Source organism: Eucalyptus grandis, chromosome 8 (genome assembly GCF_016545825.1).
Source record: "Eucalyptus grandis isolate ANBG69807.140 chromosome 8, ASM1654582v1, whole genome shotgun sequence".
NCBI classification, from domain to species: Eukaryota; Viridiplantae; Streptophyta; class Magnoliopsida; order Myrtales; family Myrtaceae; genus Eucalyptus; species Eucalyptus grandis.
This window is the reverse complement of record NC_052619.1, coordinates 27,261,717-27,333,805: the sequence shown is the minus strand read 5'-3', so window position 1 is coordinate 27,333,805 and position 72,089 is coordinate 27,261,717. Positions and strand designations below refer to the sequence as shown.

Here is a 72,089-nt window from a genome sequence, read left to right as displayed (position 1 = left end):
TTGAGAATAGTGGTCGATCGATAGATGGAGTTGATCCACTTTGGTACAGTACGAATAGATCTTGTTTTGAGTGTGTAACATCCAGATTTCGAGCTCTGATTTCGATTAGATAAATTGGGCATTTCATCGACGCGATTACAGTGTTTTTCTCTGAGTTGGCCACTCACGAGATAACTAGACTAGCTGGGTAGGCTATTAAGAACTTTAAGGCAGATAGACTGAGAATTCGACCATGAATCGACTTCTTGACCGTGCTCATCTTTAGAGGTCATTACGGCACAGTTAAAAATCGAATTAAGATCGGAGATAGGTTGGCTCGACTGAGATAAGTGACCAATCGTGGGTGACCCCACTAAATTGGAAAACTCTCGTCGGCACGGCACTAATTTGACTTTACTGTCGGTTTGGTACCCTGTGTCCGTATTTGAATTTGAGATTTTCACGACAATCAAGAGTCGCCAATGTGTCGAGTGGGTTTATTGTGGCTCGAAGAAAATCGACCACGGGTCATTTGTCCTAAAAAGCTCTGAACACTACCCAGTAGCCTAGGTTACAGTAAAAGCGTGTCGGAGTGAAATTAACCGCCAATCTAAGTTCGATTTTAGAAATTAAAGATTCTATCTTATCAGAGTGAGTATACCGAAGTGTGTGTGCATCAGATAATTCGCAGGCATGGAGTGCCAGGGATGAATTATATTTTGAATCTAGATCAGAGATTATAAGTTTGGCAGAGTTTTCAGAGGGTTCTTTCTTAAGCAGTGTTATAGAAGAGGGTACAGAATTTCAGTGGTGAAAAGAAAGTGAAGAAGATTTCAAGCCAAAGTCAGTACAGTAGTCAGTGATTGCAGTTGCCAAGATCAGTGCCAGAGTTATATTAGATCTTGACCAGAGGTTCCCAGTTTCAGCGGGTCAGTCAGATAGTTTCCTTTTAATCAGTGCAGAGCAAAGTGTACAGGATTTCAGTCGGTTGGGATGAGATCAGAAATCAGAAAATCGCAAGTCCAAAGTCAGCTCAGAAATCGGTGTTTACAGTTGTCAGATCAATGTCAGAGTAAAGACTACTCAGAACTGTCAGAAAGCTTGAATCGTTGAGGTTCGAAGGTTCATTAGGGAGTCGAGAAGAAGAGATCAGATGTGAATGATGGAGTGTCATATATGAGAAGCACAGTTCAGTTGTTGGTTCAGAAAGAGCAGAGTTTGTGTACCAAGATGATCTACTTAGTCAAAGTGGTCAGACAACACCACAAGACCGAAGGATTAGCGTGGAAAAAGAGAGACTCGATGAGACGACAATAATCTCACCTTTCGTTTAAGGATTGATAAAGGTTTAAATTTCGAGGACGAAATTTTTATAAGAGGGGAAGAGTTGTGACATCCAGAATTTCAGGTCCTAATTTCGACTTGGATAATAGGGCCGCTTTTGTTCGGTTGAAACCAAGGATTGTGAATCGGGATACAAGTGGGCTATACTGATAAGAAAAAGTACCAATTTGATCGATGAAATATTGAATGAAATTATAGGGGTCAAATTGATTTGATTCAAGTGGGATTAAGGTTCAATTTGGAAAGAAACCCTAGCAAAATTCGTATGCCCATAAACCCAACTCTTTAGCCTACCTAAATGCTTCTAGAAGGGGCATGTTTGTCAAAAATTGAAGAGTGGGAGACAGAGGGTGGTGGCCATGTGTGGCTGACCTAAGAGAGAGAGAGAGTGAGAGAAAAGAAAGGGAAATTGAGTTTTTCTTCCTCCCCTCTCTCCTCCTTCGTCGACCGAACTCCTCCCCCATCTTCTTCTTTTTCTTCAAAACTCCATGGGAACCGAAGACCAGCGAAGACTGAGCTGCAGTCGCTGCCTTCCGCACCCGAGCTCGTCGTTGCACGCCCGCAAGCACCGGAGCTGCTCGCGCACCCGAGCTCGCCGCCGTGCTTTGCCGTTCGCGCATCTCCGCCCCCTCTCCCTCCTCTGGTTCGAACGAAGCAGAAACAGAGATAGCAGCTTGCCGTCGTTACTCCACACCGCCTCACGCCGCAAGCTGTCCTCGCCGGCGCATCACCCGCTCCGCCGCTCCGTCGTTCATCTCCGCCTCTCCCTCACCCATTCCAGCCGCCGTCGGCACCTCTGTCTTCCCCTCCGTTCGCTGCTCGGGGTTCCAAATCTGGGAGGACACCGGAGTTGGGGTAGTAGCTGACGTTGTTGGACCGGAGCTGCCGCACCGCCGCCCGCGCGACGCCATGTGCTCCGCCGCTGCTCCGCTCAGCTCGATCTCCCTCTCGCCCAGCTCGCTGTTCCAGAGCTGCTGTCCAACCCCTATTCCGCCTCTGTTCAGCTCCATTTTGGCTAGTACAAGCCACAATTCAGCCACCTCCGGCCACCGTGCGCCGCCACTTCGACCCGTCGGAGTCCCCTCGCCCTCCACCGGCCTTGTCTAGCTCAAATCAGCCCCGGATCCACCCCTTCCAGCAGCGATCAGTGAGTGCAGAAAATGGGTATCGTAGAGGGTTTTGGCCCGTTTTGGCTGCCTTCCCGAGCCCGGATGCTCGGCCCGCTTTGAGGAAAGTCGATCCTCGCGTCGAGCCCGTCGTTTTGAGTGAGTTTTACTCACTAAAGCCTTCTTAGTGCGCTAATTATACTTAAAGGTTGATTAGTGTTAATTAAGTGTAATTAGGTTGTTAGATTAGAATTGATTAGTGATTATTAGTTAATTGCTTTGCATATTAGTTGTATGATTAGTGTAATTAGATAGAGAATTGCCTGTAGTATTTATTGGATGCTTCTTGGGATTTTTCCGTCCCTTATCGAGTGTTAATTAAGCAATTCGGGCCTAGGTAGTATTTTTAGGAATTAAATATTAATTTTCGAAATTAATTATTTAATTATTTATTTCCCGGAAATTCAACTGGGATGGCCAGTGACCGGGATTTTATGCTAATGATCATGGCGCAGTCCGTTTATTTAATTGAGCTTTATATTGTGCTAAATTAAATTAAATGTATTTATTTATTTAACTTTCAAAATTAATTATTTAATTATTTATTTTCCGGAAATTCAACCGGGATGGCCAGTGACCGGAATTTCGTGCTGATTGTCGTGGAGCAGTTCGTTTATTTATTTGAGCTTTAATTCGTGTCGAATTAATTTAATGGTGCATTTTTACGTATGTTATTAAATAATGCAATTTTGGCATTGTGATTGAGAATTGGTCGGATATTGGTTGTTAGTATCGAAAGTGAGTTGGTAAATCACCTTGAGGATGCACGTGGCCCATGAATTGGAAAGTTACTCGGGAAAGACACGTGGCTCGGTGATTAGATATGTCATCTTGGCGAAAAGGTAGCCTTAGAGAATGCACGTGGCTCGGAGACTCGGTATGTCTTCCTGGAGAATGCACGTGGCTCGGAGACTCGGTATGTCTTCCTGGAGAATGCACGTGGCTCGGTGACATAGTATGACATCTTGAGAGGGTCGGGTGGGACCGTAAAGCCAGTAGTTCTTGAGAGGGTCGTGTGGGACCGTAAAGCCACTAGTTCTCGAGAGGGTCGGGTGGGACCGTAAAGCCACTAGTTCTCAAGAGGGTCGGGTGGGACCATAAAGCCACTAAATCCAAGGAATTGCTTGATGTGGGATGAATGACCTAGAAATGATTCGACTGGCTTGTAATCGACTAGGTCTATTGATCGATGATTCGATCTGAGAGTGTCTTGATGTGATTCATTGCCTTGGTTTGATGTGTTGAATTGAATGATTGAAGGGAGATGATCGTGAGTGGTCTTCCTGATGTGAAATCGACTAAGTCGATTAGATCGATGCTTCGATCTGTGATGTGATTGCTTTTGTGCCTATTTAATCGGTACTAATATGCAGGTGGAATCTGAGGCTAAGGTAAGTCCTCTGACTCATGTTGTGCATAGGCAACCCTAAGGTGTATTAGTTTACTAATCGGGTCTTAGGAAGTAGAACTTGCTGAGACGTGGTCTCATTGGTTATTGAATAACCATTTCAGGACCTGGATGAGGAGCCTAAGGAGCATGAATCTGATGAGGAGATCCATGTTGATGAACCCAAAGAGGAGTACGTGGAGGAGGACCCCGAGTATGACATCGAGTACGACCCGGATGAGGACCGAAATCCTATCCTGTCTTGTCAGACCTTGTTTGCATGTAAAAAGATGTAGTTGTGAATTTTCAGAAAGAAAAATGTATGGCCTGCTTTTCTATCCCATTGCTTTATTGTCTGGGGAATTATAACTGCTTCCGCATGTGCATATATAAATGAAATGGTCGGCGATACATAGTCCTGGGATATCGCATTTTTAAATCGACCAAAAGTAAGGGATGTGTGCGTGCCTGAGGGTCGGGGCGTGACAATTGGCAAGGCCAATCTTGAACTAGGCAAAGGTCAATCCTAAGCTAAACGGTGAATGGTCAGGGTCACACGCATCTTTTCTTGAACGTGGTGCTAGGTCCTCGTTGAAGGGTCCACCCCCACCACCGCCACCTCCACCCAATAAATTATGTAGGATCGCGTTGCCATGGTGGTGGCCTACGTGTGGAGGGAGGACAAGTTGATGTCTTAACAGAGGTCATCCATGGATCTCAAGGAAGATGACGGAGGATCGATGGAAGTTGGAGATGATGGCGAGAGCAATAGTGAAGAAGAAGAAGAAGAAGATGAGTGTGTGGAGGAGGAGCTTGATTTGAGTGAGGATGAGGAGGGTGATCTCTTGTTCTTGTTGATGTAATCTTTGGAAAACCATTGGAATTTGCCCCAGTGGCCCCTCTTCCAACATGGAAGGGGGAGGTGAGAGGTTCGAATCCCCACATTCTTAGGGGGGTTGGGGTGGTGACAATTTAGTTTCAGGTGTGGGTTTCAACTCCCACGCCCTGCAAGGAAGCAATGCAAAAATTTGAGAGTGAGAGTTAGAGTAGGAATAAAGTAGGAAAAAAAAAATCTTCGTCCGGAAGACCATGAGTCGACCCCATTTTTGGCAACGTTTTAGACTTTCCCGAGAGAGAGAGAGAGATTTGTCAAGAAGTCTACGAGTGGCCCACATCCGGGCAAGGCCTAGGGGCCACTAGCGAGGGCTTCACGATCTCGCCTAGTGGCAAGCAACCCTTGCTAGAGTCTCATTGGCCACTGTGGGAAAAGAAGCCAAGGAGGAAGAAAAGAAAAAAAGAAAGGAAAAAAAAAAAAAAAAAAAATTTAATAAAAATTTTTAAAATATAAAATATTATTAAAAAATTGCCACGTCAATATTAAGTAGACAACGGCTACAGCCCAACATCTACGTCAACACTGGCCAGCTAGCCAAAACTAAATGGATTGACTAAATTAGTATAATTGTAAAAGATTTAGGATTGAATTAGCATGATTACAATAAATTTAAGATTTTTTTGGTAATTCTCTCAATTTTAATCTCAGAGTATTATTAGTATTTTGAGGATCACAACACAACTTTATTTTTGATAAAAAAAAATTATAGATCAATGCATTTACCTGATGAACAATCATTTCACGTGGTAATTTGTTTATTTCACTATTTTTAACTAGACATAGGAGCAATGATTAAGGGAAAGGAATCTCTTGAAGGTGGAGATAGAGATTCTTAAATTTTGTTCATGATCAACAATTGTATTTTGGTACATACATTCAAGCATTTACAATTCATGTAATGGTATCTTCTAGACTATTTTCTAGGGAAGCTTTTTGTATGTATATGTTTCTTAATGTTATCCTGATGCATATGACCACTATCCAAGCAATTATAGCAGGCAAGAATATTTCCATCTATGCACCAATAACGGGTGCTTTATAAACTTGGGGCCAGCTAGCATTCAGTTGAGGCCATCCAACTCAAACTTAGTTTCTCATTTCTAATTTCTAATTTCTAATTTATAAGATAACAAAGTCATCTCGACCAAAACGAGAAGGGACAAGCACTAGCTGTAGGAGATAATATGGCTTACGCAGATGTTGGAAGAAGATAATGTTGTTGACGCAGATGTCAATGGCTTTAGAAGCTCTAAACTCTTATTCTATGCCCAACCCATCATTCAAATTCATGGATGATTTTGTTCATCCTTGTCCCAAGGAATTTTGGACCGAACAAAGCAGTCCAAAATGGACTCCATCACCCTTGCTCTCTGCCTCATCAATCACCACTTCCGCCGTGGCAATTCATTATTCTCTTGTAGTTGTGCCATGGCCTTCGCTCAAGCACAAGTGAGACTCACGACATGTAAGAAAATGCTTTGAAGAAGACAAGGCCGCAAAGGGAGTCGTGACTCAAGAGAGATCAATCGAGCTTCTTTAAAGTCGTCGGAAAAAAAAAAAAAGATAAAGGGAAATCCGGACGATGAAGACTTTTTTCTTTTTTCTTTTGATCTGGTCCTATCTTAGCTACGCGCAGGTTGCAAAGCCCTGCTTCTTCATTCATGCGTGCTCACCCCAGCCCCGAGGAGGTGAGGAATCGAATTCCTCATCTCCTCCTTTCCAAGTGGGGAAGGGTGGCCGGGGCAACCTTAGTAGTTCAAAGAATGAAGACTTGAATCAGATAGAAGTTTGATACAAAACCCTCATAGCAGTCCTTTGAGTTCTTGATTTGGGTTTTTCCTATTTATTAACTGACTTTGTGTTTACTAAGTGATACATCAAATGCACTTATAACCCGCCACGTCAACCGTCGCCTCATTTTTTATCCCACAAGGTAGTACATTTTTAATAACACTAATATCATTAAAATATTAGGTTGTATCAGAGATCAAATGGCTAAAAAAAATTCAAGAACTAGTACTCCATGATCAAAATTCACTTCACTCACAAAAATCACTACCGAACCGGTTTTCCAAGAATACAGCATCATCAGTCGTGGAAGGTATCAATCAAATGCACCCCGTGACATGAAGCAAGCTTGCTCTCTCATATTTTCGTGTTGATCAGGCCAGATAAATATTTATTTTCATAGTGAGAATTTTCAGATTTATTAACTGAGCAATAGAAGTCTTTGCACTGAAATCTCGCAAAGGAAATTCTAAGAGCTATCATCAAATTTAGGTTTAGCACGTTGCTCTTCATAATATCAAAAAAAAAAAAAAAAGTTGGAAACTATATATCATGCTTTTTGATTGAAATTTTTTAGCCATGATTTTCTGAAATGGTCGCATAGAGCAATTCTCTTGGCACGTCAGTAGGCTAATGGCAAACCTTGTATCAATACGGAATTTCGAATTGGAATTGAGGGAGCAGATATGTAACCAGTTCTTCTACGGACAAAAATGCAAAAGGATAAAGGATAAACCGATTTTAAAACTTGTTCAATTAGTTCAGATAAAAAGTACCGTAATTCTGTCAAATTTAAATTACGGGATATGCTGATATCTTATTTTTTAATATGTTTTGAGTGCACAGTGGTGTTGATGTAGTGCGAAATGGATGCCGCATCAGAAAATAGGTTAAAAAATTGGACATCAAAGGTAACAAAAATCCAGAAATGAATAAAAAAAACAAAAAAGGCCAAAATTACTTTAAGAAAATGGAACCAGAGGGAGGGATGGTCGGGTTTCACCAGGCGGTGCTACTATCGGACTTCGCCGTTAATTTTCAAAGGAGGCAAATTTTATTGTTCGCTTCTTTTGGATCTAACGTGACAGAATAATAAAATTTTGTTATACAAAGGCGAAGGAGCAAATGTGACGAATGGTTCGCGGAAAAATAGATGTCACCTTAACCTAACCTTTTAGTGGCACTAACCATGTTAAAACTCTATGCTTGTGCTCATTCATTTGTTTGCCACTTTGCAGCGAAATGATGATTTGACTACTCTTAAATTAATAGTACATTAGTTTGACTCGAATCCCTTGCTTTGTTGGTAACTTGCTAAAACAGCAGGTCTGTGTTTGGTAAGTTCTAATTTCATCATGAAAATTATCAAAAAAAGTCATAAACATATTACACTTGTGTCAATTATTTTCTAAATTATTTAATTTGATCAATTTGATAATTAACTTTTTGACGAATTGTCAATTCAATCCTAAATATTTAGTTGTGTCGATTTAATCCTAAATCTCTTGACAGTTTGGCTGCGTTTGGATTCGACTTTTCCAAGTGACTTTAGGCTTCCAAAGCCCTTTGGGCTAAAAATGGGTGTTTGGCAAAAAAATTTGCAAGTATCTTTAGCTCAAAACTTGCCTTTTGAAGGCTGAAAGCCCAAGGCGAGTACCCCTGCCTTGGGCATTTCAGCTTTCTCGATAGCTGAGATCACTTTGTGCATATTTTTTTTTTCCAAAATTATCCTTACGAACTTTTTGTTTTTCCATTTTTTGCCCTTGTGAGGAGCACTGTTCATCTTCTCCGTCGAGGGTGGCTCCGGCGGCAGCTGCTTGGGTCGCGCGACCACCGGCGGTCACGCGACATCCGGCGAGGTCGCACGACCCGAGCGCGGCCCTCGCCGAGGTCGCGTGACCTCGGGCGAGGGTTGCGTAGCCTCGGCGACAGCCGATCGGGGTCGCGCGACCCGGGCGCGACCGTCGCCGAGGTCCCCTGACCTCGGCGCGGCCCTCGCCGAGGTCCCCCGACCTCGGGCGAGGGTTGCGTAGCCTCCCGACGACCAATCGGGGTTCTCGGAGGTCGAGGCGGCGTCGCGTGACGCGCGCGACCTCCCCGGCCCAGATCCGGGGTCGCTGGAGGTCGCGACGGCGTCGCCGACCCAGATCTGGGGTCGCCGGAGGTCGCGACGGTGTCGCGCGACCTCGCCGGCCCAGATCCGAGGTCGCGACGGCGTCGTGCGACCTCGCCGGCCCCAGATCCGGGGTCGCCGGAGGTCGCGACAGCGTCGCGCGACCTTGCCGGTCCAGATCATGGGTCGCCGAAGGTCGCCGAGGTCGCCGCCGGCCGCCGGATGCCGCCTGCCCTTGCTGGTTTTCATTTTTTTATTTTTTTTATTTTTCTTTTGATATTTTTTTTTTCACAAAAGTCCTTTGTCCCCCAAACACCATTTTGCTCAAAGATACTTCACAAAGAGCTTTTAAATTACAATTTACCAAACACAATTTGCGTTTTGGAAAACACATTCAACTCAAAGGCCTTTGCATTTTCCCAAAGACTTTCCCCAAAAGTCTTTCCAAACACACCCTTTGTCAATTTAGTAATAAACCTTCCATTTATGCCAATTTCATTAAGGTTTCAGATTAAATTGGCAATTCATAAAAAAAGTTTAGGATTAAATTATCACAATCGAAAGGTTTACGATTGAATTGGCAAATTTTCAAAAGATTTATGACTAAATTGTCTAAACTCAAAAACTTAGAATTGAATTAGCATAAATACAATAAATTAAGTACTTTTTTGGTAATCTTCCCGATTTCATCGGGAAGATGTATTTGCAATGGCAAACAAATAAATAAGTTGATAACTTATTTTTGGTACATGGATAATTTACATACTTGGTCTTTAACTTACTTCCTCAAAGAAGTTACAACTCATTGGTAAATTACTAATTTCACCAGTAAGTTATCAACTTCAATTGCAAGATTTTAGTGGCAAATTTGATAACTTACTATTGAATGGTAAGTTCTTTACATGGCCAGTAGCTTACCATTTACATGGCCAGTAGCTTACCACCTTAAAAGTGGGCTTGCATTGGTAATTTAAGTTATTTCTTTCTCTGTTTCGATACTAACTTGAAATGGGAAAAGTACATAAAAAAAAAGAAGAAGAAGAAGTCATAAACCTATTGTGTTAGTACCAATTTAGTCTTCAAGTTTTTAATTGAACCAATTTAGTCATATACTTTTTCATATTGATACTAATTCAATCCATCCAACCAATTTCCAAAATTGCTAATGTGGGTGTTAGCCGTCCTATGTGGCACAACCGATACTAAGATGGACAATTTTCTAATTTTTAAAATATTTTTATGATTTTTATGATTTTTATGATTTTTCTTTTCTTTCCTTTCTTTGTTCCCCCAATCGTGGGCCGACGAGGTTGCTAGCCAACCCTCCCAGGCCTCCTCCATGCCCTTGTTGGGCACAAGCGAGGGTTCAGCGGCAATTGCTTGTGGTAGCCAAGGGCCACAACGCCCTTGCCTGTGGCCGGTGATGGTCAGCCGAAGACCTCGTCGACCCCAAAGTTTAAAAAAAGGGAAAAAAGAAAAGAATAAATGAAACATTTAAAAATTTTAGAAAATTGTCCACGTGGGCGATTGGCGTTCGCATCAGTAGTTTCTGATTTAAATTGGCCCAATGGACTGAATTGGTACTAATGTAAAATATTTAGGACTAAATTGATCCAATGCAATAGATTTGAGACTTTTTTTTGTACTTTTCCCAACTTGAATTATAAGATTTTATAAGAAATAGCAAAAAAAATTTAGCAACTTGATAACTTACTACCAAATTGGCTTTCATAAATTCCTCAAATTATTGGTAACATACTTCAGTAAAATTATGCCCACGTTGTAAGTTACTTAATTCAATAATAATTGACTAATTGCGTTTTTTTATTAATAGCAAATTCCTCCTTGTATTGGTAATTAACTAGTATGTAGGCAGACCTATGTAGATAAATTGCTAATCTCACCGGTAAGTTTAATCTTAAGTGGTAAACTTCTACATAACAAGTAGATAATTTACAATCCAATTGAAATTGGAAAATTCCCTTTGGTGATCACTTGCTACCTTGAAAAATGCAACAATGTCAATAAGTTATTAATGCCATTGGAAAATTACTATGTTCCCCATTCAGTTTTTGTTTTGAGCGGTAAATCTATTAAAAAGTTGGTAGCTTATTGTTGCATTTCACGTTCCTAAGTTGCTAACTTGTTGGTAAATTACTTTGAGCTAACATGACCAATAATTGGGTACTTAATCCCCGTATGAACTTTCTCTTATACTATGTTTAGATTTTCCTATAAGCTGTAATCCACCATCTTAGTATTAATCAAAGAAGCATTTTCGACCAAAAAAAAAAATGACCAATAAGTTGCCAGCTATATAATTTTACCAATGGGATTTAAAATTGACTAGCCATATGAGAAAAATTACCATGCTTGGAACATTGATCCTTTTTTGGCAAACAGAAAATTGGACTCGTCCTTCTCCCACTCCAGGGGCCAAAAGTAAAGAGAAGCTCGTGTGCTTCACGAACTTTTCATAAGATTCTATTATCATTTGCGAGGGTACTTTATATAGTTTGACTGTTGAGGATTTGATTTTATAATCTAGATAACCCGACAAACGGTAGCCAGCAGGTGCGATGATGATAACATGATCTCCGCACTTCAGTTAAAAGGGGTCACTTCTCAGGACTATTATTACAAGAATACGCTAATGCCACTGAGATCAGTAAATGAGATGCTGCTAAGCATGTTGTGCAGAATATGACATTTATCAATGAGATCATGATTCAATTGACAAGGAAATATGAAAAACAAACACACTTGCTATGAATGTTGCGTGCCAAGTCACCATCTATTCAGTTTCATATATTTGAATATGAGACGAGAGACTGAACCGAACGCCATCTATTACTCCAACCACTGTCCCGGGGTATAAGGAAACACATGCCACCCCGAATTTGTTTCACTGCCTTACTGATCGTTCTCTAAAGAGCTGCAAGCCAACATACACTACACTCACCTCTTCCCATTTAATTTGTTTCACTGTCACTGCTTCCGGTTCCTTGCAAAATGGGAAACATGTTTAAGTATCCTATTGAGGTGTCTTCCTCTGAATCAGAGTCCTCATAGAATGAAGCTGGGTCCACTAATTGATTCTCTTCCAGCGCAACCTTTAAATCATCCTCTAATCGCCGGCATCTTAGCATATATCCCAACTTTTTCATGGTTCCACCCAATAGTGTAACTGTAAGACTAAATCTTAAATAATTATCCTCAAATTGACTAAAATCAACTGCTCCTTGCAACAATCCCCACAACATATTTGGTTTGAGACATTGAATCCACATATGATCTGAATCATATGAATTGAGAGTTCCTTCTAGCACATTCCGCCTTTGGCCATTAACATGTGGCACGATTTTGAAAGATATTTCCTTGTTTCCATCTTCCACACCGAAAACAACACAGAGAACCAATTCAAGGAACTTGTCAAAAAAGTCCTGTGAAGCCATGAAAGATATAGTACCATCTTCAACAAGGACAAACCCTTTTGGCATCTCTCGTCCAGGCAGAACATTTCGGCAAAGAGGATGAATTCGGGAATAGCGAAGCTTCTGTAATATGAATAAAGTGTTAGAAGTACCCAAATTTGTAATTAGTTCAAGAAGAAGAGTTTGATTTTGAGCATATTCATAAGGGAGAAATACCAAAAAGTTATAAACTTATTGCAATTGTGATATTTAGTCCTAATTTTTTTTAGCCATTTGAGTCCTAAACTTTTACAATTATATCAGTTCATTTGATTAGTTTTGGCCGGCTGGCGCTATATGGATGTCAACTATCCTACGTGGCATAATCATTGTTGATATGGACAATTTTTAATAATATTTTAATAATTTTTAGAATTATTGTTTTATTTTTCTCTTCTTTTTTTCTTTCTATTCCCTTTTTTCCCCTTCCCTCCATCTTCATCCTCTAGCTAGTTGTCAGAACTCAGCAATTGGCCAAAGTTGAGGGCCAATGAGTCGGCCTTGCAGGCTATAAACAATGGTGAGCCTCGCCCGCCCCTAATGAGATTGGCCAAAATTAGCCAAATGGATTGAATTTGCACAAATGTAAAATGTTTAGGACTCAATTAGAAAAAAAAAAAAAAGGTTTATGATTGAATTATCACAATTGCAATATGTTTAAAACTATTTTTTTTTTTTTTTTTGTAATTTTCCCTATTCCCGGTAACGCAACCAAAGCTAGACTTCAATAAAATTAGACACATTGATCCTTGCTTACGTTGGAAATCATTCCCTTGCAAACATTAGCCATCCCTAATATTAGATTGAACCACTCTAAAAGTAGCTCATGCAATACGAGTGTACTATAGACGAAGTGAAAAATTGATGGAAAAGAGAACAACATATATGAGAAATCAATTGTCCTAATCGGACCCCACTGTCTAATGTTCATTTTTATGTGTTCACTTTAGACATTGCTGATTCTTCAATAAAAACTGTCCTAATTAAACTCCAACTTACTTGCAACAAACTTAACATTATTAACATATAAAAAAAAAGAAAAAAAACTTGTACTTGCCCTTAAATTAATGGAAAATTGAAAAGGAAAGTCCATTGCATGTCCTCTCCACAGGTTAGCCTCATCCAAACCTCCTGCACCTTTTATGTCCGCTCAAACTTTCTTTTAAAGGAGAATCTCAAATCTGATAGTCTCTATAGTTAACTTAAATCAAACTGTCCCAAGTAATATGTATATGGCAGTTGACACGTGTCACAAAGCAAGGCAGGTAGCACGACGGTCCTCTATCAAAATAGCAACTCTTGTACGTCTTCTCCCTCAAGGTTAGTAGATTATATTATGTGGTGATGTTCAAATCGATTAGGGTCAGCAATTATTCTATATCAAAGTTCATGAAAATCCAACAGGATCTGATTTTCAAAAGAGAGGCTCTTGGGCTTTTCATGCCATTTTGTTTTGTTTCTTGCTACCTTTTTTCACCTTTTTTATTATTATTATTGTTTGATAACTTTGATTTGATCGATTGATGCTGCTTGTCTTCTTTTATATCAAAGTAAGATTTTGGCTCCAGGGATGAATTAATTCCTTAGAACTTTTATCCGTTATACTACAAAATGATGTTAGACTTTTTAAAATTAACTCACAAAATCTTTATATCAAGTAATCTAAATATTTTTATATAACTATTTAATATAATCAATTTATTTAATTGTCTACTCATAATCTCTCGCTTTTTTTTTTTTTTTTACAGCTGTTGTTTGAATTTGCAGCATCATGGCTATAATCACGAGACTTTGGCCACAACAATGATTAGAGATATTCTCACCTATGGATATAGACAAATAGAATTGGTTCATATTATACCGCACTTGCAAAAGACTTACTTAATCTAACTCTACAATAACAAATGCCTAAGAGTGAGAACGACCTTATGTTGAATTATTGAATTATTGTCATTCTCTAGATTTATCCTGATCCGTATAGATGATCTAGTATTATAAGGGTGTCGGTTGTTATGATGAACCGCACCATCAAGAACTACGTGTCCTCTTCAAGCTTTCATCTCGTTGCTCCATTCTGGTTTTTTTCCATCTCGTCTTCCACTTTGGCTTCACCCATGGACCGGCTCAATTCCCTTTACCCACCTTCGTTACTTCCTAGAACAAAGGGTTTCCTGTCTTCATGCCCATTTTACTGATCATCCTCGCAGGCCGATTATGGATCTCATCTGACTGTTCTCTTCATCTTTCTGTCAAATTTCTCTTCCCATCGTCAAGTTCACACTCAATTGTACTCTTCCCATTTCGTTAACTCTTCTGCATGTCGCTTATCTTCTGTTATTTCACAGTCTACGGCTTCCGTGATTACTTACCTCGTGTGACTGTCACTATGCTCTTTATCCCCAATCTCGGTTTCCCTTCTTTTCGTTGAATGACCTGCACTGGTGGAAATATGGACCCTTCAGCTGAGGGTTCTTCAGGGACAGCCAGTCCTGACCACGGTACTGATGTTCGCCTTGCTGCACTATGTAACAGAATGGGACGACTCTGGTCAGAGCAAACAATTGAAATTTGTGAGGTTGCTGCACCACAGGACAAAGTAGAGGAATGCAAATTGACTCTGGTGGGTAAGATTCTCACTACCCAGACTATTAATTTCCAAGCATTTCAGAATACTATGAAATTAGCTTGGCGTACAGATCACGTAGCTATACATCAGAGTGAAGAAGGTATGTACGTGATCAAATTTAAGTCGGAAGCAGATAAGCAACGGATATTGGATGGTGGTCCTTGGCGATTTACCAATCATTTAGTTATTTTAAAGCCTTGGATTCCTAATACTCCTTTGCATTGCTATAATTTTTCTATGTGCGAGTTCTGGATGCATGTTATTGGACTACCTCTAGAATGGTGTACAGACAGTATGTTACGCAAAGCAGTGCATCGTGTTGGTCGGGTGCTGGCAGTGAAGGTTGAAAAGAATGATGGTTTACCCCTAAAAGCTGGAAGAGTCAGAGTAGAATTAAATTTACAGCAACCTCTCATCCCAGGTCAGCTCATTCAATTGGACGGAAAGACAATATGGTTAGATTTTCGCTACGAGCGACTGTCTCACTACTGTTACCCTTGTGGGGTTATCAGTCATTATGCTACACACTGTACGACTTATCCCTTTGACATTGAAAAAGCTGACAACAAGGACAATCTTTATTATGGAAATTGGCTACGTGCAAAGGTTTGTCAGCACAGTCCATTTTGGAATACCTTTTATGAAACCAAGCTGTCCACTAAGGAGGTTGAGGAAGTCATCCCTGAAACTCCACACTCGCCAACCGATCTCATCCCTGCAAATCAATCAACTATCAATAATCCAAAGGAGGTTTTGCACATACCTGCTGAAGGTCAAATTATAACTGCGGCCGCTTCGCTCCAATGGAAGCCTCTTGGGCAAGCTACCGAGATCCCTATTACAGAAAAATCCCCCACCAAATTAAAACAAGCCGAAACAGGTCCATCAAAATCGAAGAAGCTGAAGCACTCTCACCTACATCCTAAAGCTGGACCCATGAAGAAAGCGAAGCGGTTTGGAAATTCAGATAGGTCTCTCCATATACCTGAGGGTCTCGATGACAACCAACTGCAGGAGACTCCAATCTTTGTTGCTGGCGAATCTAATTGCTAGGCATTGGTGGCTGGCCCTAAACAGCCACCAAGACACAAATGAAGCTTATTAGTTGGAACTGTTAGGGGTTGGGCAATCCCCTGACAGTTCGTGCCTTGAGGGCAATGGTGGCCCAGGAGAAACCAGATGCTTTTTTTTTTTTTATGGAAACTAAAAATCAGGAAATGTTTCTTTAACGGATCCAGAAAAGGTTGCGGTTTTCAATGAGTATGATAGTTAATCCCATCGGTTTTGCTGGCGGTTTAGCCATTTTTTGGAACGACGGGGTTGCTTTAACAGTAGAATGGCATAATTCATCTTTACTGCATATGATGTGTATGGATAATTCGAATGGAGCTATTATGCACCTTACCTGTTTATATGCACCAGCTGTTTTCCATCTCAGACAACACTTATGGGAAGACTTGCGACAACTCAGTAGGTCTAATATGCTACCTTGGGTGTGTATTGGTGATTTTAATGACATCCTCTACCCATGGGAGAAAACAAGCAAGAGACCAGCTGATAAACACCGTATGCAAACCTTTTGTCAGATGGTTAATGACTGTTCTTTGATGGAGGTACCTAGCAAAGGTTGCTGTGGCATCCCAAAATTCAATGACAAGCCATAAGGTGTGTTAAAGTCTCTAATTAGGTGATAAAAATTTCCATGGCTTATGCTTTAGCCATTAGTCTTTTAATTAGATGATTTGTGCATATGATTGTGAAAATTTAAATTTGATAGATTAATAATCTATGCTTGGCCATGTACTTTATAAATTAAATTTCAATAAACAAGATGCCCCCAAGACTTTGGCCAAGATGAAAATTGAAATTTAATAATATTTATAAAAGGATTTCAAAAAAAAAAAAGAAGAGGGTAAAATTTGATTGGGCCTTAAGCCCAAAAGTGGATCTTTAATGGGCCAAGTTGGCTGGCCCATTGAAGCCTACAAGTGGGCTGCCATCGACCAAGAGGGAGGCCCAAGAGTGGCCGGCCCAAAAGCCCAAAGGCCCAAGCCCAAATTCAAAAGCCCATAAGACAAGTGGCACAAAGAAGGGCATGCATTGGCTAGTTAGGAGGCAAGGCAATCATTACAAATGATGAGCTCTAGGGGGATAAAAGGGAAAAGAGAGAGAGGAGTGGCCAGTTACTCCATTCGCCCAAGAGAGTGAGAGAGAGAGGGAGAGTGATCGTGCGAGAGAAAGGGGGAGCGGCCGAGAGGCGAGAGGAGGAGGAATCGCCGTCTGTCCGCCATGTGCCGCCGTGTTCGCCGCCTTACGCCGTCGACTGACCACTCTAGAGGCAAGTGGGAGTCCTCTAGCTTCTCTTGCATGCTTGAATGTTGTTTGCATGTTAAAATTTTTGGTGTTTAAGTGAGAAAAACCGAGGTGTGGTTGGCTTATTTTTGAATCGCGTGACTGTTCTTGCTCGTACCCTGTGAGTCAGAATGTTGTTTGAGCTTTCATGTGTGTTTGGAGTCCGATTTTGGCTTTCATTTCTTCCTGAAAGTTGTAGCTAACATCTTGAAATACAACATACTAAAATTACGTGGAAAATAATGAAGATTTGAGGGGTTAAAGTTTCATCCTACGGAGACCCCAGATCTGGAAAGATTTCACTGACCTTTGGTTGGATTTGTGGTTTCATGTTGGTTTTTGTTGAGAATCTCACTTCGATTTCTTCATGAAAGTTGTAGGGGACATCTTAAAATATAACATACTCAAATTTTAAGTGAAATGGACAAGAATAGTCTAGTAAATCAACTAGATCTTGAAGACGGTGATTCTGGTGATGTATTCCGAGACACCCGAGACTTCATGGACATAGATGATGACTATACTCTGGTTATTTGACTTAGATATCTTCATGAAACTTGTAGATGACATCTTGATGTATAACATATCCAAATTTCAGAGAAAACAAAATAGAACAGGTAGGTTAAAACTCAATATTTCGGAGAAGTATACACTGGACGATGCGGTAATGGATCCAGAAGCTTCGTGACACTGTATAAAATAATCTAAAAAGAATCTGGCTTGGAGTTCTCATGAAAGTTGTACGAAAATTTCTTGGCTATAACTCAGTAAAATTTCATAATTTTTGGAGGCCATATGGATATTTTAATTGAATTTCTTCAAAAACCGTGCGTTCTGGTTTCATCCGAGAATCATAGGATGTTTTGTGAAAATGGTGAGATTGTGTAAAATTCAATTTGGCCATGAATTTTGCATGAAATTGTCATCCTATTGGTTTGTTTGATGATTGCTTGAATTTTTATAATTTTTGGGAATTTATAGATATTAAATTTAATATTTTTGAAAATGACAAAAGCTGAAATTTAAATAGATGAAAAAGGGCATGAAAAATGGATTATTTTATTGGCCATAAATTCCATTAAATTTATTAATAAATAATTATACATTGTTGCATGTATGATAAGGTCTTGGTGTGTGCATGACATTGAATTGTGATGCATGTGTGAATCCTATGCCAAGTATGACTTGTTTGATGTCACGCCATATGCCATGTTAAATTGAGATCAAAATAATGGTAAATGTGGATAATGATAAGTGAGGAGGTGGTTGTGGTGGAGGATAATGCCCGGAATGTATAGAGATGCATTGCCGGATGGCCCTGGGAGATTCAGGATGCCTGGAATGTGGGGGTGCCGGAAGCCTTGTCGGAGATTTCTGCCCGAAGGGAATGCCTCGCGATGCTAGGATTTGGGGTGCAGGATGCCCGGCCAGGGAGTGTAAATGCCGGAAGCCCTGTCGGAGGTTTCTGCCTGAAGGGAATGCCTCGTGATGCCAGTTGGGATGCGAGATGCCCGGAATGTGGGGGGCCGGATGCCCGGTGGCCTGGGATGGCTGAATGCCGGAAGCCTCGGAGGTCTTTGCCTGAGGGGATGATGAAATTGATGATTTGAGGAATGGGTGATGTGGTGATCAAATTGAAAGCTAAAAGTGGAAATTAAACCATGGCATGATATGCATGATGATATGCATGATGATGATGATGATGATGATGATGATATGTGATGAGAAATAATGATGATCACCCATGGCATGACATGCATGATATGCATGATGATGATGATAATGATGATGATATATGATATGCATGATATGCATGATGATGATGATAATGATGATGATATATGATATGCATGATGATGATGATGATATGTGATGAGAAATGATGATGATCACCCATGGCATGACATGCATGATATGCATGATGATGATGATGATGATATGGCATGATGACATGTGTAATGTGATGATGTCATGATGATGATGACATGTATGATGTGATGATGCCATGATGATGATGACATGTATGATGTGATGATAGTATGCGCATGGCTTCAAGGTAAGTAACGCTTGCAATGCACGTATAATTTGCCTGATGCATTGAGTTGTTATTGGATTCATTATCTGCTAAGTGGTTGTACTTACCCCTTTTGGGGACCAACATTTCAGATTAGTAGTATGCCGCTTCCTACCGTCACGCGAGGTGCATTTTATGGGTTACCGTCCGACGTCGAGGTAGAGTGTGAGGAGTTCAGCTGTCCTTCTGTACCTGGACTCACATACATACGTGTGCGCTGTTTTGTTTCGTACGGCATAGGCCTGGCTGGGGGCCCGATTGTCCAGGAGTTTGTCTCCGTCCACGTTCGCCGCGATGGGGTGATGAAAGGGATGTTGCCACCGCCGCCGCCTGACACACCGGACTGGGTGTGAGGCCTGTGCGTGACGAGTAGGGGCTGTTTCTTTTTGGATAGTTAGCCGACACTTATGATGGAGGTTGTGCACAAGTGATGTAGAGGGTCGAGGGTTCTTTTTGAGGTTTTAGGTTGGACATGGCTGAGTCCTAGCTTTTCCTTTTGATGTACCGACCCAAAAGTAGTCCCATCTAGAAAATATATGTAAATAAAGTGTCGTGGCTTATCTATAAAATCATGATAATTAGTGGTGTGTATTTGTATCATGGTTGGTAGGGGGAGAGATGGTGATGTTTTAATTTGCTTCCGCTAGTGAGTCGCGCTGAGACCGTTTTGTTTTTTTTTTTTAAAATGTGTCTATGAATTACAACGCTTCTTCAAAGGAGAAAGGTAATAAGGTGTAACATTGGCGCTGGTGGTGACCTACGAAGGGTTCGGGGTGCCACAGTTGCTCTTTCACATGGACTAACAATCAGAATGGAGATGAATGTGTAAAAGAAAAATTGGACAGGGTATTTTGTACAATGGATTGGCGTCTTACCTTTCCTGCTGCTGAAGCTTTTGCTTTGCCTCCGCTTGGCTCAGATCACTGCCCTCTTCTTCTAACAACTGCAGCTGAACCTGTCAAACGCAGGAAGACCTTTTATTTTGAATCGTTTTGGTTGCAAGATCCAGGGTGTCGTATTATTGTTGCTGCTTCATGGCGGGAATCCCAGATCAAAGGTAAGGACTTACCTCAGAAATTAAAGGCTGTTTCAATGGCTCTCTCTAGCTGGAGTCGCTCCAAATTTTCCCATGGTCATCAACACATCACTTTTCTTAAGGACCAGCTCCAATACCTGCTCAACTAGCCGCATGATCAGTCAAATCAAGATGAGGTTTCTCAGATAAAAGAGCAAATACAGAGATTATGGCAACAGGAGGAACAATATTGGGCCATGCGTTCTAGGCTAAATTGGCTAAGATGGGGAGATAAGAATACTAAATACTTCCATGCAACGACTGTGAATCGACGATAGAAAAATCGAATTAGCATGTTGCAAAATGAGCATCATCAGTGGGTTCGTGATTCTAGCATATTGAAGGACATCACAACTAGTTTTTTCTAGCGGTTGTATCGGTCTGTGGGAAGTAGTGACTATTGGCCTGTTCTTGCGCAATGTCCACCTATGGTCATGGAGGAGATGAATGACGACTTAATAAAGAAAATCACTCCAGAGGAAGTACAACTCGCTGCCTTTCAAATGGGAGCATCAAAGGCTCCAGGACCTGATGGTTTAAACGGTCAGTTTTATCATTCCCATTGGGAGATCTTAAAGGATGATATCTTCCTTTCTGTCAAAGAATTTTTTCGCACTAGAGTTTTGAGGCCTGAATACAACAGAACACTTCTATCTTTGATTCCCAAAACTCCTAATCCAGAAAGGTTAGATCAGTATAGACCTATTAGCCTTTGTAATTTCATATATAAAATCATCTCAAAGGTTTTAGCCAACAGATTAAAGCCTTGTCTACCAAATTTGATTGCACAAGAACAATGTGCTTTTATTAGTGGACGTTAAATCCAGGATAATGTACTTATTGTTCAGGAAATTCTACATCAACTTAAGATTCGAATGAGGAAGAAAAGGTTTCAGGCTATCCTCAAATTGGACATGCTCAAGGCATATGATAGGGTTGAATGAGACTTCCTACAAGACTACCTCACTCACCTTGGCTTTCATGCAAAGTGGGTACGCTGGGTAATGCAGTGTGTTACTACAGTTTCTCTTAGCGTGAAGTTCAATGGCGAACCTCTTCCCTATTTCTACCCAACTAGAGGCTTGAGACAAGGCGATCCCCTCTCGCCATACCTCTTTATCCTGGTTGCAAACGTCTTATCAACTCTTATATTAAATGCAGTAGACATGGGCTCTCTTCGAGGCATAACTCTAAATAGGTGGTGTCCTAATCTATCCCATCCCTTCTTTGCTGATGATGCTATCTTTTTCCTCAATGGTAAATTAATGGAATGTCAGAATTTAGCCAATATTATTCACCAATATTGTCGAGCGACAAGTCAGGAAGTTAATCGAATTTAGCCAATATTATCAACTCTTATATTAAATGCAGTAGACATGGGCTCTCTTCGAGGCATAACTCTAAATAGGTGGTGTCCTAATCTATCCCATCCCTTCTTTGCTAATGATGCTATCTTTTTCCTCGATGGTAAATTAATGGAATGTCAGAATTTAGCCAATATTATTCACCAATATTGTCGAGCGACAAGTCAGGAAGTTAATCGAAATAAATTGGGGATTTTCTTTAACAAAGATTGTCCACACAATCTCCAGGTAAATCTGGCCAGCGAACTACGTGTCCCAATATTGGCCAAAACTGGCAAATATCTTGGTCTTCCATCCGACTGGGGCAAGTCTAACAGGGAGATTTTTTCATGGATCCTGGAAAAAGTTCAATCTAAGCTGCAGAGTTGGAAAGAAAAGCTACTCTCAAAGGGAGGTAAGGAAATCCTGCTTAAATCGGTCGTCCAAGCAATACCACAATACGCCATGTCCATATTTAAGATTCCGCTATCTCTTTGTAAGTCTATTGAACAACAAGTTGCAAGGTTCTGGTGGCACCAAAGTGGTCGCAAATCTGGGGTCCACTGGAAGAACTGGGATATTCTTAAAACTAGAAAGGACCATGGTGGAATGGGTTTCCGAGACCTTGTTGCGTTTAATAAAGCTCTCCTAGGAAAACAGGCTTGGCGTTTAATTCACGAACCTCTTACCTTATGGGGCAGACTTTTTAAAGGATTATATTTCCATTCTTCGGATTTCTTGAGGGCTGAAAAAGGATTAAGACCGTCATGGGGGTGGAATAGTCTTTTAATTGGGCGAGATTCTATTTCAAATAATGTCCAATGGTCGGTCGGCAATGGTCAGAAGATTAACATTAGAGAGGACAAGTGGATCTCGAGTGGTGTTATAGGAGGTCCAGCTCCTAGAGGAGAAGCAACGAAGGTAGCATATTTTATTCTACTAGCTCAGGATGCATGGAACGAACCCCTCCTTCGACAAAGCTTTGATCCCCAGATTGTAAGTGAAATTCTGTCTTTACCAATTCGACCTTCCTATATTTCTGATTTGCTTATCTGGAAGGGTCAGCTAAATGGTAAATATACGGTTAAGAGTGCCTATAATTACATCAAAGATCATACTTCCAGTGATAACTCTAAGATGCCCTCTTCATCCTACCAACCTCCTAAGAAGTTATGGTCATCTATTTGGCATTTACAAAGCCCCCCGAAGGTCCGCATTTTCATGTGGTCTCTCTGTCAAAATGCCCTGCCTACAAAAGACAACCTTTTCCACCGGCATATCATCCCCGACCCCATTTGTCCTATGTGTACAAATCAACTTCCCGAAACAGCAGAACATATCTTCCTTTTCTGCCCTAGAACAAAGTCTATCTGGTCGCATCCGCAGATAAATCTAGCAACCATAATGTCTACAGCTACTCGAATAGATAAATGCATTGCAGACTTCCTAGAGAACAGTAATGACTTACGTGGGCTGGAGATGGTGGCTTCTATTCTCTGTCATCTATGGAAGAGCAGGAATGATTTTGTTTTCCGTCAACAAAGCCTAACAGTTGAACAGGTGGTGCAATTGGCTCTTGCGGATGTTAGATCATCTTCTCTCTGCCATCAAACGTTCGCGACTCGAAGGAGGACACAATCCGATTCTAACCAGCAGTGGCATCCACCAGATCTGGGTGTTCTTAAAATAAATATTGATGGAGCGTACCCGACCTCCCCACAGTAAGGAGCGATCGCCTGTGTGTGTCGCAACTCTGCGGGTCGCCTCATCACTAGATTTACAGAAACCATCAATGCCTCTTCTGCCCTACAATCAGAGATTCAAGCGCTGGTTCATACCTTAAATTTTCTGCTGCAGAAAGGACTGGATAAAGATCATTTGTTGCTGGAGTCCGATTGCTCAGTGATGGTGGATGCTGTGCACAACCCTCTTTCGTTTCCATGGCAACAGCGCTCTCTGTTTGTAGAAGCTAGGGCACTTTTGCCCTCTTTTCCTTCTCTTCGCATTTGATACCGTAGACGGGCCGCGAATTTCATAGCTGATTGGCTTGCTAAGTCCCATGGGCTTTCTATGCTTCCCCAGAATTGGCCCGTTTCTCCCCCTTCCCATCTTTTAGATCTTTTGTACTCCGAAGCTTTGTCTAGCCGTTGTAATTCTGGCACTTAATCTATAATATCGCTGTTTTAGACCCAAAAAAAAAACTCACTTTATATTAACTTTGTTTGTTTGTTTGTCAAGAATTTTCATCTTTTGCATTAGGCAAACACAGTGCGCCCAACATGCATTCTATATCAACACGCACACACAGATATGCACAGAGAGAGAGAGAGAGAGAGAGAGAGAGAGAGAGAGAGAGAGAGAAACCTCAATTGAGAAGTCAGCCATGTTCAATCATTCTATCTCTGTCCATGTATCATTATCTTGTAAATCGTCTATTTCACCCTGAACTTTTTTCCTTTGTGTTCGTCAGACTATCTTCATGCGAAACCTCGTAGAGTAAAGCTGGATTCAATAGCTGATCATTTTGAAGCCAAACCTCCAAATCGTTATCTAGTGGCTTGCATATTAGACGGAATCCACACTTTTTCACCATCACTCTTCGATGTTGAAGTTCACGATCTCTAGATACACTAATGCTAAGGTGGAAATGGCTCAAGTCAGTTGGACCAAAATTGTCTACTGCCCACACCTCTTTTGATTCCATATACTCAAGCCACACATGATCCAAATCAAATAACCTGACAATCCTGATACTTTCCCTGCCTTTGCAATTAATGGATGCTATAAGCTCAAATGGGAAAAACGACATTTCTCCTTGAAATACAACACAAAAAACTACTCCTAAGATCTTCTTATACAAGTCCTTTGAAGCCATGAAAGATATATAACCCTCTTTATTGGGGAGCAACCACTTTGGCATCTCTCCTCTAGGTACAAAAACTTTGCATTTTGTTTGGCGATGAAATTTCTGTCATAGGTGTAGACTGTGAGATAGTTTTTTCAAAATTGACACCCAAAAAGAGGAGTTTCAACGAGTTAAGTAGGTAATCCTATAATTTAGCTATAATTAGCAATTGCACTACAAAGACTTTTGTACTTAATTGGTGGAGACATGACATGTATTTTTCAAGATTTTGTAATTGGATGAACAAGTTTTATTGAAAATTTTCATTGGGTGATCCTCATAATTCTACAGTGAACTAGAGTTCTATAAGTAGAGAGAATATCCTTTATCTTGCCTTATAGTCACCTCGCCTTTTGCGATATACAAACATTTGGTGCAGCCAACACATAAAAGACTCTGTATGAGAGAGAGAGAGAGAGAGAGAGAGAGAGAGAGAGAGAGAGAGAGAGAGAGAGAGAGAGTCTAACCTCAAGGTTGAACCAATCATCCACAAAGAACCCATTGCGGGCCAGTTGTTGACATGAATATAACTCAAGATTCTCAACGTCATACATGTTGGAGGGAAGTTTACTTAGAGATTCACAATCAGTTGCCCTTAAAATTCTCAATCTCCCTAGAATTTTGGGGATCTCTTGTAGTTGTTGGCAATTCAAAACCCACAATTTCTCCAAATTATATAGTTGTTCAAATGTAGGAAGGTTAGTAAAATTATTTTCCGATAGACTCAAATTTTGTAGGAAGGGCAAACAGGAATTATCCTCTAGGAACTCCACTCCTGATAGATTGCATCCATTAAGGTTTAATGACTGTAAACTAGGAAACCCCATCTTATGGGGATCCCTCGAATCCTCCTCCTTCTTTGGAAACTTGATTAGTTTTGAGCAGCCATCAAGAGCCAAGTTTTCAAGATTTTGCAACCAATAAATGCTAGATGGAAGGATTACTAGTTTCTTGCAATCATATAAAGACAAATACTTCAAAGAGACAAGATTTTCTATGGATGTAGGAAGTTCCTTAATTGAAGTCTCTCCTAACCAAACCTCTTGTAAGCTTTCGTTTTTATTTGGAATATCAGGGAACCTTTGTAAATTAGAGCACCCAATTAAATTTAACCGCCATAACTTGCCGTGATATGCAACTGATTCATGGTCACGTTCTAAGTTTTTGCACCCGAAGAGATTCAATTCCTCGAGATTCGGAGTACAATTGAGATCTGGTATATTAACCAGCCATTGGCATTCACTGAAGTTAATAAACTTCAATTTTTTGAAGTCCTACAAGAACAATGGATCCAATTTAGATAGACATTTCAGGGGAAAAAACAGTGAGATTAAGATTCAATTCAAAATCGGGCTCTGTTTTCATAAAAATCACTTGATCATAATTCAAGCCACATGTGATCAAAATTCCTTGGTCTTATGGTGTATATAGAGCTCTCTCTCTCTCTCTCCCTTTTTTAAATATGAGTTTTAGTAAGTAATCCTTGTAAATTTTCCAAAAGAGAAATAATAATAAAAAATGATACTCATTATTTCACCACATAGTAGAGTGGTGTGGCCACTTCCACTGTCTATACGTGCAAAAAAAATTCTCGTAATTCAGAGAGAGAGAAGAGAGAGCAACCAGCACGTGAGCCACGGTCAATCCTTTGCCAACTAATTTATCACGTCAATTTAAGCTCAGATAGGTGGCACTTGATTGATTTGGAATCTTATGTAGAGATACGCAACCACCTGCCTATAGATCCTGCAGAAGCAGCAGAAGATCGGGAATCTCTTCTAGTCATAAATTATTAAGAAGTGATGGTTGATTGATCGTTTTATTAGAAAAAAAAATGGCATATTTTGTATGCCTAGATGATCATAAATATAACAAAAAAAATGAAAAATAATAGAGTCCAAGCCATCTTACTTCATTTTTTTAGCTACATATCCGTTGGTGTATTGTAAGATCTCAGTATATCATCATCAATACAACAACAATAATTATTAATTAGACCTTGTGTGCATGCCCTTATAATGGAGTGAATCTCATGTGCGATTTATTAAACCCCTGCGGTGCACATCTATTGAATATATGATGAGTCTTTTTCGCGCCTATTTCATTAATGTTTTAACAACTTTATTCTGAAGATGCCCTTTTAAATGGGTTGTCATTCCATAGTGATTTGGATAATCTCAAGGAACTCTCTAAAATTATCGCTTTTAAAGACGAAAATAATATTAATGGAATAAGATTTGAAAAGTTATATCTGAAATTGTATTTGAACGTGTAATTCTCAAAAGATAAAGGTGGTGAGTGTTTTCCTAGGACAAGTAAAGAATGTCAATTAAACTTTTTATAAATTGAGACAAACCTAATCAACACTTGTGCACGTGCATTATGAATTGAAATGTTACTATTAATAGGAAGGGGATCACGGAAAGGTTGTTACGTGGTAACAAATTTGAAAATGATTGCCTTGGAGCCTTGATGGTTTACATGTTACTTAGTTTTATATTAGTGAATTGGGCGCCTTGATGGTTTTCCAAAAATATCCCCCTGTCAAGTTTATGAGTTACTTTTGGCATTCATTATGGTGAAAAATGGGGACTCAACCTTAGTTTAGTTCTGCTAGCCATCCTCAAATTGATGGACAAGCTGAGGCTTTTTAACTGAATTTTAGGCATTTTATTAATGAGTTTCCCAGGAAAACATGTTAAACAATGCGATTTGTTATTGGTTTAAGCTAAGTTAGCATATAATAATTCGGTGAGTGACACTACTGAAAAATGCACAAAGTTGTTAACAGAAAGCATCTTTTTATGTCCTTTGGCTCTTACACCATTACCCACAAAAAAGGGAAAAAACTGCAAGGTTCAATTGAAAGCATTTAGCGCATACTCACTTCAATGATCAAGCAAATAAGTAAGAAAATCTTTTCATTTCTATGCGCAATTTTGAAAAGAGTCTTGTTAGATTGTTTCTGCTGTATAGAATAAAATCTTAAATAACACTTTAAGAATCTATCATTTCAAAAACATAAAAATTAGATCCTCATTTCACGTATTTTAAAAATTCAAGCAGACTCATTGTTCAGTCTCCAAATTATATCACCAATAAGCTTTTGTCCAATTTTCGGTGCTCAATAGTTACCCATGCTTTAACTTCAGCGTTCTTATGATGTCCAGTACTTGCAATATTTTGAAAATGAGGTTGGAATTATTTTCTTGTATATTTTTGTTCGAAGGAACATCAATATTCACCTAGGAAAATGTTTAATACTCCCCTAAACGGGAATGTTCCACTTGTGTCGGTTCAATTAATTGAACGACATCCGGTATTCAATGCTTTAATCTATTATAAACAATTTGGTAGACGGAGATATTTCTTAAGCACATTAACGAGCATCATCAGGGTTACTAATTGTTGCATTCGAAATTTTCAACGATCAATATATATTCATATTCATATGCATATAAAAGTGGATATATAAAAGACAAGAAACTAAATACTATTCATTTAAATGCGCACCTTAAATTGTTCCCTCACTACTTGGATGTTGCTTCTTGGCAAATCAAGTCCAACTAACTTCTTTTGACCAGAGGAAAATTGTGGACTCCAAGGACATTCGGGCCATTCAAACCATCTTAGTTCATTAGGAAGACAGATGGGACCTTGGAGAGAGATATGCACATTAATCATGATGAGCACCCTCAACCTTCTCATGTTTGTGAAAGCATCAGGATCTATGTCTATCTCTTCTGGCTCAGGTAAATCCAATACAATGGCTTTAACTGCATCTGTTCCCTGTATTTATAGATTTTGTATATCAATTAATATACAAAGTAAGAGAATAAGAGAGTAAAATCAGTGACATCAGGAAATCTTACCATATCTCCCGACAAAACATCATGAACATCGTCACAAAGCCACAACCTACTACGTCTTCGAGGATCATCACGGCATTCTTGTTTAACAATATTCATGCCCATCAACTTAATCAAGTCATGCATCTGTAATTTCCCATACTCTTCGGTAATTAAGGACTTCTCAACAAGAACTTGCACTCCAATAGTTGTGTCAAAGTCGCAAGAGTCAAGAACTTTCCTAATATCCTCTGTATATCGCCCCTTGAAGAAACAGGCAAGAAAGATCTCCTTATGATAGTCCTCTAGTGCATCGTAACTTAACTTGAGAACATCATTGATTGTTTTGTCCGGACTTTTGGCAAGTTTATTTAATGCACTTCTCCACTCATGTTCTCTTCTACCACAAAGGAAAGAGCCCAATACCTCAAGTGCTAATGGAAGTCCATTAGCATACTCCAAAGCACTATCCACTAGATCTCGTCGTATTGCTATTTTGTTGCTTCTCAAAAAAGAATGCTTGTTGAAAAGTTCAAAAGCTTCACAATGCTCTAGATTTTTAACTTCATAGATTTGATCTTTATCTATCCCATGTGAAGTTAGCAAAAGGTTATCTCTAGTAGTGATGATGATCCTACTTCCTTTACCAAACCACTCACAATCTCCAGCTAAAGCATTTAATTGTTTTATGTCATTGACATCGTCGAGAACAAGAAGAACTTTTTTGTGGCAAAGTCTATATTGTATTAAATTTATACCTCCATCAACATTAAACACTGTGAATGTTTTTCCCCATAATATCTTAGACAACAATTTTTCTTGCAAGGAAACTAAATCCTTAGAATCTTTTGAAGCTTCTCGAACATTTGCTAAAAAACAAGAACCCTCAAATTTTCTAAAAATAGCATTGTAAAGGGCTTTCGCATAAGTTGTCTTTCCCATGCCCCCTGGCCCCCATAATCCTATCATGAGAACATCATCAGACTCAAGATTTAACATTGATACCATCTTTTCCACTCGAGGATTTATCCCAACTGGATACTTAGCAACATGTAGGGGTGTGCGGTCTAACTGCCTAGAGATCTCCTTCACAATACTCTGTATAAGCTTCGCTTCATCTCTGACAAAAAACCAGAAAATAACTTAATACATTGATTCAGCGGTTCAAAGACTGACAAAAAACCAGAAAAAGAACTTAACACATCGATGCAGTAGTTCAAAGATATAATCACGTTTCTTAGGGGCAAAAAAAAAAAAAAAAAAAAAAAGCGAACATGTGATTCAGCATATAAATGCAGGGTTACTTGGGACAAACCAGTGCATCAATCAATTATGACTTACCCATCATTCAAGTGCCACCCGGATAAGCTACCGGCATCAAAGAGAGCCTCTTTCCTGAGATAGCTAGTATAAGCACCTAGAGGGGGGTGAATAGGTGTTTAAACAATTTCTCGGGATACGAAAGCGATACTAGGCAGACGATAGAAAGGAAGTTCTCTTTTGATTAACAAAATGAATTACGATCAAAGTAAAGCAAAGAGTAGGGAAGAGAAAATTGAACACAAGGTTTATAGTGGTTCGGCTTATTCCAAACCTACGTCCACTCTTCTGCACTGACAGCCCACCGGCTGGATTTCACTATGAACAAAAGAGATGTTATAGCACAGCTTTCCCTTGATTCCACAGTGTAGATATTCTACCACACTTCCTCAAGGTTTCTCACGAATATAGATTCTCTTTTGCGTACAAGATTTCGCTCAAATGAATTGACTAAAAACAAAGAGCTTCAGACTTTGGAATTCTTCTATCGTGCACACCCTCGAACAACTAGAATGTCTTCCTTATATACTCCTTTATGCCATCATACCCGTTAGCACTTACCAAAGGAATTCCTCCAATCTACCCATTGGATGGAATCAATTAGGAAGATCATTCGAGCTATTAAAGGAACATGCCGATAGCCCATCAATCATGTTTGCCCATACAATCAGGATCTCGGTTTCCATAAGTAGAACCTTCCAAGTATACTTTGCCAATCATCGGATCCTTAATCTTCGAATCAATCATGATCAAATAAAGGATTCCGTTATGTCATGTCCAGCCAAGAGATATTCTCCAGTTGATAAAGTCACATCCTTAATGAAACATCCAGTTCTGGATAGCCTTTCTTCAACGAATTAGAAACTGTCAATAAGAATAGACTTTGAGTCTTGAGTCTGGCTGTCCGGAGGTCTTCAGACTTTAAATAGCAGAGTCTGCAAATCTTCAGACTAGACTGATGGAAACGTTTTGTCAGCTTCAAAACACTTCAAGAAGATTTCTCCAACAATCTCCCCCTTTTTGATGGTGACAAAACTTTCTTCCAGATTTGGATAACTTTGACCTGCAAAACATTACTCAAACAAATATGGATATCTTATAAAGATAAATGGCTTAATGAATGATAACGCTAGAATCTGCAACCACAGAAAATAGGTTAGTCTAGCATGTGATAAAGCCATCCATAAGATATTAATAGTAGTTAATATAAGCAGTCAAGTCCAAATCCAAATTCAGTCCTTATCCAGACACAAAAGTAAAGTCAAACATCAAAACAATCCAAAAGTTGTAAAGGTTCAAAGTTTTCAAATCTCGCATCTCTCCCCCTTTTTGTCAGCATAAAAAAAAGGTTGAGATGAAAATGGAGTAGAGTCAAGAATGCTTGGGAACACGAACAAGCTGGAAATCTCCCATTGACTGAACAATGCCTTCCAGCCTTTTCAAATCTTCCTTCAGTTGTGCAACATCCTCACCCTTAGCATTAGCCTGAATTTGAAGAGAAAGGGCTTGGATCTGATCATTCAAGGAATCTGAAGAAGCTTGACCTGCATTCTGCAAATTCTGAACTTCGCATCCCAAAGCATATATCTGACCTCGCATTTCTAAGAGAACATCCAGAATTCTGCGAAAATCTGCTGAATTATCGGTCTGCGTACTAGCTTCGGCACGATCTGATGGAGTAAAGGCAGACGATGGCAAGTCAGCATAATCACGCAGATTTGGTGATGAAACATCATGTCCTTCCTCGGGAAATTGAGAGGCATAAATGTCCTATGGATCTGCTGAAGAGCGACTAACTCCCTCACTGGTAGCAAGATATGAGGACATTCCTCTTCTCTCTTGGTCTCTCCCTGTTTCCATGCCTTCAGGTGGAGAAGAGTGTTCCTCATGTTCTCCTTCCTCTTGATCTCTTTTCTCTTCTTCTTCTTTTTCAACTCTTTCCTTCTCAGCATCTCTTTCTTCTTCTTCTCTCTCCTTGTTTCTTTCTCCTCTGCTTCTTTCTCTTCTCTTTCTCTAGTCCTCTACTCTGAGTCTTTCTCGGAACGAACGACTTAGATTCTTCAATGTCATTGCAGAAATGGTGATGTTTTCCTCATCATCTTCATCCTCAATGATGAGAGCTCTTCTTTTCTTGGATGGAGCAACCATGGGCTCCTTCCCTTTTCTTTTTGCTGCAGAAGAGATTTGATGAGTTTTGACTGGAGTCTTCTCCTTGAATTTCTCCAACACCTTGCTTAGTTCCTTCAGACGCATTTTAGTCACCATTTTTAGTCCTACCACCATATGATCACACGATCGAGCACAAAGAATTTGTGGAGGCTGAATATTCAAATGTTTGAATAACTTCGTCACAAGACCTGGATAAGGAAATTGACCTCTGTCCTTCACCACTGCTCTATACATGTGGAACATAACAGTGTGAGGAAGAGAAAACTTTTTCCTAGTGATGATGGCATACATCAGCTTTGCCTCTGAACTTGAAACATCAGTCTTGGAAGTTGATTTCGGTCCGAGGCAATTGATCACAATCTTGTGAAGCAGAATGTTAAACGCACTCATTTTCAAGTAGGAAATCTTTTCCTCTGTTCTTCTATCCTTAACAAGTTCCAATATGGCACGAGCAATAGAAACATTGATCGGTTGATATCTCCCTCTCTCAACCCCAATCACATCCGCCAGCATATCCATATCCACTACAAAGTCCTGATCTCGGACACTGAAAGAGAATCTATTCGCATTCAGGAAACTAAGATTCGAATAGAAATAAGCAGTTAATTTAGCATGGGCTTCTGTGGTGTCAGAACAGAACTACTTAAGTTGAAGAAAACTGAACTTTTCTCTCAAATTGACATTTACAGCATCAAGGAAATCAAAATCCACACTCCTAGGATTTATCACCCCACGTTTCAACAATTTTGAGTATAGAGCCTTTTGTTCCTTTGATCTAAACAACTCTGTCCTTTTTCCTCGAATTTTCGCCGCAACACCCATTCTTGGTTGAAATTGGCTGTACAATTTGTCATCATCATTCCCATCTATCGGATTAAATCCCCCAACATGCGGATCACTTGGGATATTTGCAAGGGTTTCTTCTGCCAACCCTTTAGGAGCAATTCCCAAACACTCCATTTTTCGCAAAAAGATGTACTCATTCCCATATCCTTTGTCCTTAAGAAACTCATCGATGTAGTTCAATGGAGTACCAGTCCTCTTTAAAGCACAGTAAAGCTTATAAATAAAAGAGGGCCTTTGAATTCTTACAGGATCTGCGTCTTCAACAATTTCTTCCTCTTGTTGATGACCAACACCCTGTGAACTAGTTGGTGGAGAATGACGCTGCTGAGAATGTTGTGGGCTCTGCTGCTGATTTGGAGACTCTTCTTCCTCGGTGAGATCGAAGTGAGTAGGCCCCTCACTCATTCGACGTGGTCCCCTGCTTGCGATCCTCGAAGACTTTCTTGAAGATGACATCTTCCTCAGTCTTTGAAAGATTCCTTGCTTGACTTTCCCAAGAAAGATGACAACTTTTTCAAAGATTAAACAAGAGAAGAAAACATGAATGGAAGATAGGTGCTTTCTTAGGGTTTTTGGAGAGTAAAGCGAAGAAGAAACAACAGTGTATAAACAGTTAAAAAGAGGCATACGGAACGTCATAAAAGAAAGTAAAAAGATGCCTTTTCAAAAAATAACTGCCTTTTCAAAAATAGTCATTTCAAAATAACTCCTTTTTCGAAAAGGAAACGTTGCAATAATCACATCAATTAAAGATAGCAATTGAGATAACAATAATCAAACACGGTTGATGATCGTACCTTTTCAAGATGAGATTCGAGAGAGAGAATAACTTACAGCCAAAGTCTTGTATACTTACAGTCAAAGTCTTGTTTGTCTGAGTCTGAGAATCTCTAGACTTTAACTTCTTCAAACCTCAAAATATTGAGTCTGGAACGGATGATTTCAAATTGATTTTTCTCCAAAGGCTTTGTAAATATATCCGCTAGTTGGTTCTTTGAGTCAACAAACTGAATCGAAATTTCTCCATTTTGAACATGATCTCTAATGAAGTGATGTCAAATCTCTATATGCTTTGCTCTTGAGTGAAGAATTGGATTTTTGGTAAGATTGATTGCACTGGTGTTGTCACAGTTAATCTCCGTGCATGAATCTTCAATTCCAAAGTCTCTTAGCTGTTGTTTTATCCACAGAATTTGTGAACAACAACTTCCGAGAGCTACATACTCTGCTTCTTTTGTAGAGAGAGCTATTGTACTTTGCTTCCTTGAAAACCAAGACACTGTCCTACCTCCAAGTAGTTGACAAAATGCCAGTGCTCTTTCTATCAACTCTGCATCGGGCTAGGTCTGCGTCTGAGTATCCAAGAAGAGTAAAGTCTCCCTTTTAGAATACCAAAGCCGATGCTTGAAGTTGAAGCAATGTATTTGATAATACGCTTTGCAACACTTAAATGAGATTCTTTAGGGTCTGCTTGAAATTTGGCACAAATGCAAATACTAAACAAAATGTTAGGTCTAGAAGCAGTAAGATAAAGAAGTGAGCTAATGATGCTCTTGTATAACTTCTGATCGACTTTCTTTCCTCCTTTATCTTTGTTTATCTTCAAGGAACTTGACATTGGTATATCAGTCTTTTTGCAATTGTCCATTAGCATATTTTTTCTTGATGAATAAAACTTTTTGACAAGATCCTTTGCATACTTTTCTTGATGAATAAAAGTTCCTTCCTTCAGTTGTTTTACTTGAAGCCCAAGAAAGAAGGTTAACTCACCCATCATGCTCATTTCAAATTCATCTTGCATAGTCTTAGAGAATTTCTTGCACAAACTTTCATTAGAGGATCCAAAAATAATATCATCAACATATATTTGAACAAGCAGAAAACTTTTTCTTTCTCTTTTAATAAACAGAGTAGTGTCTACTTTACCTTTGATAAAGCCATTTTGAATTAAAAACTTACTCAGCCTGTCGTACCAAGCTCGAGGTGCTTGCTTTAAACCATACAATGCCTTTTTCGGTCGAATACTAAGTCGGCTTCCTTGGGTCTTCAAACCCAGGTGGTTGTTCCACATAGACTTCCTCATGGATAAATCCATTCAGAAAGCACTTTTGATGTCCATTTGGAATAACCTGAAATTCTTATAACAAGCAAAAGCAAGTAATAAACGAATTGCTTCTAACCTTGCTCTTTGGTGCATAAGTCTCGTCATAGTCTATCCATTCTTCTTGTGTATATCCCTTGGCCACGAGTCTTGCTTTGTTTCTTACTACTTTTCCTTTCTCGTTCATCTTGTTCCTGAAAACCCATTTAGCTCCAATAATAGATTTACCTTTTGGTTTAGGAGTCAACTCCCAGACATCATTTATACTGAATTGTCTGAGTTCTTCTTGCATAGCTTCGATCCAGCTTTCATCAGATAAAGCTTCTTCTATGTTTTTAGGTTCTATTTCAGAAATAAGAGCCACTACACTAGACTCTTCGCGCCTTTTGGATCTTGTGCGAATTCCATCATTAATGTCGCCAATAATGAGATCTTTGGGATGATTGGACTTATGCTTCCAGTTGCTAGTTAATTTGTCAGGTTGATTATCACTTCCTTCACTTGAATCTTCAACAGTCATTTGTTGCTGGTCCTTCAAAGTCTAAGCTGCTTCCTGAGATTTAGACTTTGTAGAGTCTGGAGTAGGTTCAGATACTTCAAGATGAGTCTGAATAGATTCATTTTGCATAGAATCCTGGAATTTGACATTCATTGATTCCTCCACAGATTGACTCTTCTTGTTAAAAACTCTGTAGGCTTTGCTTGAGGTAGAATATCCAAGGAATATGCCTTCATCTGACTTTTCTTCAAACTTGCCAACTCGATCATTTGCATTTTTCAATATAAAACATTTGCATCCGAACACATGAAAATATGAAACAATAGGCTTCTTTTCTTTGAATAATTCATAGGGGGTTTTTTCTAGAGTAGGCCTTAGAAAAACTCTACTAATAATATAACATGCCATTGAAACTGCTTCAGCCCAAAATCGTGAAGAGATGTTGCTTTCAATTAAAAGAGTTCTAGCCATTTCTTGAAGCGATCTATTCTTTCTTTCCACAACTCCATTTTGCTCCAGAGTATATGGAGAGGAGAACAAATGCTGAAAACCAGATTCATCACAAAATTTTGTAAAATCTTGATTTTCAAATTCACCTCCATGGTCTGTTCTTATACTTGAAATAACATACCATTTTTTTCATTTTGAACCTTTTTAGCAAATTTTTCAAAGTAAGAGAAAGTTTTAGACTTACTTGCCAAGAAATACACCCAAGTAAATCGTGAGTAGTCATTCACAATTACTAGGCAATATTTCTTACCTCCAATGCTCTGTGTTCTGGTTGGTCCAAAAAGATCCATATGCAGAAGCTGCAGTACATGGTTAGTGGAAACTTGATTTATTGGTTTAAAGGAATTTCTTACTTGTTTTCCCAATATGCATGGTGTACATAGATCAGACTTTTATTATGATAAATTGGGTAGACCACAAACAAGCTTCTTTACTGAGATTTTGGCTATCTGCTTCATATTAATGTACCCAAGCTTTCTGTGCCATAAGCTTGCTTCGTCTTGGATTGAGATTAAACATTGCGATTCATCTGGTTTCACATCCAAGAGGTAGATATTTCCATGTCTTCGACCTATGAATGACTGAGTAGAGTCTTTACTAGTTCCTGAACATATTCCCTCTTGAAAGTAGATTTTGAAACCGGTATCACACAGTTGACTAACACTGAACAGATTGTAGTTGAGTCCTTCAACTAAAGAAACATTGCTTATTGTGAGGTTTCCAATATTTACAGTTTCAAATCCCACTATTCTTCCTTTGCTATTTCCTCCAAATGAGACTTTTCCACCATTCACTTGAACAAGTTTTATGAAGCAATTTGAATCTCATGTCATATGTCTTGAGCATCCACTATCCAGATACCATTTTACATTTTTCTTGATAGTGACCTGTATTTAAAAAAGAAACTCAAACTTTCTTTGGTACCCATATTTTCTTGGGTCCATTGGTGTTAGTATGATATGCAGTTTTTGCCCATACTTTCTTAACAAGTTTCCAAACCATAGGACATTCTTTTTCAAAATGATATGCACTATTGCACTTTGAACATCTAAGAGCATTGCGACCTACTGGTTTTACAAAGATCCTTTTAAAATGATTTTTGTAAGCATCTCTTGTGGGTCTTTGCTTAATTCTTTCTTTCACTTTTGGAAAATCAATTAAATGAATGGTTTCAGCAGTCATTCCCAAACCAGATTTGTTGAAATAAGGTCTTTGAACAAAAAGAATTTTTTCCAGTTTCTCATATCCTATAGAAAATCTTTTAGAAATGTTTGAGATATCATTTTTCAAGAATGCATTTTCTTTTGAAAGATTATCTTCACTTTCTCTAAGAGAAGAAACATTCATGTCTAAACATTTCACATTTTCTTTTAAAAGATTTTCCTGTTGTTTTAGAGCAGAATTTTCTCTTTTGAGTTCGGAAATCTTTTTAAGAGAAGTCTTAAGACTAAAACACAACTTATCAATGTATTTAGAAACTTTAATAAGGATTTTGAAGTTACTCACCTCAAATTCACTGTCTGAATCTGATTCTGTCTCGGAGTTTGAATATGAATCCGATTGTGCCATTAGACATATATTGGCATAATCATCATCACTTTCTTCACACTCTGTATCACTCTAGGTTTCTACTTTAAGAGCCTTTTAATACTTTTCAGCTTTTCCTTTCTTCCTCAGAATAGGACAGTTGGGTCTGATGTATCCCTTTTTTTCTTACATTCAAAGCAGACTACATCTTTGTTTGATTCATCATCCTCAACAGACTTAGTCATTTGCTTTTGAAAACTTTGTTTCTTTGGATTGAATCTTCTTCCTTTTCTGTCAGCTTTCTGAATTTTCTTATCATGAGAGCAAGCTCCTCATCATCCATATCGTCTTCGAGAATCGTAACATCAAATTATCATTGGATTTTAATGCAATGGATTTCTTACCTTTAGGGTCTTCGTCTTCATTGATTCGTTCCACTTCATAAGACTCGAAGAGTCCCAACCAACTCATCAACAGATAGTGGCATGATCCTTTGGGTCTCTCCGATTGGGGTCTTTATGTGATTCCAATCCTTGGAGAGTCCACACAGAGCTTGTTTACCTTCATGGGATCGAAATTGGTTGACCTTCATTTTCAAGACCATTAACGATTTCTGTAAAATGACTAAACATGTCAGTTATAGATTCTCTCGATTTCATTTTGAAGGTTTCGTATTGACCGAGGAGAATGTTGATTCTAGTCTCTTTCACTCGATCGATTCCTTCATAGGTAATATGTAATCTATTCCAGACTTCTTTAGCTATAACAGAAGAAGATATTCTGTTATATTCAGTAGGAGATAAAGCATAATATAAAGAATAAATTGATTTTGCATCAAGAGCTTGTCTCTTGATTATCTCTTCCTAAGTCATCTCACGAGACTCAACAGTATCTTTTCCTCTCTCTGAGACAAGTGCAGCTTTAGGAATGATTCCTTTTTCTACAACGTCCCATTCCAGAGGATCCTTTGATCTTAGGAACGCCTTCATCTTGTTTTTCCATATGTTGTAATCTTTTCTATCAAAGTAAGGCGGTCTGGTATTACTTTGCCCTTCTACTAGCCCTGGAGCCAACATACTAGCCATGGATCTTTAACTCTGAAGTAAAACACTTCAAACAAAGTGAGTACACAAGCTCTGATACCAATTGAGATAGCTAGTATAAGCACCTAGAGGGGGGTGAATAAGTGTTTAAATAATTTCTCGGGATACGAAAGCGATACTAGGCAGACGATAGAAAGGAAGTTCTCTTTTGATTAACAAAATGAATTACGATCAAAGTAAAGCAAAGAGTAGGGAAGAGAAAATTGAACACAAGGTTTATAGTGGTTCGGCTTATTCCAAACCTACATCCACTCTTCCGCACTGACAGCCCACCAGCTGGATTTCACTATGAACAAAAGAGATGTTATAGCATAGCTTTCCCTTGATTCCATAGTGTAGATATTCTACCACACTTCCTCAAGGTTTCTCACGAATATGGACTCTCTTTTGCGTACAAGATTTCACTCAAATGAATTGACTAAAAACAAAGAGCTTCAGACTTTGGAATTCTTCTATCATGCACACCCTCGAACAACTAGAACGTCTTCCTTATATACTCCTTTATGCCATCATACCCATTGGCACTTACCAAAGGAATTCCTCCAATCTACCCGTTGGACGGAATCAATTAGGAAGATCATTCGAGCTATTAAAAGAACATGTCGATAGCCCATCAATCCTGTTCGTCCATACAATCAAGATCTCGGTTTCCATAAGTAGAACCTTCCAATTATACTTTGCCAATCACCGGATCCTTAATCTTCGAATCAATCATGATCAAATAAAGGATTATGTTATGTCATATCCAGCCAAGAGATCTTCTCCAGTTGATAAAGTCACATCCTTAATGAAACATCCAGTTCTGGATAGCCTTTCTTCAACGGATTAGAAACCGTCAATGAGAATAGACTTTGAGTCTTGGGTCTGGCTGTTCGGAGGTCTTCAGACTTTAAATAGCAGAGTTTGCAAATCTTCAGACTAGACTGATGGAAACGTTTTGTCAGCTTCAAAACACTTCAAGAAGATTTCTCCAACATTTCCATATTCTCACTTTCTCTGATTCCTTCCTAAACTTAGACTCATGCTTAACCATAACTCTCCCATAACTCTCTCTCCCCCCTCTCACTTCTCTAGGTTCCACTTTGTAAAACACCGGCAACACAATCAGGTCTTTTTGTATCTTGCACTCTATGATTTTTGCCACCTCTTCCAAACACCATGGCGAGGAAGCGTAGTCCTCAGAGAAAATAATGATTGCGACTTGCGATTCCTCAATTGCCTTCATAAGCGCTGGCGATATTTCCTCTCCTTTCCTTAGTTCCTCACTGTCAAGTTAAGTGAATAAACCATTTTGATCTAAAGCCATGTAGAGATGACTGAGGAAGTTATTACGAACATCGGTGCCTCTGAAACTCAAGAAAACATCGTAATTCCTCTTAGGTTTCGAAGAAGAAGAAGAAGCACTAGCCATTAGAATTTGGTTAAACGAGGCAGGTGCTGGTGGGTTTGCTTGGAATGTTGGAAAATGAAAGTTGCTGAAGGATGAACTGAGATCTTCGAAGGTAAGCTACTTCATTGGCTCTCCAACAATATATTTGGTTGTGGCTCCCAGGAAATCGCATTTGCAGCCAATGAGATTTTGTTCTCCATGGAATCTGCTCAATATATTTTTTTATACCCATAGGCATGACTTTCTTTTCTGGAGAGTATTAAACAGCTTTGTGGGTAAAGCAGATGAGAGGGATGTGGGAGAAAATTGGAGAGAAGGAGGCGGTGCCTGGTGGGGTCAACAAGCTCAGCTCGGGATTCTATGCAGGGGAGCCGAGGTACATCGGCATCGGGAACAAATAGCGTGATTTTGTTGCATACTACTATTTTGGTAGCAAAAATTCGCATGATTTTTTGCCATGCCTTCCATGATTCGCTTACTTGAGATAAATCAGTGTGCAATGGGAATGAAGAAATCCAAATTTAGACTGTCAGCCTATTGGGTAACTCGAGAGCATAGCTTTGACATGTAAATCAATTGTAATTATTCCACACAAGATGTATAAGCAAGTATGTAGATACTTGTGCTGATTTGAGGAAAAGGTTTCAATCTGAGTATTTCTTCAGCAATAATTAGTGCATCCCATTTTCTATACATTAAATATTCTACGTACAAATTGAATAAGGATTACCTTTTCCTTTCATAGCTTGGTTGTAAAAATAGATCAAGCTTTTTGCTCGGTTGAAAGTAATGCAGTTAACTCTAATATGTAAAATCAAAGAAATGAGACATTTTCTAGAGGGACACCTTTAAATGATTAATTATTATGCCAACAGCTTATTTTCTATTTCTTTGAGCGAATGATCTCCCCCTCAAAGTAGGACTCTCTTCATTGGATGCTTTTTTCAAATTCATTTGCTTGGTGATGCCATTCCTATCATATCAAGGTGCAAGTCATTTTCAAAGAATTGGAAACTCCAGACAGGATTTCATAAGAAAGAATCCATCTAGGTGTGAAAGAATACGTTACATTCATATCATTTAGTCTAAAAGAGGTTTCCCACATTTGAATTATAATGAAGAATGGCATTTCAAAAGTGTAAAGCATCTACTAACATTAGATGTGGTAGCCATTACATCTAGAGTTTATCTTACTTTGTTACTTTATAAATCGACATATGAACATCACCAATGTTAATTGAGCGTCCTAATTACATTAATTATCATGAATTTCATGTGATTTGATGATATCTCCTCTTCTTCTTCTTTTTTCCTGTCTTTTTGCATAGTGAAAAGCCCAAGGAATATTAACTCATCACTTTCGACTGTCGTGCTAGCTTCACTTTACGCTATTTAGATCAGGAAAGAACAATGATCAAGCGGATTGTGATGGGCAGGTGGCCCCACCACCTTATTCCTTTCGCTTGCTCATATCTAGAGCGAATCCCAGACTTGAGTCCAGTGGGTCATTTCAATTGTATTTTTCATCACTATTATTTTAAGTTTGTTTTTGTCTTTTTCCTTGCGCGCGCGTGCTTTTGTTTCAGACGTCCGTCAAATCATTTTGTTTTTGTCATATTAACCAAAAAATGAAATCCTGACTCGCGTTCAAGAAGTTTTTTTTTTTTGGTCAAACGCGTTCAAGAAGTTGATCACTCAAATCTATATGGGCCTACATGTTTTTACTTCTGTTCTTTTTCTAACAATTTTTTAATAAAAAAAACGCGTTTGGTAAACTTGTTCCGGAAATAAAAAATGAACAGAAACACGTTTGGTAAATTTTATTCTTTTTTTGTTTCTTTTAATTTTTTAATATTTTTTAATATTTTTCTTTTTTTTCCTTTCTTTTTATTTTTCTTCTTTTGGCTGGTCGCGGCCTCCGGCGACGGGCCGACGGGGCCGGTAGCCTCACCCAGCCACGGCGAGGCTCGCCGGCCCCCAGCGAGCCGAGCCTCGCCGTGGTTGGGCGAGCTTGGCCTCACCTTGGCTGGGCGAGCTCGGGCTCGCCCGCATCCGGCGAGGCCGAGCGTCGCCGGCCCCGGCGAGGCGAGGCGGGCGAGGTGTCGCCGGGGCCGGCAACGCTCCCGTGAGGTCCCGGCCCTCGACGGCGTCACCGGCCCTCGACGGCCAATCGCTGGCCATGGCCGAGGCCGGCGACCGGCGAAAGAAAAAAAGAAGAAAAAGAAGAAAAAAAGAAGAAGAAAAGAAGAAGAGAGAGAAGAAGAAACGTTTCTTCAAAATTGTTTTGGAACAAGAAGTAAGTTTTTTTGTTCTTTTTTGTGTTCCGGGACAAAAGAACAAAAAAACAAAAAAGTGTTCCAGAAAAACAACCAGATGTCGTTGGCGAGCATCATGACGAGGTCAATCTTAATCAGGGCGTGAAGGAAACTGATCAAGAATCCAACACCTACTTGCACCTCATTGGCTTCACATGATTCTTGATTACCTTTCTGCACACTTTTGTTTAATTTGGTCTTGACATCTCCGAAGTGCAAAATTGCTTTTCTTCAATCATTGATTTATTTTCTTTAATGTAAAATCATGTGCTTACGAGATAAATCCATCATATGTTACTCACATTGACATTAAAAACCTCTCAAGTTGCTTTGAAGATCTACCTTAAAGTAATGATTATGTATTAACCTATTTTTACTTGAATCGGTCACACATGATGATCTCAATTCATACAGGATGAAATTGAACATTATAATTGTGACATCCCTAGGTTAACTTACTCAAGATATTTTTCGCTTTGACCTATCCCATACTAAGCCTCCAGGAGAGAGGTTGTCCATACTAGTAATGCTCTAGTATGGGCTCGCTTAACTTTAGAGTTCCAAAACGAAACTTTTAATGTGCCTTCGTGAGTTAATTATAGTTTTCATATATATTAGAATCACTCTCTCTCTATTCGATACACAATTCTGCTCATGCCTACTCCCTTCGCTATCCTGGAAGCCCGTTAAGAGCCGCTTCTTGTCCAAGTCCCTTGACATATGCGACCATTCCTTTCTCTCATCAGATCAAGGCATTCCAAAAGCCACTAGCTTCCACCTGGTTTGACTCCCAACCACACACCTAAAGTGGTCTTGCTCTAATACTATATTATGACGTCACTTGATTAACTCATTGGAGGTATTGTCCACTTTGACCTGCCTCATGCCGAGCCTCATGTTTTTGTCCTTTAGCGAACATGCAAGTTTATTCCCAAGATGTCACCCATCCTAGTAGTGCCCTAGCTTGGGCTTGCTTAATTTTGAAGTTTCAAAGCAAAACTTAATGTTACGTCAAAAGGAGGCTCCGTGAGTTAATTCCAGTTTTCGTATATATATTTTAAAATCATTTCCCCCTATTCGATGCACAGTCCAATTTAATTCCATTTTATCTAGACCCTCTGGCTTCAATAATCACACCCTGCCCTCGTCAAACTAAGTCATTAAAGTAATACGTGCTTAGACTTTATGACATTATACTTCACTTGCATTAACTATGTTCATATCATATAATATTTTATGCTTAGTCAAAATCCAAAGTGAATATTTCATCATTTTCAAGGAAAAAAAGAAGAAGAAGGAACAAGTGAAAAACACAGGAAGGCAATTCACTGAAGAGCTCAAACGTAAAAACAAGTTCGTGTTTACTACACCCTGAGTTAATGATAGTTGTTTATAGCTCTTTCTTTTTCAATGTGCTTGGAGACGTAGTTCTTTGCTCTTATTGTCAGCTCATGAGTGTAGACCTTCACCTGAGTAACATATTTCTAGTATTGTGACTTGGCTCTCAATTCTATTTTTAAGGCTTTTTCATAGCGCAGGGTTTTATTCGAGAAACTCAGTTTGTCGGTGGTGGTACGTTGGAAAGTTTGAATTGCTATTTGTCCTTAGTCGCAACATTTTTTTTTTCTGGAACATAACTTATTCGATAAAATACAACATAGCATGTGGTTCGTATCATATTTTTCTCATGCCTCATGTGATGTGGTTCTTATGATTACTTCAACAATTATTACCTGTTGAGTCACAATATTTGGTGGATCGTCACGATGATCCTATATAGTGATGTGAATATTTATGTTTTCATGTGTGCTCTAGCTTTGATTGCATTGATCCAAGTGCATTCACATGCGAGATTTGAAAATTTTATTCTCTCTTTTATTTCACATGTGATCTAACTTTGGCTACATTTGTCTTAATGAATTTGCACGCCAGATATGAAAATTTTCTTCTCTTTTATTTTATTACTATTTTTTGAGAAAATGAAATATTTAGAGGGGCTAATTATGTAACTATAACAAACTTATAAGGTTATGAATGTGTTATTACAAGTCTATCTTAACTATCTTTCACAACAACTATATCTATATTGCAACTGATAGATAGGTATAAAAAGTAAGAGGGCCACATCGACCAAAAGTTCAAGTGCTTCATTACATTTTGAAGTTTTAAGGGACAAGGACCCCTGGAGTGCCAAAAGTTGGCACAAAGGGACACTTAAGTCTTAAAGTTACGAAAGGTACACTTAAGTGCCAAAATCGGAACAAATGGATCGGCAGTGCCAATCCGCCAAAATCCGGCCAAAATGCCGACGTGGCATTTTTCCGCGAACCAAGCCAAAAACGACGCCGTTTGCATGCCGATATGGCCAAATAATGCAAAACGGCGTCGTTTTGACTCATGAGATAAAAAATAATAAATTAATTAAATAAATTAAATTTAAAATTAGATTTAGTTAAAATATTAAAAAATGATAATTTTAAAATTAGATTTAATCAAAATATTTATAAAATAATAATTTTAAAATTAAATTTAGTTAAAATACTTAAAAATTAAAAATTTTAAAATTAAAAATTTTAAAAATAATTCAAAAATAATTAATTTAAAATTATATTTAGTTAAAATATTGAAAAAATAATAATTTTAAAATTAAATTTAGTTAAAATATTAAAAAATAATAATTTTAAAATGAAAAATTTTAAAAATTTAAAAAAATTAAAATTAGATTTAGTTAAAAATTTTAAAAAATAATTTAAAATTTAATTTAGTTAAAATATTAAAAATTAAAAATTTTAAAATAAAATTTTTTAAAAATAAAAAATAATAATTTTAAATTAGATTTAGTTAAAATATTAAAAAATAATAATTTTAAATTAAATTTAGCAAAATATTCAAAAATTATAATTTTAAAATTAAAAAATTTAAAAAAATTAATAAAATTAATAAAATTAATAAAAAAGGGGGGCCGGTGGTTGAGGGAGCCTTAGCCATCGCCCCCTTTTTTAATTTTTTTAATTTTAAAATTATTATTTTTTAATATTTTAGCTAAATTTAATTTTAAAATTATTTTTTAAAAATATTTTAACTAAAAATAATTTTAAAATTATTTTTTTATTTTTAAAAATTTTATTTTTTAAAAATTTTATTTTTTAAAAATTTTATCTAAATTTGATTTTAATTTTTTTTAATTTTTAACTAAATCTCATTCGAAAATTATTTTTTTAATTATTTAAATTTTTTAATTTTAAAATTATTATTTTTTAATATTTAACTAAATTTAATTTTAAAATTATTATTTTTTAAAATTTTTAACTAAATCTAATTTTAAATTAATTATTATTTGAATTATTTTTATATTTTTTAAATTTTAAATGTATTATTTTTTAATATTTTAACTAAATTTAATTTTAAATTTATTATTTTTTAAATATTTTAACTAAATCTAATTTTAAAATTTTTATTTTTTAATATTTTAACTAAATCTAATTTTAAATTTAATTTATTTAATTTATTATTATTTTTTTACCACGTCGCCCAAAACGACGCCGTTTTTGCATTATTTGCCATGTGAGCGTGCAAAACGGCGTCGTTTTGGGTTCATTTCGCCGGAAATTCGTCGGAAAAATGCCATGTCAGCCTTTTGGCCGGATTTTGGCCGGAGTGGCACTTAAGTGATCCGTTTTTTTTCAAATGTGGCACTTAAGTGTACCTTTCGTAACTTTTGGCACTTAAGTGTCCCTTTGTGCCAACTTTTGGCACTTGAAGCGTTCTTATCCCGAAGTTTTAATGTCAAGTCAATAACAAATGTTCATCTCATAACACTGACTCTATTTTCTTTGCCCAATCAATTGCCTTTATTAGCTACAATGTCTAATTAATCCAAGTGATACCATCGAGGATGGCATTAGTCAATGAGATTGTCTTTCAATTAAGGAAAAAAATGAAAAGCAAAATGTGCTATGCATTATCCGAATGAGGACTATACGAACATAACTTATTGCAAAAGAAGCCTTCTATGATCAAGATATCCCAAGCAAAAATTGGAATGTCAATCTTATGCAAAGCCTGTTTGGTTCGGTTTTGGAAAAATGTCATTGGGAGAATGCAAATACTTTTGAGGTAAAGGGGTTTTCCGAAATGTTACACCGTTTGGGAAATATAGCATTGAAATGTAAGCATAAACACCGTTTGACAAAACTAACATTTGTAATGGGCTTTTGCTTTTATTATTATTATTTTTTAAATTTGAAATCAACTCGGGATCTAGCCGCCCGAGGTCACAACGCAACGGTGGCTAAATCTGGCCGCCCGAGGTCACAGAGGCCAAATTTGGCCGTCTAGCGCCGGATCCGGCCTCTGCGACCGTCAAATCTAGTGGCTTGAGGTAATGCGGACCCGGGCGGCACGGAACCAAGCGATGTCGCCCGGCGCACGCGGACCCTAGGCGACGCCGCCTGAGGTCCGCAAGACCTCAGGCAACATCGCCTGAGTTCCGCGAGACCCAAGCAACACCGCCTAGGTTGCGAGTCGCGCCACCCCCAGGCGGTGGTCACCGGGGACGCGCGACTCTCAGGCGGCGGTGGTGGCTGCCGGAGAAGCCCGATAGGTGGGGGAAGAAGAAGATGAAGGGGAAGATAAGATGAATAGTGACGCGGTTGCATCTCCAAAATGCCCAATGCCCAAAGCACCTCCTCCTCAGCATTTAGCTTTTAGCATTCCGAATGTCCATATTTGGCAAATGAGCTTTCAAAAATATTTGTCAAACACAAAAAAATTCCCCCCCAAAGCCTCTTGGGAAAGTGCAACTAAACCGGCTGTAGTCATTGGGGAAGATTATAGCCAACTCGGGTTTAGTACATATCTCTACAAAGTCATGAAGAAAGGAGCAGAGAAAAATGCTTCGTAAGTTTTTTATGTAAAATTTATCTATATCACAAGCATATATATTTTTTCATCACGATCTTTTACGGTAGGCTACCATAAAAAAAAGTTGGAGCAAATTGCATTGAAAGCACATGGATGATAAGTGATGGTCATCGTGCCTTTGCTGAGGACGGCTGCTTTTTAATTTGAATGAAAAAGAAAGATTCGAGAGAGAGAGAGAGAGAGAGAGAGAGAGCATTATCGCATCCCCTTTTATAATCCGTGAAACGCGGACTTTCTAGTGTGACGTTCACTTTGATCTTTCCTCATCATGACCTGTCCACTTCTTTGCGACTTTTAAGGTTTTCTTTTTTGACTTTTACTCTGCTTTGCATCTTACTTTACCCGATTCCACGGATTAGCTTTTGGTAGAAAAACTGTTGCCTGGAGGTCCTTTCCCTTTCCATCCCCATATACTCTCTTGCTTTTTCGGCGAACCAAACAACATTAATATACGCTATCAATCATTTACATTCAAGGCTTATCTAAAAATCAAATGACACCATATATAAATTCACAGAATCAATACATAGAATACTTTTCCTTACGAATTTAATTAGACTGCAAATGCTCATATGCTAATCTTTTGTCTTGGCTACGAGCCTCCATGAGATCTAATTCATTTATTGTATGGTGTTTGTGCACCGAGTTAGATTATCATGTACTAAAAGGGTTCGTCCTCAATTGATACCCAAAAAAGTAAAGGTAAATCGAGCATGAAAGCCATGGCCTTTTGTTCTTGTATCCAGTATTGTGTAAACAGAATTGTGGGCTGCAGGGACAAAACAAAAGGAGACTCTTGTCAAAAAGCAACATCGTACATTTTTCAGAGAGATTTAAGTGGGCCAGAAAGCTAAATGAAAAGCAAAACGACTTACATGAAGATACCTTAAAACTAAAGTTGGACATCATCTCAATCACGTTTCTGAAATAAGTCCAAGTGATTTTAGGACCTCTAAAATGTTCGTAAGCCAATTTGAAATGGATAAAGGGAAAGATTTTCAAGGAACTCAACTTCGGCTAAATTGCATCCCTTGAATCTAGCAAGGAAAAATTTGGAAGTCCCATATTCACATACAAATCAGTTGAGTCCTCCCCATACTTTGGAATAAATTTTAGCAACCTTCAAGTCTCAGCCTACTCAGCTTCTCCAACCTAGAAATGCTAGACGAAAGGGTTACCAGCTTCTTGCACTTATTTAAAGAGACGAGGTTTTCTATAAATGTAGTCCCTTCGAATTGAAGTTCTTGCATTCCCTCCAACAAACAATAAGTTGTGCAGAAAGACAACAAAACCAACTTCAATAAACATTCTAAAGGGCTAATGTTCAATGTGTTGAGTCTACTGTCTACAATTGATCATACCATTCTTTGTTGACCATGTGAGGCACCCATCAACGTTGCCCAAAATCACGGTTGATCATCACCCTCTCTTCCATCTATTTCCATGTGAAATCCAAAATTAAACTTATTGACTTTTTTTCTGCAAATCACGGATTGTTTTTCTATTGATGTGTTTGTGAAATTTTAATACGATTTGAGATTTGTGTGTATCAGAGAGAGAGAGAGAGAGAGAGAGAGAGAGAGAGAGAGAGAGATGTATGACTGTATACCGGTGAAGGAAGCAATCTATCATGAAAGAGAAAGACAAGGCAGAGAGAGAGTGACGAATAAAGGGCACCACAATGTTTTCCAAACAAGTGCACATCACATGACATGGTTTGCGACGCTATTATTGACAAAAGAGGCTGTTAGGAATGTTGTAGCAGTTGTGGTCAGGAATCTGAAGTTACCAATGAAAGATCATCCCTACCATGGCAGGTCACAATAGTCGAGGGAGAGAAATGAAGTAAACGTCTTCAACCTTGTTTAATTCAACAATTATTACAAATAAAGATCGTGACAAAGTGTGGTATGATGCAATTTTAATGGATGTATTTCATATGTTACTTAGACAATTATGGCAATATCATTGTCGAAACTATTCATGATATTGGTGGTTGAAGCCAAATATTTTTAGGGGCTTTTTTTTGTCTTTTCTATTAATTTTGCTTTGAGATTAAAAGCTACACATTTATATCAACGATACTTAGACGCTATTTGTCAAGACGCTGAAAAAGAAAATAGAGAGGAAAGAAAAAGAGAGAAGAAAAAGTACGATTTTTTTATATTTATGAGGATCCTTAATCTCTTTGTGTTTAGAATCTTGAGAAAAGATCATCATTGTATTTCAACTTTTTTACTTAGAAAGAATAAGTGTACCCGTATCCATCATGTGCTAGGAAATTCGCATGTCCATTCTAGGAAAAAAAAATGCTCACAAACAATCCACCCAAGTATAATATAATAATAAGGAACAAAATCAAAAGAACACACCATAAAATCCTACAAGGAGACACGTTGCATGAGCGCTAGTGGTACATGAAGATGTCGCGACCTAACTTCTTGTGGGAGAGACTATTAGGTTTGGAGATATTGTCAACTTTGAACTGACGGCCTTCAATTAATTCAGGTTCTTCCAAGCCCATCTCTCACATGACATTGGGCATTCAAGTTTTTAATTAATTAAGCCAATGTAAATTTTAACTAAGGAGTCGCCACTAGTATTTTCAATCAGGTAGAAACCAAGTAAGATACGGGATGATATCTTACTATTTACGCAATCGGAGATTTTAGACTCGAGGATTTGATTACGCTAACCTTAAAACTAACACACTTTCGATACCTAGCTTGATCATGCTAACTAATGTTATAGCAATTTATCCAAAAGAAATCTAAAGTTCGTCCTAACCATTCTAGAGCAGGGAAATAACATCTAACATATTGAAAATGTAACCAAATATAATCATAAAGAAAACACGTAAGCATCCTAATATTGTCTCTAAAAAGAAAAAAATACAATTCAAAACAAAAAACCCTATTGTAAAGCCCTAGAGGATTATGCAATTTTAGATCTTTAATCTTAAGGATTTTCCAATTTTCTGAATTTTTATGATTTTCTAGAATTTTACGTATTTTTTTATGATTTTTCTGAATTTTTTATTAATCAATATAACTTTTTATTTTTTATTAATATTTTTAAAAATTTAAAAGAAATTCGGACCGGGTCAAGAGACCTGACCCAACTAAACCGACCCGAACCTTATCGGATCGGGTTGGACTAAAAATGTTAACCCTAAAAGCCCACTCGCAATTTAATAAATCATCCCAGGAGCACTTCTCTTGTTCTTAATTTTTTGGCCCGAGCTCTAAAAAGAACCTAGCCCACAACAAACCAGCCCAAAACCCTTCTCTTCGTATGGACGACCGGCCCACAACTAAAAAGCTCGAAGCCCATTTTACTTTCTATTTCCCCTATTGTTGGCTTTTTTATTTTTTTTTTTTTTTTATCTCTTTTCTTTGTTTCTTTTATTTCTTTTCTCTCTTTTGTCCTTTCTGTTTTTTTTTTTTTTTTGGTCTTTTTCTTCATCATCTTCAACCTCCTGCACTTCCTCGCCGAAGCTTTCTCCTGCAACCTATCTTCATTCGATCGTCTCCTTCCCAAATCACCAACTTCAAGATAATATCAACTTTCACATGTTTTGCTGCCGACATACATACCGCCGCCAAGCCATCTCCTCCCGCTGATCATCCATTCTGACCGACGACCACCAACTTCGGCTCGCTATTTCGGCGACCACCGAACACCAAAATGAACATCACCCGGAACTCAAATTTTTAATATCAGCACACTCAGCAAATAAACAAGTACAAGCATGTTAAAATAGAGAGAAACGCTGACTCAATTAGCCTTGAACCATGGACGGGGGGGATTGCCGGCAAGGGGCTCTAGTGAAGGGGCGCACGCAAGGCCAACACAGAAAAATACGAAGAAATCAAGTAGGGCTCGACGAACACAGAAACAAATGAGATCGGTTTCGAGTTTAAACATGAGAATTTTTCCGGTCTTCTTTCTAGCATTTTAACAAACGCATGGTGCGCATTTTAGAAAACAAGCTCCATATTGACATTCATGGATTATAACTGAGTCTGAAATCTCGACACACAAAAACATGAACCCACATCATAGATTATAACTCAGTCCTATTACTATATCAAAGTCCTATGATCTCCAAAAAGGAATAAATTCAGATCTTGTGCTCAACCCAAACGGGGCCGAAAATGAGGTGTTCGAAAATATGAGCGAACTCCCACCAGATTCAGGGTAGAGTTTTCAAGGTGTCGTATGGTTGCCGGCAAAGCTTCGACGGATGACAAGACGAGAAGGAAGACCACCGCTCAACCGTGGACAGAGGCGATGGTCGGCGGTCGACCATTTTTCTCATTTCAGCCAAGCCCCCTAATAATCACCCCTCACAACAACACCGCTCCTCTCTCGCTTTTAAGCTTCGGTGCGCATGCCTCCTGCCGTGCCAGCTGCCGCCGCCGGCCTGGCCCCGACCAACTCCCGGTTGACGGTCTGCCCTCCGTCCTGTTCCCTCTGCCCCGACATACCATCCTTTCTTTTCCTCCCTCCTCATGGATGCTGGTTCGTGCAGACAAAGGGGAAGAAGTGATCTTGGGCTGGGCTTCTTTTTAGGCTTTTATGGACTAAAAGGAAAAGGTGAAGATGGGAAGGGGGGAAACGAGCTTAGAGGGCCGAAGGTTGCTAAGTGGGCCGGACACGCCTGGCCAACTACTTCATCATTCCTTTTTTTTTTTTTTTTTTTCAAATTTTATATTTTTGCAAAATAAATGGATATCCAAAACATCAACAAAATTTCGGTGTCAACAGAAGAAAACGAAGAAGCACTTGAATTTCTAAGACAATTGAGCAACTCCTGGAAGAATTTAGAATTTTTGAACCTGATGAAATTCCGGCTGCCTTGCTGCCCATGCATGATATTCAACACCGAAGTTATCCCCAATAAAGTTGCCTAACCCACGAAGAACCTCAACGTCAAGTGAACATCCTTATGGCGAAAGGCCTGGTGGAAGAAAGTGCTAGTCCTTGTGCTGTGCCATTTAGGAGGGGCCAAAGGGCCGTTCCGGGCTCGGCTGGTCCTGGCCCATTTCTTCTCTAAATTAATTTTAATTATTTTCATGATTTTTTTTTTCAAAAAATAAACTAGTTGGTTCAGTTTTTAAAAATAAAAAAAAAAAGTAAATTAAAATTTTAATTAAAAACCACTCATTAATTAAACCTAATTGAAATACAAGTGTATCTTCAAGTAATTTGAAAAAGAAAATCACATGTAATGATGCCCTAATAACAACTACACACATTATACCCAAGAGAATGTCTAATAAATTCGGTATCTTTGGTGTCTTGTTCTTCATTATAATTCGGATGATACAATATTGTTGTTGTCCTCTTGTTCATATAGGGTACGTTCTTTTAGAGTCAATTCTTGCACAAACCAATCATGTCTAGCAAAAACCATTTCTAAATTTTCTGCCTACACCTTTTGTCTTCCATGATCTGTTGGCTAGTATTAGACATGGGCTCATAAATGCTGGTGGAGATAGTAAGTCACGAGCCATGGTGAAAAGAATTGAAAAACCAATGGCTTCCATCTTCCATCATTTCAAAATGTCAATTATCTTTGCCAACTTTATCAATCTTCGGAGTAATCTATTCTCAAGTACTCTCCAATTCATTAGTAGACAAAGATGAAGACCAATGGATGGTTCTCGGGTATCTTCTTCTTCTTATGAATTAGAGACCATATGAATTTCTGACCTTACTTGATGAAAACTTGCTTCTTCATTTGTATATATAGTTTTATAACATACATCAATATACTTAACCACATGTTACTCAATCATTTCATGAATATTCTACAAAATTTTTCAAAATGTTTCTAGACACAATGTGTTTATAAAACAACAATAAACTGTATTTTATTTTAATCATTTTAAGCATGTTTTTACATGGGAAGATCATTTTTTTTTTTCCTTTCCAAAAATGGATAGCAAAAATTTGAACAAGTTTTTACTGGCATCATTCTTAGTTTTTGTTCGAGCATATTGAACCTATCGACTTTCTCTTTCTCTCTTTTTTCTTTCTTTTTCAATTTTTTCATGATTCACATGAACATTTCACCAAAAAAAAAAAAATATATACATGAACATGAGAAAATTTTGTGTTCATGTGATAATTGGATCTTTAAGAATCATATAAGGGATATGGCCATGCATGGAAAAAATTGATATCGAGAGGTCAAAAACTTTTGTATAGAAGAGAATACGTTGAGAATCTAAATTTCAATGCCATAACAAATAGGGAAGAAATCCTTAGATAGTGACGGCCAAAAAAAATTACAATACAGAGAAATTCATATATAAAGTCCTATAAATTGACATTTATTGCAGAGCATCTATCTATCTAATGGTGAAAATCATCCAATTATCTGATTTGTAAAGTCTTTTAACTCTCAAACTGTCGCGACCAATTTTTCGGGGTTTGAACCACTTAGGGTTTGGTTAATGGATTGTTAAGTCTAAACTTAACTCGGGCTCTCCTGCCCATACCAATTCGCGACTTAGGTTCAAGTTTATAACATGCAATTGATTTTCACTGTGAGCCGCCACTAATCTATTTTTGGTGGGTCGATTAGAAACCTAAGTAAAGTAATGGGAGATTCACTTTACTCCTACGAACAGAGACTAAGGATACGGGGACTTGGTTACGTTAGATTTCTCTAACGCCCTTTCGGTACCTTTCTTTTAATTTAAAAAAAAAATGTTTGACAAGCAATTTGGATTGATTTTAAACTATCTCCCTAACATGTGAGGTGTTCATGCAAGTGCAAGAAACCATCAATTTAGCACCCAATAAAGCAATTAAATAATGTAGAACTTACCTTAAAGCAACGAAAGCATCTGCAATATTAGTTTAGAATTCACATCAGCAGTCCTAAATATGATTTCTAATTAACACGCAATTTTGTTTTGTTTTCACTTAATTAATGAAAATCATGAAATATGCAATGCATGCCACTAATTTAACATGAAATGATATAACATGGCAACATGACTTAGCTACATGACCTAAGCAATGTGACATAACTAAGCATGTAATTTATCCTAAGCATGAGATGATTTATTCTAAATAATTTTTTTTATATTTTTTATGAGATTCGAAATTAAAGAAATGCAACATTTAAATATGCAATCTAAATTAATCTAATGACCTAATTCTAATGACGGGCAATTTCTAATTACATGCACCTAACAAAAATCACTAAATGACGTGCATTGTATGAAACTAATTCTATATGATGCGCACGTGATTTTTATTTTCTAATAAGCATGCAATCTATTTAGGAGAAATTGTCTAAACCTATAATATGCAATCTTAGCATGCAATGACGTGCAAAGAATGCCCTAATTCTACATGACATATGCATATGACATTTTTTATTAAAAAATGCAATCTGTCCTAGAAATTGCAACTAATTTATTCTAAGACAAATTTTATGAAATTTCAAATGATCTAGCTAGATTAAGATTCTATCTAATTTAAACTAGGGATTAAGTCATATTAAATCCTAATTTAAACTAAAACATTATCTAAATCTAAAATGCAATTTATCTAAAAAGATTATCTAAATTTAAAATGAAACAAGCAATTTTATCTAATATGCCATGACAATGCCCTAATTATATATGACATATGCATGATGACTTCTTTTTGTGTTTTTTATAAAATTCGAAATTAAATTGCAATCCTAAACACGCAAGATAATAAAAACAAACCTAATCCTTATTCAGATTTTTTGGATTTTATTTACAAAAATAAGATTGACTCAACCAACTCGACGATAAAGAAATCAAACAAAAGATAAGATTGATATCTAAAAATTGGCGAACCATATCTCGCGCATGAGATCGGGTTGACCAATTTTAATTTTTAAATCGCGAATCAAATCTCGGGCTTGAGATTGGATTGTCGATTTTTATAAGGGATTGCGAGTCGGATTTCGGGCGCGAAAATCGGACTATCAATCCCTAGCTTGAGGGGCACTTTCATGTTGGAATCTCAATCAAACATTTAAGAGGAACAATTCCACTAAACAAAACCAGATATAAAGGAAAATAAAAAAAACTATAACTGGATAAGCAATAATAATAAAATAAAAAATCTACCTAAATCCCTTTTCCCTTTTTTTTCTTTGTTTTTTTCTTTTTTTCCTTTCCTACGTGGAAACGTGGGTCTTCGAGAGGTCCACCAGAGTTAATCGTCGGAGCTCCGGCGATGAGGACCAGCAGCGAGCGGATCGGCGGCGAGCGGTGGCGTCACGAGGAGCAAGCGAGCGAGATCTCGGCGGCGTCGCGGTGCAGTGCTCGGCACGGCAGCGAATGGGACTGCAACTCGGGAATCTGGTCACGGTGTTGCGGTGGGCTCGGATCTCTGCAGGCGGAGCGGCTTCACGGGTCGTCGAGTTGCGGTGTCGACGGCGGGAGCGACACAATGGACTGCAATCGTTCGCGACGGGCGGGTTGGCGGACCGCGGACGGAGCAGAAGGCAGCGACGGTGGTGCTCGGCGGTGCGAGCGCGGCGGGGGTCGGCGGCTTCGCGGCTCTGGCGGCCCGGCGACGCGAACTCGCGGGCGAGGAGACGGCGCGGGCTTCGATCGCCGGGCGGCTCGGGCAGCAACGAGCGGGGAGGAAACGTCGGGGGGACGCGCGTCGGAGACGCAATCGGGGCAGGTCGCAGATCTGCCGGCGTCGATGACTCGGGCGGCGCGGCGGTTGCGGCAAGCTTCAAGGCGGCGCGGGCGCGGGTCGGGGACGTCGGGGTGGCATCGATCTGGGAGTTGAGGCGGAGGTGCAACACAACAATGCGAGCGCGGCTGCGAGGGCACAATCGTCGGAGGCGGCAGGCGGGGGCGTCGGCACAGGGGTGCGGGTAGCGGTCGAGACCACCGGGGAAGAAGAACAGTTCTTCTTCCTTTTTCCTATTTCTTTCTCTCTCTCTCCCGTCTCCTCTCACGTCACTTCCTCTTTTCTCCTTTTTTTTTTTTTTTTTAACTTTTCCCTGCACTCTTTCTCTTTCTCTCTTTCGCAGAAACGAAACTCCTCCTCCTCTTTTCTTTTTTATTTTTTTTAAAAAAAAAACCCCGCCCTTCTCCACATACCTGATTGCTTTTTATAGGTGAAAATAGGTAATCTTCGTAGAATTTTATCTCGTTTTTTCAATATACACGAAGATAATCTATAACCTCCGATCACCCAAAATCTTCTTATTTTCCTTATCTCTTGAATATCTCTAATGATTTTATTGCCTATTGATAAAGATGATATTGCAATGCGGTTTTCTCAATCTTCAAAAACAATCATCAGAATATTGCATCAAATTTCAATTTTTCACAAGATAATTGATTTGCAAAAAATAATGGGCTTGGGCTAATTTGCTCATTTCATGGGCTTAGTCTGACCTGCCAATTTAAAACCCGAAAACACCAATTCGACCCATCCGCTACCGATTCAGTAAATAAAATGCAAAATATGCAAACTAAATGTAGCTATGCAATTAATATTTTTTTTTCAGGGATAAAATTAACCCCTAATTTTTTATGCAATAATGACTAAATGGATCGCCAAAATTTAGGTGTCCAGCAATACGCCTCTTTGAAGGTGGGCTCGAAGAGGTTGCCTTCAAAGACAAATTGAGATCTAAATTTTGACCATGCAAATGCACCGAATGATTTTTTTTTTTGTCGGAAAATGAATTCCATTTTTTAATGCAATTTATGTGGTGCATGGAAATGCTAATGCAAATGCATGATGTAAAAGGAAAGAGCGTACCTACAATTACTTACTAGTCGGTGCGGTAGAGCATTTTGAGGTACATGATAAGTCCCATTTTACTCTACAAGTACCCAACTCTCACTCAGGTTCCTTGAAAAGCGTAACAGGCAAGAACATTCACATCCAAAGTGAAATGTTGGACAGAAAAAATTGAGACATCCAGATCCAGACTGAGATGTCTAATTTTTTGGAAAATGGTAAAAGAACTTACCGGAATATCTTACCTTCAAGGAGGGTAGAGTGATTCAAGATGGTGTTACATGTTCGGGACCCCGTACCATTCTACGGTCGCCTGAATAGTAACATGACTTTGCAAAGACACTGCTTTCCTAGGACCCGTACCATTCTACGATCGCCTAGTATGACAGTGTTTGGTTGTGTCTAGGACCCGTACCATTCTACGGTCGCCTAAACGGGGATTTACCTTTCAAGACCCGTACCATTCTACGGTCGCCTGAATAGGGGAATAGGTTTTGTCTAGGACCCGTTCTATTCTACGGTCACCTAAACAGAGGTTTACCTTCCAGGACCCGTATCATTCTACGGTCGCCTGAATAGGGAAATAGGTTTTGTCTAGGACCCGTTCTATTCTACGGTCACCTAAACGGGGGTTTACCTTCCAGGACCCGTACCATTCTACGGTCGCCTGAATAGGGAAATAGGTTTTGTCTAAGACCCGTTCTATTCTACGGTCACCTAAACGGGGGTTTACCTTTCAGGACCCGTACCATTCTACGGTCGCCTGAATAGGAAAATAGGTTTTGTCTAGGACCCGTTCTATTCTACGGTCACCTAAACGGGGATTTACCTTCCAGGACCCGTACCATTCTACGGTCGCCTGAATAGGGAAATGGATGTTGTCTAGGACCCGTTCTATTCTACGGTCACCTAGACTGAGGTTTTGCTTGGCTAGGACTCGAACCATTCTTCGGTCGCCCAGCCTTGCAAAAGAGATCAACTGACCAGGACCCGAACCGTTCTTCGGTCGCCTTAATCAGATTGGCTCTGGAGGAAAATCTTTGGGGGACAACTCGTCGAGTGTCGATTAAAAGGGACTCACAGGCTACAAAAGCACGCTGTAGTCGATAAAAGAAATCCGGGCTACGGAAGCACGCCGATTTGGTATAAATGGACATCGGGCTACGAAAGCACACCGAGTCAATGAATGGAACTCTGGGCTACGAAAGCACGCCAGGTCAATATAAAGGACACCGGGCTACTGAAGCACGCCGGGTCAATGAGAAGGGACTCGGGCTACGAAAGCACGCTGAGGTCAATATAAAGGACACCGGCTCAAGCACGCCGGGTCAATGAGAAAGGGACTACGGGCTACGAAAGCACGCCAGTCAATATAGAGAGACATCGGGCTACAAAAGCACGCCGAGTCGATAACGAGGGACTCTGGGCTACGAAAGCACGCCAGGTCAATATAAATGGACATCTTGACCGAGTCAAGTGTGAAAAATGGGTAGAGATATACTTACCTGATGATATCTCTGATTCTTTGGGATATGTCTTTTGGAAATTAGATATCCTGTGGAGGCCTTTCACCTCCTAATATCATGAAACATTCTGAAAGGAACTTGAATTACCCGTCGACATGATTTAGAGCAAAACTGATATGCATTCATTAAAGAGATAAACAATCTAAGCTACTCTAGAATGCACATTTCAAAATTCAGTGAGGTTTTCATCAACTCAATCGGGGTTTATGCATAATGACCTTTGCATCACCCAAATTTCCACTTTGGAGAGAATTATCATTCAAGACAATTTTCACTCATGACATGGATTTCTTAAGAATACCAAATGAGGGACCTTCAATTAGAAAGGACTTTCACTCACTCTCATTTAGAGGCTATTTTATGAGAATCGCTCCATCTCACTATCATCACACCAACAAGGGTCCGAGTTTTCTCGCAAGAGGTACAACCTTACCAATCTGAGAGATCTTTAATAGGGACCGTAATGTGGGCTTGGTTAATGGCTTAACAAAGGGACTCTTTGAGTCAAGGCAATTGAAAGAACAATTTTGTAATCATCTCCGGGTTTACAAGTCAAGAACCCCGCAAAATGAGAAAGAAATGATCCTCGCTCGTACTTCTTCGAGCGATGCTTATAAACATATGAACTCCTATGTTAATTCAAGTGCCCTAATCTGAAGAGACTTTGTAAAGGACGTAACGTAGGCTAGGTTCATAGGTTGAGAAATGACATGATCATTAGGCTCAAAATATGTGTTAAGGGTGAGAGTTGATGATCATCTTGGCATTGCCACCAGTTTTCTTTTTCACCATTGGGGATTGTCTTCATGAAATGTCCCATTGATTGTAAAAAACTCAACATTTGAGCTCTTTGAGTATTACTCCATTGGGATTTAATTCTAGCAATTGACAGTCATCTATCTTGACTCTCTTTTTTTCATTTATGGGCATTGGCCTTGCTTTTACTAGGCACACCGCTTTTTCATGCCCCTAGTTCTTGTTCATTTTTTCTTCACTTTTTTTTCATGGGCATTGGCCTTCCTTTTTACCAGGCACACTGCTTTTCATGCCCCTTAATTCTATTTTGATTTCTATGCATGTGTCAAGCAATTACACTTTGAATGACATTCAAACTTTCAAAGGTCTTCATATGTCTCTTGTCTTGCCCTGGTGGGGGGATGATCACCAACTGGTTTAAAGAAATAAAATTGCAGGCTCAAATGGGCTATGCAAAGGATATAAGTGTATGGGATAGAGAAAGAAATGCTCTTCATCATCCTAAGGCACTTAAATTAACACATGAATTCAATGTAATAGCATGACTTGAAGATTGATGCAAGTGAGAGCAAGAAGATTTCAATTCATTTTCCTCACCTCATGATGCCATTTGATCTCTTAGTTGCCCCGATGTGGGGTGATTCTTGACAGGGGTAATTTGAAAAGAATCTCCACAAGTGTATAAGGCTCAAGAGGGTTAAGCAATGGATCACCTATAGTGTTTGGGATAGAGAAATAAACTGCCCTCATCATTTCGGTCATCGTACCTTTTGCGAGAGAACTCTTTACCTTGTAAATATGGAACTTTCTATACTCATCTCACAATTGTATAAGTAGGGGACTGTGTATAGGATAAGGCTTGCCTTTCATCATACTGACACGTCTCATTCAGCATTCTTAAGCATTGATGTCACTCCATTAAATTGTCTGTCTTGACAAATCTCCACATGAAATTGGTTAGCTAAATCAATATGAAAATTCTCTTTTCAAATGAGTCCAGCAACTTTAAGCATGAAAAGTGTTTGTGACTTCAAAACAAACAATTTATTGCACTCAAAACATGGTTTTAAGCATTCATTCAGGGGATTGCTCTAGAAAGGGATTGTCGTCTTTTATCAATCAAAAGTGAAAATTCGCTTTTTGATTTGATGAATACTCCGTTCTTGCTTTTGCCCCTGCACAAGAGAACGTGCATGAATAGGATACTATGCAACTCAAAGTAAATTCAAATGGCACAACCATTTTGGCTCGGATCGAGATTTTGTCTCGCCATGTCACTACTAGAATCTATAGTACCCCAATTCTTCATCTACAAGGAAAAGAACAAAAGTGTCAATTCCGAAATTAATTATATTCATGAACGCAATGTATCCATTTCATTTAAGACGGATGATCTTCTTTTGACTTGTTTCATAAACTGATCAAAGTTAATATGTACACTTAGATGCAAATTGCAGAAAGGAAAGGATATGGGGATGAGGGCGCCTCTCTAAGTTAATAAATGGAAACCCATCTTTATCACCCACCTGACAATATTACTTTCTCTCTAAACTCGCATATTGCTGCCTTTGTACAAACAAGAACTATAGTAGCAAATCAGGGTCAGACAGGGAAGGATTTTTGTCAAAAGGTTGTCACAAGTATCGGGTAGTAATCCACGCAACGTTGGCATGAAGCAATCTTCCAATCATGCGTGTAAGGGGAAACACTGCACATTCCCCAATAAACCACAAGTACAAGATTAAAACAAAGTTATTGCAAGTTATATTTGTAAGCCATGAACCATAAGAATATAAATCCTAACATGATGATCTTCCACCAAAAGCATTACTCTAAATATGAGATCTCCAACATAATCATCTCAAATTCACAATTATGAGGCAGTTGGGCTTTACCCTCTCATATGTTGCATATTCCCATGTCGGAGGTTTAGCATCCTTGTTCTTGCAAATCTGAATAAGTTCAAAAAGTTTCAAGCATTATAACTAGGCATAAAGTCTGCACCAACAGTTTTATAGGAGAAAATTTAATATTTGGAGACCTAGGACATCATCTGTCGCCAACGAGGTAATAAATCCGAAGTCCGAATGTGCCCCAGCTCTATATTCCTTTAAAGGGATCAAAGACTAGACCTAAACAAAGAAAGGAATTTCCACCGGATGAGAAGAAAAATTTGCAGGATTTATTATAAAATTTATTTAAGTAAAGTCTACCTTCATAGTGCAACAAGCACAAGGTCACAATAGGCTTGCCGAGTATTTCTGGCTTGTAAAAAAATTCAGCCTCCAGATCAAGTGCTAGAGCATTGATCCTTGCAACTACTTTTGCGACATTTCTGAGTGTGCACGTTTACAAATAAGTAAATTACCAAATTGAATACCATCGCTTTGTTTATAGCAACAAATTACACTTAATCTTGCCACATAGATCATCTAGGCATTAAGCTTGGATCTAAAAGTCAAATGATATAGAGTTGGAGACCCTATTGACTGTAATATCAGCCATCCCACTGTAAGCAATTAGACCCTTGCGTTGAGGCTCTTGGTCAGTGTGATTAATGATAAATCTTGACAGCTAAAAATAACTGGTTCATATTGTAGCATAGCAGCTTTGGAACAATACCCCAGAAAATTGTTTAATCAGCCGCTACAAATAACCAGAAGAGTTTCACTTTGGCCAACGTAGGATAAGAGCCCAAGAGAGCATATTCAGTTCAAAAGGCAGAGGCAATTTAACTCCCATTGGGCCACCTTCAAAAATACAGGAATTTGGCAATGTCTGATGCATATAGAAGGGGGCGATAGTGACTATCGGGTACTGAAAATGCCCAAAATACCCCATCAGAGAAACAGAAGATCTATGTATTATCTTTTACTTGGATGGAATAAAATTTACATCCGGGAACTAGCAAGAAAAATTAATGCCTATGGCTCTATATCATCATCTATAGTAAAGACTCACGATGCTTGACAACGAAATTTTCCATCGCCTGCCTCCATCTTGGCAATATTTCTACTCAAAATACTACAATGAAACCAAAATAAACATCCACAATCAACAACTGATTTAAGTTGGACAGAAATTACATTAAACAGCAGTTTACCCTCAGAAGGCCTGGGGTTCAGTCCAAAATGAGGCTACTACGCACGAGGATCGTCCTCTGGTACTTCCACTCGTAAGTAGTATCCCTCCTTATAATCTCCTACAAAACGTCAATAAATTCATTACTGCTCGACCAATCTTTAGAAGATGATAAGCAGATAGGTAATTACAAGTTTCATCCAAATCTCTGACTTGAGTTCATGGCCATGTTTTAGCAATTCAAACTCCTAATTCTGTGGCAGTTCTCTCCAAGGACACAACCGAAAACAGGAATAATAACTAATTGACCTTCCTTTCCTAGGAAATGCTACTCAACCACCACCTGATTACAGCCATCAAAATCACCAGCTATTCATCCATGTCCACTTTAAGCAGTAAAATCTTCAGCAGGATGATCAGACACAAACTGTTTATCTGATTTGCAGGGTGGAGGACCTGATCGAACAGAGGAGTGTAGCCTCGGTGCTTCTTGTTCCTCAGCAGCTTCGTTTTCTCTCTCAAAGGCAGACCAAAGAACTGCCTGCTCTGGACGAACACCTCCTCCATCAAGTCCGGGTTGACTCCATGATTGATCACGTAGAAAAAGCCAGCATCCAAGCATGCCTAGAGGCCAACGGATTGGATTCATCCATCAGTGTCCCTCTCGACTCGAAAAATTTTGGTTTCCTCGGTTTCATGTACCGGAAATCGAACTAAACATAGCAGAAAAAGGCAGGAGAATCGAAGACTTGTTTGAGCAGGGACACCAACCGTCGCTACTAACGGGCCACTGATATTAGAAAGAGCCAAGAGGGCGCAACAGAGGAAATTCTGGTGGAGTTTTGGACAGGTTAACAATATAGAGTTGCCTGCCATAATATAATCTCCAACCTTCATGTTCAAAGCTTTACTCATGCCAATTTATCTTTATAGACTGTTATTAAAGCATATTACCTGAAAATACAATTGCTCCATTGCTCTAGCATATCACCAAGATTTATTATGAAAGCTCTGTACAAAATAGGCACAGAAGAATGTTACTTTTCAGGATTACCGTGAGTCTTCTGTCCCGCATTTGCGATGATTATGTATAACTGAATCTAAGCGATAAACTAAACAACTAAAAGAGGGTAACTACATAAGTAATTGTAGAATGCGCATGATCGTGGTAGTTCTATAACTGTTGACTTGCTCAAAATTAACCAGGAAAGAATGGTGGAATACCATTGTGTTCTTGTGTGTAAGAGTGTTTGTGATAAAAGGAAGGAAGGGAGGTTCATCAACAAAGCACCAGAAGGATTAAACTGATCAAAATGTACACTTATATAGATGCAAATTGCAGAAAGGAGAGGATATGTGGATGAGGGCACCTCTCTAAGTAATTAAAAGGAAATCGATCCTTGTCACCCCATCTGACAATAATAATCTCTCTAAACTGGCATATCACTGCCTTTGTACAAACAAGAACTATAGTAGCAGATCAGGGTCAGACAAAGAAGGATTTTTGTCATAAAAATTTACAAGTAGTGGGGTAATATTCTACCCAACATTGGCATGAAGCAATCTTCCAATCATGCATGTGAGGGAAACAGTGCACATTCCCTAATAAAACATAAGTAAAGATTAAAAACAAAGTTTTTGAAAGTTATATTTGTAAGCCACGAATCATTAGAATAACAATCCTATCATGATGATCTTTCACCAAAAGCGTTACTCTAAATATGAGATCTCTAACATAATCATCTCAAATTCACAATTATAATGCAGTTGGGCTTTACCCTCTCATAGGTTGCACATATTTCCATGTTGGAGGTTTAGCATCCTTGTTCTTGCAAATGTGAATAAGTTCAAAAAGTTTCATGCATCATAACTAGGCATAAAGTCTGCACCAACAGTTTTATAGGTGAAAATCTCATACTTGGAGACCTGAGACATCATCTGTTGCCAACAAGGTACTAAAACCAAAGTCTGAATGTGCCCCAGTTCCATATATTCCTTCAGAGGGATCTGAGACTAGACCTAAACAAGGAAAGGAATTTCAACCGGATGAGAAGAGAGAATCGCAGGGTTTATTATGAAGTTTATTGAAGTAAAATGTACCTTCATAGTGCAACAAGCACAAGGTCATAATAGGCTCACCGAGTATTGCTGGCATTTAAAAATCAGCCTCCAGATCAAGTGCTAGAGCAATGATTCTTGCAACTACTTTTGCCACATTTCTGAGTGTGCACATTTACAAATCAAAGAATTACCAAATTGACTACCATCGCTCTGTATATAGATCATCTAGGCATTACTCTTAGATCCAAGAGTCAAATGATTTAGAGTTGGAGACCCGACTGTAATATCAGCCATCCCACTGTAAGCAATTAGACACTTGCGTTGAGGCTCTTGGTCAGTGTGATTAATGGTAAATCTCGAAAGCTAAAAACTTGTTCATATTGCAGCATGGTAGCTTTGGAACAATACCCCACAAAATTGTCTAATCAGCCGCTACAAATGACCAGAAGAGTTTTACTTTGGCCAACATAGGACAAGACCCCAAGAGAGCATATTCAGTTCAGATGTCTGAGGCAATTTAACTCCCACTGGCCACCTTCAAAATTACAAGAATTTGGCAATATCTGATGCATCTATGTCCATTTTAAGAAGCAAAATCTTCAGACACAAACTGTTTATCTGATTTGCAGGGTGGAGGACCTGATCGAACAGAGGAGTGTAGCCTCGATGCTTCTCGTTCCTCAACAGCTTCATCTTCTCGCTCAAAGGCAGACCGAAGAACCGCCTGCTCTGGACGAACATCTCCTCCGTCAAGTCCTGGCTGACTCCATGATTGATCACGTAGAAAAGCCGGAATCCAAGCACACCTAGAGGCCAACGGATTGGCTTCATCCGTCAGCGTCCCCCTCGACTCGAAAAATCTCGGTTTCCTCGGTTTCATGTACCAGAAATCGAACTAAACATAGCGGAAAAAGGCGGGAGAATCGAAGACTTGTTTGAGCAGGGACGCCGACCGTCGGATATCGGAGCTCGAGAGGTCGATGAGGTTGAGAGGAAGCCGGAACTCCGGCAACGTCGACGGCGTTCGCGTCATCCATGCTCGCCGTCCGTTCGCCTGACGGATTTCGCGGTGATGATGACGACCGACGACGATCGACGCCGGACGGGAATTTGAGTTGGGGGTGATGGAAGACACGGGGCTGAGAAAGAAGAGGAAAACGACGGCGTGGGACGTTTAAAGAATCAGCACGGATATTCGGTGCGGCCATCGGTGCAGTCCTCGTTCCTCCATCCTAATGCTTTCTGCAGATTTTAAAGCATTTTTGCTGAGTAATTATTCTATTCGATATAAATAATCATTTTAAAAAAATAATTCATTTATTTTCAACAAAATAAACAGACCTTAAAATTTGAAAAACCTTAAAAATATTTATATTTACATGCATGTTTATTCTTTTTAATTTATTCTTGTGATATTTAATTTTTAAATGGCTAAGAAAAATACAAATTCTAGGAAAGCTGTTCCATTTTTCGTTGCTCTTCCAAACTAGCAAGGCCTTATCTCAAATGAAAAGACGTTTGAACGATATGACCCCATAAAGCGTATTAATCACATTCCACCAATCATATGAATTACATGCATGCTCATCCAAGTACAAAAAATGCACGAATGCCTACACATTAACTGACGCTTTATGTAATGTAACAAGCAACACTAAAATGAGTCGATACAAAAAGGGTAGCCATTGGTATTTGCTCCGGTGCTTAAATATCGGAAGTAGTTAAAAAGCCTTTTTCCATTTGTTTGAGTGGGACATTTTGAGATGGAACATATGCTTCTTGGATATTGATAGTGTATATCCTATATCTATATCTATTTACATATATATATATATATATATATATATATATATATATATATATATAAGAATATTCAATCATGGATAAATAATTTTGGCGCGAATTAAAATAGGGACAATTAAGAATATCCATAAATGGATCTTAAGTCTGGCCCGCCAGCTTGACATGCAAGGCTCATGGGCCCCGCCTAGCGTGACGCGAGAAGAAGTAGAGCTTCAAGGAAATAAAGTTTGTCACTGGCAAATCTACCAACCCTCGGACACAGTTTTTACTTAGAGAACATGGCAGCCGCTACACCTTCTGAAGTTGGACATGAGTTAGACTCTCAATTGCAAATCTAGTTGGGGTTTGAATTGTTTCCTCTAATTCGAAAGCTTAAAAGAAGATTAGGAATCATCTTGTAAAGTCATACACACAATGCAATAGAAATGAAATTACTAAGTACAAAATATGAAAATGCTATGTTCAAATTCTCTTAGCTGCTCTTGGACTTGTTTTCTTGTCAAGGAAGTGACAACTCGATCTTGTTGAGCTTAACCACGACAATTTTCATGTCCATTATTTCCTCAAGCAAGTCCTTTGAACATTCTAGCCGTAACTCTAGTATCAAGAAGACTATGCTATTGAATTTCAAAAGTGTCAGATCTTCATATTTCATGCAAAGGATTTTGCTATCCATAATGTCAAGCACTCTCTTTGGAATTGCTGCATCTATCCATTGCCTCAAACTGAGATCTGCATTGAACATTTCACCGGTTGGCTTCTTCCCAAGAATCACTTCCAACAACAATATGCTGAAGTCATATAAATTTCCTTTGTAAGAGACTTTACTTCCGAACCATACTCAAAGCATCATAGTTTGTGGCATAAGAACATTAGCAATTGATCTATTTCTTTTTAGGACATAAGTAATAAGATCAAGAGGCATACAAGTGCTAATATATCTCTATTACATTATACCAGTATATTGGCAATGAAAGGGTTGAATTAGCTAATATTCGGCAAATGTACCTAGAGCAATGTAAACTATCGTGTCGAGAGTTTGGGTTTGTGCTTCAAGCTTGCTTTCAACCAAAATCTTGGCAATTCCAAAGTCACAAACTTGTGCAACTAGGCCCTCATTTAGAAGAATATTGCTAGGCTTCAAATCGCAGGCACAGTGGGTTCCAATTAATCATGATGGAGATACTCGACCGCCGTTGCAACGTCAACCATTATCTTCACTCGCTAATGGAGATCCAAATTGTAATTGTTGGAGTACAGCCACTTCTCTAAGCTCCCACAAGGCACGTATTGCAATACCAAAGCTCTCAGATTTGCATTCGTGCACGTGCTAATCACCTTGACGAGATTGCAATGTCGGATTATACGAAAAGCATCGCATTCTACATCAAAACCTTTCAGATCACCTTCGATATGGAGATTTAGTACTTTGATTGCGATGTCTATCCCATTGGCCAAAGTACCTTTATATACGAGCTAAAGCTTCCTGCTTTGAGCAAATTGCTTTCGCCGAAGTTGTTAGTAGCCAACAAAGCTCCCGATATGATATCATCGGGTGGCCAATTCTAGGCAAGTTCTCCATCGAAACTAAAGCTTTACTGGTACTCCCACTCTTTCTAAGCAAGTAAATGACGAGGACTAAAAGTATAGCTAATAAAATTGGAACAACAATGTATAGTATATGGAGCCACTTGTCCCTTGATGATTTCCTTCCATTTTCTTTGCATCGTGGGACTTGAAAATCGCATTTCCATAAAGTGCTTCATTCCATTGAAAGAGAGAGCTAGGAAATTTCCAAAGGGTCTGCAATTAGGAATCTCTCCTGATAGCTTATTAAAGGACAAGTTCAAAATTTGTAGATATGCAAGTCCTTCCAAGGACTCAAGTATTGTGTTTGATAACTCAATGTAGGAGAGATCGAGGAACTCCAATCCTTTGAGATGGCCAATTGATTGTGGCATGGATCCTTGAAACGAGTTCCTCAACAAGTTGAGAGAAGCAAGGCTCTCAAACTCCGGGTGGAACTCGGTATGGCACTAGTAAATCGGTTCCAAGAAACATCGATGCTCTCTATAGCTCTTAGCTTCCCTATTTCAAGGGGTAGTCATCCATTGAAATAAATGAGTGACAGATTGAGGAAGATGAATTCTTGAAGGCCCCACAAACTAAATGGTATAACCGATGTCATGTTATTCAAGCTTATGAGAAAACATATGAAAGCTGCTAAAGTTTTAAATGCAATTTGGGATTGATCCCGATATCCTATTTTGCCCGGGCACCAACTCTCCTAAACTTGTCAAGTTGCTTATCTCATCGGGGATCGGTCCTTCAAGATGGTTATTATCAAGATACAGCCTTTGCAACCTTTCTAGTCATCCGATCGATGATGGGATGTTGCTGTCCTGGAGCATTACCCAAATCTAGTAAAGTCAATCTCTTCAAGAAACCCATTTCCTGAACACGACCTCTTATTTGACAATTGGGAGCAATTAGAATTTGTAGGGAAATGGGGAAGTTTTTGATAGATTCTGGCATGGAGCCACAAAGCGGGTTGCCTCCCAACGACAAGACTTGTCGCGACGGACAATTAGATAAAGTAGAGAGAAAACCGAGCTCCGAACCATATGTCTCTCCTATTAGCTTATTTAACGCAATATTATAGAATTCAAGGCTCTTCAAGTTGCCAAACCAGTATGTATGGTTCCGCTGAGTTGATTGTCCCCGACCTTGAAAATGATTAGGTTCGAAAAATTCAAGAAATACTGCGGGATGTTGCTGCCACAGCCATTGCATGCTAGATATAGTTCTTCCAAATTCGGAAGGCTTAGATCTCTACCTGAGGGAAGGCTTCCATAGAGGGAATTTTCCATCAAATAAAGCACGAAATATTAAAATCTCTCGAGGCACTCCACCGGTTAGCAAATTATCCGCAAGGCCCATTAGTTTGCAGATTGACCAAGTTGCCAATCTCACTCGAATCTCCCTTCAATGTGGTTAGCTGCGATGCCCCGTGTGCAAGCTCGACATGTTACCGATGGTTCGAGGAATCATGCCACAAGTTGTTATAAGAGATATAGAGCTTTTGCAGCTTTTGCAAGCTGCCTATATCTCGAGAAATGCTTCCCGAAAACGATTGTATGACAACCCCAATATGATTAGCTCTTTGCATTGGGTTAGCGTCTCGGTGGCAGGCCACTGAATTGATTTTTATTCAGGGCAAGCATCTGAATGTTAGGCCAACGGTAGCAAAGATCGAAGGGAAGAGTTCCAGAGAGATAATTATACGTCAAATTCACCTACGTGAGCTATCTATTGAAAAATGCTGAAGGAATCGAACCTGTGAGAGTGGCGTTGACCAATATAATGACTTGCAATGTGGATATGTTGCCTAGGGAGCTTGGAATTTGACCTTGTAAGTCGTTTGATCTAAGACTCAGTTGTTGCAACTTAGGAGGGCGCCGAATTCTCTTGGTATGCCACCCGTTAGCCTGTTTGTCGCGAGTGACATGACTTCAAGGTTCTAGCATTGGATTAAGATAGGAGGAATGTTTCCGAACTGGTTCAATTAGAGCATAAGTTCTTTCAGGCGGCATAAATGACCAACTTCTATCAGAATTCTTTCATAAAAATTGTTGCTGCAGAGATCAAGAGAAGCCAAGAGAGAGATTCTTAGGATAGGGAGTCTTCCGTGGAGACCCATGTGCGAGAGGTCTAAAGTTGTGACTCTCTACTCGGTTGCTACAGGACGACACCAATCCATTCGCAGAAATTTGCTTCCACCGTCCAATTGCCGCCTTTGATGGTGTTCGTCGAGCTGACTTCCATCATTGATTTGAAGTGGAGGAGAGACAATTGATCTATGAAGTTGCTGGAACAAATGACAAGCTGAAACATCAATAGAACATTAACATATGCTAAAAAGATGGACTTTTCCATAATGAAAGAATCTCTTTGATTGCAAGCTGAAACATCAATAGAACATTAACATATGCTAAAAAGATGGACTTTTCCATAATGAAAGAATCTCTTTGATTGCATCAATAGATGGTTCCTAATTTTGACCTATTCTTAGTGTTCAATACCAAAACCTACCAAATGGTTGTCTTAATTATGAAAAAAAAAAACAATGTAAAGAAAGACTAACTATCAAATGATGTCCTACAATCATGTCTACAGCCCGTTCTTTATGTTTACACGTTCACACTTACTTTCAACTCTATAAGGGTACAAAACGATGTTTGGACCAATGCTCTAAGGCACGAATGTGAAAAGGTTTTGTAATAATTGTTGTGACGTTCTTGCAGAGGCAATATCAAGTGTCTCATGGGAAGTTGACTAATTCAAAGTTCCTACTGCTAGAAGAGATAAAGTTACTAGTAGTCTATCAAATTTTATCCATGCTTCATGTCATATTTGAACTTTCAATCGATTCAATTAAATCACTTTTGCTAAATGTGAAACATCTTCTCGCAACTTTCAATTGGTCTAATGAGATCCGTAATATATTTAATATGCTTTTTGTCATCCTTTCATCTATTAATATAAATGAAATATGTCATGGATAAAAATTTTATAAAGCTAATGTTTGATGGAGAAAATTACGCAGACTTTGTGCATGTCATGGTGACTTTAAATTGTAAAATTACAATACCTATTCCTTTGCCCTCGCCCAGATTTGGCGAAACATCAATAGGGAAGCCAATAGAACATCAACAAATGCTAAAAGATGAACTTCTCCATAATGAACAGTCTCTATTGATTGCATCAATAGACAGCTTGCTAATTTTGACCTATTCTTAGTATTCAATACCAAAACCTACCAAATGGTTGTCTCAATCAGGTACAAAAAGAAAAAAAGAAAAAACAATATACAGAAAGACTAACTATCAAATGATGTCCTCAATCACGTCCATGGCCCATTCTTTACGTCACTTACTTTCAACTCTTTGAGTGTACAAATGGACCTTTGGACCAATTCTCCAAGGCACGAATGTGAAAAGGTTTTGTGATAACTGTCATGACTTCCTGCAGGGCAATACCAAGTGTCTCTTGGGAAGTTGATTGATTGAAAGTTCCTACTGGAAGAGATTATGTTACAAGTAATTTGTCAAATTTTATCTATGCTTCATGTCATATTTGAACTTTCAATCAATTTAATTAAATCACTTTTGATTAATGTGAAATATCTTCCCGCAACTTTCAATTGGTTTAATTAGATTTGTAATATAATTAATATGCTTTTTGTCATCCTTTCATCTATTAATTTAAAGGTTAATACCTGAAAAATCCCAACTGTACACCGTGACAAATTTACCCAAAATTATTTTTTGACCACAAAATACCTTAAACTAATATACCTTTAACAAATTTACCCCAAACTTGTACACTTGTGACAAATTTACCTTCGGTTAGTTTTTGTTAAATTCTACCATCAAAATATTAAGTTAAATGACATGTGACAAGTTGATTGGTATACTAATTTGGGATTTTACGCTCCATTTGTCATAGTTTACAATTTTTGTAATTTTTTGTGGTATTAATCCAATTTAGTGGAGACTACATTTGTCACAAATTTATCATTTTGGAGTTTTTTGCGGTCAAATAAATTAGTTTGGAGTAAATTTGTCATAAATGTACTGGTTTAGGGTTTTATGGTCGGTTGGGATAAATTTGTCACAAGTGTATCAATTTAGAGTTTTTATGGTTAAAAAAATAATTTTTGGTAAATTTGTCACAGGTGTACAAGTTTGGGGTTTTTCAAGGTATTAACCCTAATTTAAATGAAATATGTCACCAATAACAATTCTATGAAGTTGATGTTTGATGAAGAAAATTATACAAACTTTGTGCGTGTCATGGTGACTTTAAATTGTAAAACTATAAAGCCCGTTCCTTCACCCTTGCCCAAATTGGGCGAAATATCAATAGGGAAGCCAACAGAACATCAACAAATGCTAAAAAGATTAACCTCTCCATAATGAACAGAGTCTTTTGAATGCATCAATAGACGGTTCACCAAT

The 72,089-nt window shown here is 38.7% G+C and overlaps 3 protein-coding genes and 1 long non-coding RNA gene across 6 annotated transcripts; 1 reads left to right on the top strand and 3 right to left on the bottom strand.

The window, feature by feature from the left end:
• The first annotated feature begins 14,573 nt into the window (after positions 1-14,573).
• LOC120287108 lies at positions 14,574-15,824 on the top strand. The gene has a single exon (XM_039299794.1). It carries the CDS (start codon positions 14,574-14,576, stop codon positions 15,822-15,824), a length of 1,251 nt encoding a protein of 416 aa, XP_039155728.1.
• Positions 15,825-23,963: 8,139 nt separating this feature from the next.
• Positions 23,964-51,559, bottom strand: LOC104429147 (disease resistance protein RUN1). The gene is made up of 6 exons (XM_039299793.1): positions 51,469-51,559; positions 29,710-29,785; positions 28,393-29,488; positions 28,034-28,309; positions 24,988-25,794; positions 23,964-24,583 (listed from the first exon to the last, which is right to left on the bottom strand). The coding sequence occupies exons 1-6, from the start codon at positions 51,557-51,559 to the stop codon at positions 24,053-24,055; spliced, it is 2,877 nt and encodes a 958-aa protein (XP_039155727.1). The 3' UTR covers positions 23,964-24,052.
• Positions 51,560-61,040: 9,481 nt separating this feature from the next.
• On the bottom strand, positions 61,041-64,367 carry LOC120286712. Its single transcript, XR_005545427.1, has 3 exons — positions 64,306-64,367; positions 64,124-64,224; positions 61,041-61,076 (listed from the first exon to the last, which is right to left on the bottom strand). It is a non-coding gene; the product is annotated as an uncharacterized LOC120286712 (long non-coding RNA).
• Positions 61,636-64,099, bottom strand: LOC108958801 (2-oxoglutarate-dependent dioxygenase citB-like). 3 transcript variants are annotated; one of them, XM_039299151.1, is made up of 4 exons: positions 63,984-64,099; positions 63,160-63,216; positions 62,634-62,829; positions 61,636-62,326 (listed from the first exon to the last, which is right to left on the bottom strand). In XM_039299151.1, exons 2-4 carry the CDS (start codon positions 63,178-63,180, stop codon positions 62,265-62,267), a joined length of 279 nt encoding a protein of 92 aa, XP_039155085.1. In that variant the 5' UTR covers positions 63,181-63,216; positions 63,984-64,099; the 3' UTR covers positions 61,636-62,264. The 3 variants fall into 3 exon arrangements, 1 of the variants encoding a protein (XP_039155085.1); XR_005545426.1 differs by lacking the exon at positions 63,984-64,099 and having other exon boundaries at positions 62,549-63,074; positions 63,160-63,213; XR_005545425.1 differs by lacking the exon at positions 63,984-64,099 and having other exon boundaries at positions 62,634-63,074; positions 63,160-63,213.
• Positions 64,368-72,089: the final 7,722 nt, after the last annotated feature.

Bases quoted from the DNA above. Each gene is read 5' to 3' on its own strand.
- LOC104429147 (XM_039299793.1), bottom strand. From the start codon at position 51,559: ATGTCGGGGCAGAGGGAACAGGACGGAGGGCAGACCGTCAACCGGGAG. The intron at 29,489-29,709 runs GTAAGTCATAAT...GTTTTTTGTCAG, and splicing joins GGGTGGCACTTGAATGATGG to AGATGAAGCGAAGCTTATAC. The intron at 28,310-28,392 runs GTAAGATTTCCT...CTATAAATACAG, and splicing joins ATGTTTTGTCGGGAGATATG to GGAACAGATGCAGTTAAAGC.
- LOC120287108 (XM_039299794.1), top strand. From the start codon at position 14,574: ATGACCTGCACTGGTGGAAATATGGACCCTTCAGCTGAGGGTTCTTCA.
- LOC108958801 (XM_039299151.1), bottom strand. From the start codon at position 63,180: ATGGAGCAATTGTATTTTCAG. The intron at 62,830-63,159 runs GTAATATGCTTT...GTTGGCCTCTAG, and splicing joins TGGAGCAATTGTATTTTCAG to GCATGCTTGGATGCTGGCTT. The intron at 62,327-62,633 runs GTTTGTGTCTGA...GACGTTTTGTAG, and splicing joins CCCTGCAAATCAGATAAACA to GAGATTATAAGGAGGGATAC.